We start from the raw sequence: 69020 nt of genomic DNA, 5'->3' as shown, positions 1-69020 counted from the left end.
TTTGAGATGGTGGTCAAGTAATTAAAATTCAATTGCTGTAGATTACTAACAAATTGGTTTTCTAATTCGTGCTTGTGAAGTAATTAAAATCCAATTGCTGTAGATTACTAACAAATTGGTTTTCTAATTCGTGCTTGTAATGCTTTAAGTAGTTAACATTTTATGATAATTCCCTTTTGGTTTATCACGCTTTAGACTTCAGAGGCTCATGCCTTCTGTTCTTAATTTTTCTATTAATTGGTGAGCCTGATGGAGTTACATATTAAATCGAAGAATTATCTATTTCATTTGCTTGGACACTAAAATATATTGCAAATGGTGGGCAGCACACTTTGGTGGCCAACAGGAAGGCATGACAAGTTGGTTAGCATTGATGAACAGAATCTTTTCCTCTGGAGCTTTGATACTTCAAAGAAGAATGCACAGGTATATTCCAGAATATGGCTATACTTGGCTCTGGCCTTATAAAATGACCAACTAAAATGCTTCATCTTGATTTTCTGTTAGTTTTCATCACTTCTGAAAAGTGCTGCTCGTGTTTGGTCTCCCAGTTCACATTTTTTGACCCATACATGCTTTGTTGAGCAGTCATTTCTTTTATGCTACTGCAAGATGTATATCATTGTTTTGGAGAAGAAAAGGCACAGTACACAATACTATGGTTGTGCATGAATGTTTACCTTCTTATAGTTTGAAAGTGCTGTGAACTAAACTTAGGCATAGTAATACTCTTGTTAACGCATAAAGGGTAAAAGCTGATGAATCATTTGAAATGGCATAAATGATGTCTAAAAGTTCACCGGTGCTCCTCATGGTTAGAGGTTTTAAATACTGAACTGTTTGATTACTTAAAGTAGATTGCTTGAAATAAACTTGTAATTTGCATCCCATAGAGTGCTTCTGTTTCAGCTAAAACCTAGATTTTGCTGGCTTGGAAATAATATTATCTCGATGATATTCTTTTGGTTAGCGTATCTTCACACTCTTGTTTGAAATACAAGGTAGTCTGCAGTTTACCTTAGGCTTCTATGTGTCTCATCTTCGGATACCACCCTTCTTTGCTGCCAGAGAACCTCAAGCATAGTTGTAAAAGTGTTGTTACTTCTGATTCGTGGGGCTAATTTTTATTCAGGTCTGCTGCAAAATTTAGGTACAATCACAAGAATCAGCAGGTGTGCTACATTCTTTAACTGGGGGCGCCTGGGATCCCCATGATTATAATGCTCTAGCACTAACAAGTGAATCATCAGTCCAACTTTGGGATCTACGGACAATGAAGTAAGTGAATATGGTAATTGATTCCCTATATTCTGTTTCATTGGTTTATGTTAGTCTTTGTTCACTTGTGAATAAAGACAAGATTAATCATCCCAGAAAAAAAATGTAAGAGAGTACTTGGAAGGTAAATAGCTAGTGTGGCATGGACAATTATGTCCCTTGTTCTGGTTCTATATAGTCTAACCCTGAAAAGAGAAGACTCATCGAAGTACAAAATGTACTTTGAATTTTGAAATAGGAGGCAAAAGAGAATATTTTCATGTACATACTCCCATCAATTTGATAAATCCAGTGTTATAAACTATAGATCCAAATCATAGTTTGTCATAGATTAAGAAAGAGACTGAATGGTTTCAAGTGCCTAAAGATAATGTAGTGCATGCTTATAACAAAAAGGGTAAAAGTTTGAGGCTCAATCTGGACATTGTGTCCCAGAACAGGTCTAGAAGTCCTTTCCTTCTAATTTCTGCACTCCTATACCCCTTTTACACCCCTGTACTGGATACTGATTCACTCAAGTCACATAGCTTTTTAGTTTGGGCACATACTAGCTCTGAAGTAGATTCTTGTATAATCGTTCTCAGGATAGCATCTTCTGGTCTTTTGCTTGGTTTGAAATATTCTATAAAGCTATTTTTGCTTTTGTCCATTAACTTGAATGATTAGTTTGCACAATTTACATCTTGGTTAATTCTACTGCAGGAAAACAAATTCAATCGATCATCCTCATGTCCGTAATTTGGATTACAATGTGAAGAGAGAGTATACACTTGTAAGTACATAGCTTTGTGAAGTTATTAAGTTGCATTGATGATTGATCCCTTGATTTGTCGTCCATTTGCAAATGAAATAATCTGTTTGAGTAAGTGTCTATGAATTTGTGAGGTATATCTGCTTTTTGCCTGTATGCGTGCGTGTTAACATTACAATGTTAGGAGTTTGACACTCTAATGTGGACCCATCTTAGGAACCTTTTTGATTTTTTATACTAACATTTCAATTTCAATATGAAATGTGGAGAGGTACTCTTTTGTTACAAGAAGGAAAGGATAATTCTTTTTGTTCTTTAAAGCATACTGTCTTCAACTTTCTATTTCTTGTTTCCTCCTAGCAATCACTTTATGGAGACAGATTACATGAGATGAATGTCAAGACATGAAAAGTACTTCCTCTAAAGTGTATGGCTGTGGCCTTGTGTTTTTAATGGCTCTATTTCTCTTTCAGGCTTCTGGTTTTTGCTCAATGATTTGGTGTTTATTTCTGAAGAAGTTCCCATACTTGTGTTTTTAATATCTCCATCCACCTGAATAGAAGTATGTTACCCTTAACATGCACAATCAAATATGAAGATGATTATCCTCTGTGTCCTTTTAACTTTTTTCTGTCGATTAACAATGAGCCAGTTGATGAATTTCTCTGTCGTTTTTGGAATACTACTTTTAGTTTCTTTAAAGAGAGAATAAGAAGATACCAAGTAAGACATCAAAGTGAAATATGAATAGTTAGTTGAGCTTAATGGATCTTGTTTTGTCACCTCTGCATGCTTTTGGCTCTCCATTTTTTATAAGATTCAAAATAGGTACACACAGGAGAAAGTGGTACTATTAATTTTCTCTGTGTGAGGTATTGCTATCAGAACTTTACCATCTTAATTTTCAACTGTCTGATTAAAAGGTGTTCAAATATATTTGGTCTTGGCTTCTTTTTCTTTCCCTTGGAGAAAGCAGACGTTCAGTGTCAGTGAAGATGTATTTAAATTCTGCAGGTAACGGCTGAAGATGAATCTGGGATACATATATGGGATCTTAGAATGCTGAAGTTTCCAGTCCTTGATCTCCCTGGACATACTCACTGGTACTACTTTGTGGCAATAATGAAGCTGCTTGCCATCTCTTTAATTAGTTGAGTTTTTGATATAAGATTATTGTTTGGTCCTTCAATATGTGTCTCACTATGTTGCCTACAAATTAATGACTGCCAACTTTTTTGGTTAGGGTTTAGGATCAGAAGTTTCTTTCTGGATTACCATTTCCGTATTGAGTAAATGCAGTTGATGTATGTTTGCAGGACATGGACTGTCAAGTGCAATCCCGAATATGAAGACTTAATTCTGGTTCTTTCTCTTCATTTCCTGTATCTGTTTGTCTACCCTATGTATGTGGAAAGCATACTTGTGCGCACACACGTCTGTTTGGATTGGCTTATGACTTATAAGCCAAAAGCCATAAGTTAGGATTTCTAACTTATGGCTTTTGGCTTATTTTTGTTATTTTGGCTTTAAAATAAGTCCTTATAAGCACTTTTTAACTTTACCCAAACACTTCAAAACTGCTTAAAAACTATTTTAGCTTAAAAACACCTAAAATAAGTCAATCCAAACAGGCACTCACTGAGCCACAATTTTCTATGCTGAATTTCCCCAGAAAATAAAAGCAGTCTATCTGATACTTTTACATATAGGATGTTTAGCTTCTTTTAGCTACACTTGCACTGAAAGCTCTTGATAGCATGTGCCATGTCTTATCTACTATGCATATAGTTTTAGTATTAAAAACAAGTCGCGTGTCTACCTTGGTCATTGATTTTTTGTTGCTGAAACAAAATGTTTGGCAGAGTGCTGGAACTGATTCTGCGGTCAATCTGTGGCTGGCTTCTCCTCCTAGTAGTGACGAACCAACTTCAGAGAGGTCCTTTCCGTAAACCCTCCGTCCTTTCTCTGTAAAAAAGAAAAGGAAGAGAAGCCCAACAAAGAAAAAAAGAAGAAGCACTCGAAAAGTATCTTCTCTCACTGTATCTCATAAAGTTTGTTGATTTTCAGCTTTGACTCCCCTAATAAGCCAGTGGATCCATTGCTTAATTCATATAGTGACTATGAAGACAGTGTATATGGTAAGTACACACTTGCTGTTTCCTTGTCAACTGAGTTTTTAAGCAACATTTGACTAGTCCATCTTGGTTCTAGGACTTGCTTGGAGCTGTCGAGAGCCATGGATATTTGCATCATTGTCATATGATGGAAGGGTAAGGCCTCTTATGGGTATTCGTCAGAAGAACCAAGAAAAAAATATACATGTCTCTGGATATTAACCAGCAGATTTTGCAATCTTGAACTACTCTTGCTTTGGTTTGCATAAACAATAGGAGGTGTTGCTGCAAATGCTATTTTATTTTTTGGACAATAGGCAAATAGTAAATTTTGTGTGAGAAATTTAAATGATAATCTTTTGTTAGTTTTGATAGCCATCTTTAGCTTGTTCAATCAATACATTTATTTAACATCATGGCTCTATTATTCTATATTTATAAGGAATATAAAGTGAAGTTATAATACATTCTCAAAAAAATAAAAGTGAAGTTATGATTTTCCTTCTGGTCGCATCTGTGTCTTTTCTTGTGTTGGAGTTCTGAGCCAATTTCAGGATAACATAGAATATGTTCTTTGGCAATTTGCTTATTATTTCTAATACATGATGAATAGTCTAACAGAGCTGTCTTATTTTAAGTTGAGAATTGGCACCAAGTGTTATTTTGTTTTAATTTAGCGTTTTTTTCTTATTTTTTCCTAACAGGTGGTTGTAGAATCAACCAAGCCTCATCTTCCAAGAAAATAAATCAGTACAACCCAAAGTAAGTATGAACTCTTGATCCATCTTTTGAGCTCATTATCCCTTTGCCACACTACTCATCTCTTTTTATGTTTGTATCACTCCAGTATGTCCCCCTCCAAATCTGTATTCTTGAAATTGAACCATGTGTTCATGATGGAGTTAACGCTGCTGAGGTGGAATGTAGAATTTTGCAAGAGGTCTCTTTAATTTTATCTAGTATGACGTTTGCAGTTCATTTTCATGCGGAAGCTTCTAAGCCTGCAGCTTCACTCCAGATTGAATTTGCTTAAACGTATGGCACATGGTCATTTACATTTTCCATTCACTTAGTTTGTGGTTGTTATATCTTTGCGCGTTTAAGAGGGTCAGGAAAGAGTGATGTCACATCTTTGCATCTTTTAGATTCTCTCTCCCGTGGACATCCGACCAGGTACTCATTATGGGACCCACCCAACGTTATTCACTAAATTAGACTTACTATTATGTGGCCAAGTGTTAATTATCACTTTTCCTTGAACACAGATAATCGGGTTCTTTTATTGTATTCGTTTATTTTTGCGAAATTATATTATGTTAATGTTCCTTAATAACACGATACCTTTGTGATTGCAGTTAGTTTTTCAGACTGATTAGTTGATTTGAGTATGTATTTATTGATTTGATCTAAACTTAGAGCCTGTTTACTATTTAATTTGTGTTAGTGATGCGTATGATGATGCAAAAACTGGGAAGTGCCTTTGAAAATGCAGGGGGGAAGATGTGGCTATAAAAGTTTTCAACCTTAGATTTCCAGTCTGTTACCCCTTATTAGTTATTGAATTGACCCAAAGCTTATCCAAACATACAGGGATAGCATATCTACAACTTGTCAAAAGTAATTCGGTTTCCTAGTTCAACAGCAAAAGTCAGGGTCAGAAATCATTTTTAAAGTAGTCATCTTTTCACATGTACACGTGGAGCTGTTTTTCACCATGAAATGTGCAGTAGTCATGTGTGGATGATGTGGTGAGTCAGCTTTATCCATAGTGTTCAGATTTCAGCGTCAGCAGGTACATTGTTCCATGTCATCAGACACTTTCCTCTCGACATGTGGTGAGCAGGGTAAGGTTCTACCAGTGATTCGTATGGTTGATTTATTTTCCTTTTCTTCAGCCTCATTAATTTTGTTGCACCAATTAGTAAATACTTTCCCCTCAAAATTAAATAATAGACATTCTTTTTATGACAAAAGGCTAGAATAAAAGTGATAACAGAGGGAGTAGTAAGAAGTGAGGGTTGGAGTATGTACCATTTGAGATGTGAATATTATCATAGTAGGCTATTATAAGCTCCAGTTTGGAGTAGATTTTGTAGTTGAAACTTGAAATTCGAGTTGGAGTTTTGTGGGTGGAACTGAAATTTTTCAGACTAGTTTTTGGGGAACTTGAAAATATTTTAAAGATAAATTTTCAAAATTCATCGAATTTCATGATAAAATAGATATTTGAATTAAAATTTCAATATCTATGGTTAAACACTAGCTAAATAGATCCATTATTTTAATATCACAGTGAAACCAAACTTAAATCAGTTGTTTAATTAAAGAAGAATCAGGATGGGATTACCTTATACAAATTGTTGAGAAAACGTAGATGACTTGAATATACATCATACATGCATGGTGCATCGATGTTCAAACCCACTTTGATTATTGCATTACCTCTGTGTTACTTCTCACCAGCACATGTGTATAATAACTTTGTCCACTAGTGATGGATGGAGTTTTTTAACTACAAATTCAACTGAGCTTAGTACTTTTGATACATAACCCAAAAATTAATATTAGTTTTGAACTCAATCATAATTTCAAATATCCCATGAGTTCAATGCTAATTGAAGTTTAAATCATTGATTTGCTTTTGTTGTCTGCTAAAACTTAGGTAAAAAATGGATCAACTCACCTACTCATATATTTATTTTGCCTTTACTAAAAAAATGTCTTAATCTATACATCTTATTTCATTGATCACTAAAATCACACCTTAATTACTGATAGTATGTTGCTTGATTAGTTTTGTTAAAGGAGACAGAGGAAGTGACGATTCAAATAATTGTATTATGCTATTCCTGCCTGCCGTAATTTGGTTACCATATTATGCTAATTTCCCACATGCAATAGCTTATTTAATTGCTTGAACAAGTGGAGACAATATCAAAGGGATCATTTTTCTTGTCTTTACTATTTTTAGTTCCACCAACTCATAGGCAAATTTTTACATTTCTTAATCAGGTAAATATAAAATATATTGGTTCTAGTGAATATTTTAGTGACTAATTCATAAATGGCATGACTAAAAAAGTAGAAAAAAAGAATGACACTGGTAAACCATTTATATATTACTCCACAAATTTCAATATTCAATGAACGAAACATAAGTAACCATAAATACATCTTACCATCAAAGGTTAGGTAAGATGAATGTGTCCCTATTTATGCGATGTAAATTAAAATTAGTTAGATCCCATTACGACACCATATCTTCATTAGTTTCAAAGTCATTTTCAAAAGAAAGCAAGCATTATTATATTATACTAGTAAAATTACCCGCGCCTCGCGGGGATATTTAATATCATGGAATTTATAAAATAATACTTAAAACCTAATCAGTCATTAAAACTAAAACACTATATTTTCTTACATACAATATTACGTAGTAACAAAATTAATAATGTAAAGGAAAATGAAAATTATAACATCTTATCATATATCCTTAATAATATAAGCATAAATTAATGACTGTAAAAATACATACCAGGATCTGTAACATAAGCAATGGTGTCAGTGAACCACTCAACATGAGCATAGTACATGAATATTTAATTGTGCAAAAGAAGAAGATGAGGAGGTTAAGAATTTTTGTTGTTTTAAAATGAGAGAAAATCCCTCAATTTATAGACAACAAAGGGTAATGTGAACAAATGTTTATTGTGCCTTATCGGAAATGTTACAACTATTTGGAAAAGTTGCAACCCTTCCGATTGGTCACAACCTTTCATAAAAGTCACAATTCTTCATTAAAATCGCAATTTTAATTTTCATAAAAGTCTCAACTCTTCATAAAAGTCGCAACTTTTCATAAAAGTCATAATTTTTCATGAAAGGGGAAAACTAGTTTTGAAAATAAATAAATTAAAAGAGAATTCTGCTTTGTGGTGGGGCCATGTAAGCGGATTGGGTCCACTTACTTGTGATAATTGATGAAACATATTTTGTACTTGCTGTTTATGGGGTAATAGGGATCTGGCAAGGTGTGTCCCATAGTCACTACTGAGCGACACGTGGCAAATCCATTGTGGCAAAATGGATACAAATCACAAGTAAGTGGACCCAATCGCAAATTAGTGAGTCCACATTTCTCGAAATCATCCTTTTATTTTATCCAATCTTACTTTTTGGTACCTTTACAGTCAAATTAATTTTATCTATAAGTACCTAAAAATTCTCCTAAATTTTCTCTTCTAATCTTATTTGATTTCTTATTACTATTTTTTTTATTCACCTCACTAAACTCTTTTCTGTTTCTCTGAATCTCCATCTGAATTTCACTCACTTCTAGGGCTTTATCAACACATTCTTCTACCTCCAATGGCATTTTTTTGAGCAATAATGGCGGCTTCGGCTTCTTCCAGAGGATTCACAGCGCCCATAGGGGCCACAGTTGAGGTGTTTCCTACATCACATAATGGTTTTGTAGAATTTCGAAGGAAGAAGAGGAGTAGTATCGGAGGTTTCTTCAGTATACAATGTTGTTGTTCAGATTCTGTAATGCCAATTAGAGGTGGTAGTGGTTCTGGGAATGGCGTTGATAAAGGTGACGATGGAAGGCTCGATTCTAAGAAGATCACTGCTAATTATATGAGAACTCAAGCTTCTTCCCCAATGCCCTTTGCATCTCCTCAGTAAGTCAATTTTTATATTCACTACATTTTTTGCAATCAATCTTCATAATAACAAGAAAAGTGGTTGAATTCAAAGAAGAATTAGATTTTTGTAGAAATACTTTTAGAACCGTGAACCGTGAATGATTAATGTAATGAAATGAGGCAAATTTAGCAAGATGGATATTTAGGATTCATATAGGTGACCCGAAAAGGGTGGTGGTTGTTTGGTTATTGAATATTTTGTTTTTTTGGGTTTCCCATTCAGTGTCTAATACCCACATTGTAGCCAAACTAATCCGGATTCCATTGATGAAAGTTCTCCCAACCAAAGATTTTAGCCGAGAGCTCTAGTTAAAGGAGGAGGAGCCCATCCGCTACACCACATCCTTTGGTGGTGGTTGCTGAACTTATAATAAGGTTCTTTTGAGCTAGTTAGTGTGTATTGTTATGTCCACTTGCAAAATTGTTAAACAATGTCATATCCAAAGTAAATCATTATCCATGATTAAACTGAATCACTTCAAGGTTGGAGATTGATTAATAGTAATTTTCTTATTATTCTAAGAGCTAAAGTCACATTCTTTATTAGGTTTTTAGGATGCTTTAGAAGTAATGTGATATTTATATATGAAGGAAATTAACTTCATATTATTTGGCTGAAGCTGATGAGACATCACATGGGTTTGTTTGGACAGACATTATGAATAGCTTAAATGAAAACAAAAAATAAATAAATTCTTTCTGCCATTGATATGGTGTAGAGATTTGTATGTTTTGTTCTTTCCGATTCTGATGCAAAAGAGAATTTTGTATCATATTGTTTATTAACACCTGAACCCCTTTCAAATATGTTGCTTTTAGCAATCTGGATACCAATCTGTATAGGATTATACTGAGGTTGTTTTGAGCTCTTAGTCGGTTATTGCTATGTCCACTTGCAAAGATTTTGAACAATTTCATACTCAAAGTAATAGATTCTATTGCGTCGGATTTAATACATGCTTAAACTGCACTTTCTCAAGGTTGGTTAGACTAGTTCATAATAATTTTTTATTATAAGAGCTAAAGTCGCAACCTTTACGAGTTTCTGGGATATTCTAGTTATTTAAGAAGTAATGCGAAAGTAATTAGATAAAATCTGTTTGTTTCATTTCGTACAATGAATTTCACAATTGATTTGAATGTGTCTTTATGTTATTGTCAAGGCATGAAGAAAAAAAAAGAGTTATCCTATTGTTAAAAAGATTCTGTGTTTTGTTAATATCACTTTCTCAGTTTATGCTACTTATAGTTGTTGGATGGCCAATAACAAACCCTTCATTATAGGCTTGATAATCTTGATATGAACTCCAAAGTAGTGTTTGACTTTCTAGTATCTAGAATATCTTCACGGTTTACAGACTCCATCTTTCCATGTTGTGTGTGCTTCAAATTTGATTGGAAGTAGCTGTTTCTTTTTTCTATTTTTTTTTGTGATTTTCATCAACTTTTCTTTGTGCAGGTCTAGATTTGTTTCAAAGCCAGAAAAGTTCTTTTCCCGATGCACCCCAAGAAATTCAGGCCCTAAGTCCCGTGATTCTCCACCAAAACGAGGTAGTTATGGTTCCTTATTTTTTGGCTTTTAGAAGAGTGTTTCTTTTTTCAGATGATATTGATAATTACTCTAGTCACATTACATTTGTAATTGTCTTTATGACACCTGATGATAATTTTTTTTTACCACCCTTCCTTTCTATAGACACGGGTATTGCTAATGAGAAAGATTGGGGCATCAGTATGCTAAATGATAATGTCAATGAAACTGGAGTAAACGAAGACGGCAGTACATGGTATCGGGAGAGTGGGGAAGACCTTGGTGACAATGGATACCGATGCCGATGGACAAGGATGGGTGGTCAGAGCAGTGATGGTACCTTAGAATGGAAAGAAACGGTATGCATGTTCTTAATCTTGTGATTAGTGTATGGCTGTGTTGTTGTGGATCTTGAAGATTGTATTGTAAAATTATACTTGAAAACCTATTAAATGGGATCACCTTTTCCAAGGACGGACATCTCGCTTTTTTTGCATATGTTAATATTTACCTGATGTGCAATATCTATAGTATGAAGCGGAAACCTGAACACAGAACTATAATGCCTTAACTACATTGATGAGTGATGACACAAGCACAAGAAGTAGAGGTTTAGCTAAAGGAGAACAACAAGAACTTTTTTCATGTTTAGTCATCACATAAATCAATTTTCTTTGCTGGTTTTGAATGCACATGTTTTCTCTGGCTAGGCTTGTGGACTGTTGAGCCAGTGATAAGTGTCTAGAATATGGGGAATGTTTACCTGTCAGAAAATTAACTTTATGTCCTAAACTTGAACACAATGTACTTTTTTGATTGGAGTCTGGGAATGATTGGCTAATAATATGACAGACAGACTATTAAAAGGTTAATTGGTTAACCATGAATACCTTATTCTGATGGATAAAGCGCTGCAAATAAGTTCTTGCATCCTCTTTAACAATCTACTGTTGAAGAAATATTTGAGTCCAATTTTCATTGTAGACATTATTTTATAACCTTATCAAGTACCATCCCAGGTGGATGCTTTTAATTGGATTTGTTGATCTCCTTGACAGTGGTGGGAGAAAAGTGATTGGACCGGATACAAAGAACTCGGTATGACTTTTTACTTTAAATATGTATAACCTTGCTGCATTTGGTTTAAATTTTCTATCTTACAATTGTTTTTAATGATTCCACGGTCATCCTTTATTTTGTACTTCATGAAACATCAAGTTTTCCCTTTGTTTAATTAACAGGTGTTGAGAAATCCGGGAAAAATGTTGAAGGGGACGCATGGTGGGAAACATGGCGGGAAGTTCTTCACCAAGATGAATGGAGGTTAAATATATGTTTTCTTAGATTTTGTAATAATATAAGCTGATGAGGATTGCTTTGCTGCTCTGGGAGAATTATTAAAATAATTATGCTGCATTTTCAATCTACAGTAATCTTGCTAGGATTGAAAGGAGTGCACAAAAACAAGCAAAATCAGGCACTGAGAACGCTGGGTGGTATGAAAATTGGTAAGAGATTTTGAGGGGAATAATTAGTTTACATGGTCATGAATACATGCACAATAATTTTTTAAGCATTGATATTTCATATGCAGGTGGGAAAAGTATGATGCAAAGGGTTGGACAGAGAAAGGGGCACACAAGTATGGCAGATTAAATGAACAATCGTGGTGGGAGAAATGGGGAGAGCATTATGATGGAAGAGGATCTGTTCTTAAATGGTACATACCTATTTGTTGTGTTAGTTATTTAGCATCAAACTCTCGCCCTCTTGATATAGTGGAGTTTTGGTGGAGGCACTTTGGTAACTATTGATAGTGTTTTACCACTAAACTCTTGGTACTTTGAAGTCCTACGACCTGTTTTTGCCTTTAACTGCTGTTATGCTATGTCACCTGAACAAACAAAAAAACTTTAGAATACGTTCATCCAAGACATGGTAATAAACTAGAACTGCAACAATCTGCTTTGGGTTCACACTTGCAGTAGATAAACCTGTGTTTATGCTGAACTTTTTGTTTTGCTACTGCACTAGTTACTGGAAATAAATCAAGTTCTAGAATTTGATGGTAAGATAATCTTGACATTGGTCATCATTATATGTCCTATCTGGCCCTCTAGAATTGTAATCTCATACAATTGAAACTTGACTGATATCAACAACATTGCTTGAAGTATGAGGGTTTGTTAAACATCTTATTTTACTCTCTCCTTTTCATGACATTATTATAATTGCTTGTTTCTGACTTTTTGAGAATTGGTAAACCGGCATTGTTAAAGGGGTGAAAAAGTTTGTCAAAACCTCCCTAGTGGTCTTGAGTTGCTGACAAGGTGGTTTTATGTTGCTTATCGTTCCATGCTCCTTTTCTCAGGACAGATAAGTGGGCAGAAACTGAGCTTGGAACAAAATGGGGAGACAAGTGGGAAGAGAAATTTTTCGCTGGAATTGGTTCACGGCAAGGAGAGACTTGGCATGTGTCACCCGTCGGTGATAGTATGTCTACCTTCTATTTTTTCGAATTACATCTTTACATTCCAAAAGGACTTAGGTGCTAAAACACAAAAACCAATTACAAGTTTTTCCTGGTGAAAGTTAAGTTGTGAAAAGAAATTCCCTAACTATCATAATATGTATTACTGTGTCTCTTATTTTGAGTTTCAAGCTAACCAATCATCCAATTCTCTTCTTTTTTTTCTTTTCCTAATTATCCAGGATGGTCCAGGACATGGGGAGAGGAGCACTTCGGAAATGGGTATGTCAGAGTTATGAATTTGAACTAAAATTCAGCTTATTAGATGTCCATTTCCATGGCGCTTTTACACTTTAGAAACTTATAAACAATGTTGTTTCCATGAATCAGCAAAGTGCACAAGTACGGCAAGAGCACAACAGGTGAAAGTTGGGACATCGTTGTGGATGAAGGAACTTACTACGAGTAAGTCATAGTTCTAGTGTTAGTAGGCTGTAGGATTTAACTTATAACATGGACATTATCAGTACAGTTACAGCACGTTGTCTATCTTATTTTTCAAATAACTTTTTCCACTTACTACAGATAGTTAGTTACATGTATCTATTCTTGTATGCTGTTAGCGTATAGAAGTTAAACTCATTCATGAATAGTTTTTACGATATTGAACTAACATGTTTTTACTTGTATTATTTATAGGGCTGAACCTCACTATGGATGGGCAGATGTTGTAGGCGATTCTTCCCAGTTATTGTCAATCCAACCTCGAGACAGACCGCCCGGTGTGTTCCCATCAATGGATTTTGGTCCATCTCTGCCTCCAGAAGATGAGTTTCCTCCCACCTTGTCACAATGACAAGCTGGTTTGTTTTCAAACAAGGTTGATGTTGAATGTTGGTAGTTGGCAAATTTTTAGATTTTGATTGTTATTGCCAATTCTCAATGTAACAAAACATACTTTGCCTATTCATTTAGTTCATTCTTTTAGAGATTTAAATCATTTTTGCATCGGGTTTAATGCACTCTCTACCATATATGACTATATTCTCAAGTCTTATACTTGAATTCGTTGGTTAAGGATGGAAAAGTATTTACCCTAATATGAAAATAATGTTGTCATGATGGAACATACTATATGATATTGTATTAAGATAGTAATAGTTATAAACTTGGGCCTAGTTCTGAAAGGACCAACTCTAGAGTCTAGATAAAATAAATTAAGCTAGAAGTAATTAAGATTTCAAGTTAAGCATCTATTAATAAATAAAGTTGATGGCTATATTTTCATTTGAAATAAACTACATTGCTTTTGTAGAACCTCGCTATTAATGGTACCAAATGTTTATAAAAAGTCGACGAGCTTTCATCTTGTAAGTATGGGTTTGTATTCACACATAGACGCATATACCATGTTTACTACGAGTTCAATTGAACCCAATAAATTCAAAGGGTTGTGATGAGATGATCGAGATAGGATCGATGGGTTAATCTGAATCCCTTTAATGAAAAGTTACATAATTTATATATATATAGAATCCCTTTTAGTTTTTTTTTTAAAAAAATTGACTTAACCTTTGCTCGAAATTCCTTCATTCTTTGAGGTATCGAGTTTGAACCTATGAAAATTAACTAAAATATTATTGGGAATACCTCCCCAAGATAGGCCTTCCAATATTTGAATTCGAAACAAGTCATATCTTAATGCAGATACCAAACTTGGAAAAAAACAATTTCTTTCATAAAAATGGGGTGTGGCAGCAGAGCCGATGTAAAATTTTTGAGGTATTTACTCCCTCTATTCCATATTAATTTAATTTTTGAGGTATTTTTTATTTTTCAAATTAACTTAATTATTCAGTTTACAAGTCTACTTTTAGAGTGTTCTTTCAATTTTACCCTTCATTAGTTAGTATTGAAATTAGTGATTAATTAATATTTAGTTATTTTAATCATAAATTTAACAATTATTAATAAGGGTAAAAATGAAAAACTATGTTCAGTCTTAATCTATTTTTCTTAAAAGGCGATTCGATCCGAGCTCTCTTATTGAGAATGCTCATACCTCAAAAATTAAATTAATATGGAATGGAGGAAGTATATTATATAGTGTTTTGTCAAATAAATATAATTTGACATAAGCCATGACTTGTGTCGTCTTCATTGAGATAAACAAATACAAATATTTTAATTAACAAACAAGAGATTAGGAATATATGTCAATTGCTAGATCTACTTTACATATTTTCACTTTTTAAACCTTTATTCCCTCTTTTTATTCCTCCTCGATTTCCATAATTAATTACTCATCCATCTGCATTTCATTAATTATTTTTTTCCCTCTCAAGTGAATGCAATAGCACTATTTTTTTCCCTAATGTAATTTACGTATTAATTACTAATTATTATAGTAAACTAAAGGTTATATACATGTAAAATAAAATATTCATATTCTTTTCTTGCTTTGGTATTTTCTTTTTTCACATTCGAGATTCATCTTTATCACACTGTGATAATTATCTTACCTTACCTTCAAAAATAAAAAAAAACGTTTTTCAGCCAACTTTGTACTAAATTAGCCGTAGAAAAAGTCCAAATTTCTTCATTTGGCCGTGCATGGCGGACAAGCTACAGTTTTTGTAGAATAGGAGCAGTAGCATTGGGAAGCAGCACAAGTTGTAGAAGAGGAAGAAGAAGATTCAACTTTTATTGTTTTCTATTTATGGAAGAAGAACCGAAACCAGAGATCTGGAACAAAGAGAATAAAAAATGATGAAAAAATGTTCAAAATGGGTTTCTTCAGATCTTCATTGGAAGCTTTTACTCTTGATTCTTCCTCTACTTTCTCTCCTTTTTTACTTTTCTCTTTCCTCCATTTCCGCCATAGCCAGTAACACTTTTTCCACTTTTGCCCCTCTCAACTCTTTTTTCAACAATAACGCCCCTGTTCCTCCGCATCCGCCGGTTTTTACGAATCAAACAGGCTTAGATCGGTCTGAGCCTCTGTTTCCGCCGGTTTTTTTGAATCGATCGGTAACGAAGGAGGAGTTGAACCGGTCTAGAATTGCTGTGTGTATAGTGGGTGGGGCTCGTAGGTTTGAACTAACTGGGCCTTCTGTAATACAGAAAATTCTGAAAGAGTATCCGAATTCTGATCTGTACCTTCATAGTCCGTTGGATTCTAATGCCTACAAGCTTTCCTTGTTAAAAAATGCTCCTCGAATCTCCGCCATTAAAATTTTCAAGCCTAAAACCATTAAAGAGACTGAGTTTCAGGTCCGAGTTCTCAGTGCTCGTGGCTCACCTAATGGTATTCAGGTATAGTTTTTGTTTTTGTTCATATATGCATTTATTTTGTTTGCTTAGCTTAACTACTCGTTTTGAAATCTCGAGGTAGGAGTAAGGTTTGTTAACACTGTGTAATACTGAGTATGTTGTTGTTAGCTTAACTAGTGTTTGAGGTTTAAGTAAACAAAATTCTAAAAGGAGAATGTTTATGTGGCGTAAATGTTTTGTTCTTTAGGATCATTACAAATACTTTAGATATTAATGGTGTATTAATTGTAACCAACTTCCAATTTTGGAAGGTTGTTAATGGTGTTTGTAGCTAGTGGCTCATGTTAGTTAGCAGTCGATGTCGACTTGTTCTGGTGTTTCGGTTGGTTTGATTTGGTGAAATGTAATTTCGACTGTGTTCAAATAACAAGAAGATTTACGTATAAAAAAAAATTACAGTAGGTTTACGACCAATACCAAAGTTCTGAACTTTTGATGAATAGAGTTATAAGTACATTGATTCATATAGCTGACCTGTACAAATTTGGTATTGAGATGTAGCTGAGAGTGATATATATGATCTGATGAAATCCAGCACCTATTAGTCAAGGTTAGTATAGACTGGCCCAAACACTGCGGTTATTAAAATACATAAAACAAGCATTGGTGAGAAGAAGTCTGCAGTTCTGGCGTGACCGCACCTCAATTCTTATCTTCTGAAGAGAAGGGACGGAAGAGAATACGTATACTATGGAAGGTAGGTAGTTTAGGTAAAGTTTGGTTTACCTTCTCAGTGACTTGATCAATTCTGTGGGGTCTAACCTAAAAGCATCACAGGTTTGTGAGGAAGAAATAAGAAAATGTTGAAGAAGTTGATGACATAATCCCGGTTAAGTTACTTTAGAAGGGGATTGTTAAATTGGAAAAAAATGAAATTATTCTCAAGGAATACTATTGAATGGTCTACCAATTCATTAGTTTTTCCATTGAATAGTATGCTGGTCAAGATTAATGGTAGTTGAAACATTATAATTAAGTATGTTTGAAGAGTAGGCTTAACATTTAATATGCTGTTTACAAGTCTAACATCTATACCTTCACCTAATTCGAGTAACTAATTCCAGCTCTAGCCCTATATCCAAAGCAGGACCACATTGGTTGGACTTAAATTGCTATGTTGTCATTGTGTCTTTATTTCCATCTATAATATAGACTTAATGGTGCATTGTTTAGTTGTAAATTGTGAGATAGTACGTTAGATCCTTGAATTCTTAGTGCATTAGCATTTAGCTAAATATTGCAGACATGATTTCAAAGGTTAAAGTCGATGTGGTTTTTTCTCTAGCTCTTACAAATGGGGTGTAAGCCGATCATGTCCACTACTACTGCTATATCTACACATCTGTATGGTTCACCAAAAGAAAGAAAAATACATTTAGAACCAGATAAAATAATAAAGGACAGCCCCATTACTACAAGTTAGACTTGTCTCTGCATGGCGTCCACTGTCCAAGGTGGAAAAATGTTTGGAATCTTATAAAATGAAGATCGACGGGTGAAAAGATGTTGAAGAGTTTCCTATAGTAGTTAAAATCTCATAATAAATGAAAGCAGAGAGGAATATGTAGAAATCACTCCCGCCTTTCCGCTGGTTGGTAGTTTATTTTGTCTATCGGAAATAACCTCTCTATTTACGAGGTAGAGGTAAGGTCTGCTCATACTCTACCCTCCCCATACCTTACGTGTGAGATTACATTGGGTATGTTGTAGTTGTTGTTGTTCTTGTATTGAAGAAAGACTATCATATTTTAAAGAGAAAAAAAGGAAGTGCATTTAAGATTTAACAATCTGGAATGCTAATAACCTACACTAGCTTTTTTCTAATTCCCAAAAATTGTAACCGAAATTTTACTATTCTGTATGGCAGGGCCTCCTGCAATATTTCAACCTGGTTGAGGGTTGCTTGACGATGATTCAAGCCTACCAGCACAAGAACAACTTCACTTATGATTGGATAATCCGTACCCGAGTTGATGGATACTGGAACTCTCCACTATCACCCGAGGACTTCATTCCCGGCGCCTATTTAGTCCCTTCTGGTTCATCCTACGGTGGCTTAAATGATCGCTTTGGCCTTGGTGACTACAACACTTCTGTAGTAGCTCTTTCACGGCTCTCCTTGATTCCTGAGTTGGATGCAGCCAGATACCATCTCCTCAACTCCGAGGGTGCATTCAAGGCCCAACTGACTATCCACAGAGTTCCCTGCATCTCTAAGCGCCTCCCATTTTGTGTTGTATCAGATCGTAGCTATGATTTTCCACCACCCCGTTTTGGTGTTCCAGTAGCAGCACTTTCTAGTCCAGGCCCATTAAGTGGTGCCAAGTGCCGGCCTTGCACACCTCCGTGCACTCACCACTGCGTTGGTCTTATGATGAACAAACTGTACAGAGGATGGAGCTGGACCGACTGGGCCAATAACACCCTTCAGCTCTGTGATGCCCATGCCGAGTGGGAGAGTGGTTGGCAGAAAATATTCGACCAAGTGGCAGGTAATAAACTAGCTGCAGCGAGACAACGAGTTGAAAATCTAAAAATGGAGCAGTGTGTGAAAGATTTCGCGGAATTAATGAAAAAAACTGCTTATTGGGAGGCTCCTCCAGTGTCTCAAATTTGTCGATTGGGTTTATCAGTGCCCGTCTAACCTCGAAACAAATAGCCAAACCATTATAGTATAGGTAAACTATGTATAGTTTTCTAGCCTCCCACGCAGTTTTTTTTCTACGTACGTTACAGGGTTTCTTTTTTATTCATATTTTCTACTTCAGGAAACAAAAAGTATTGTAGAAATTACCTTAGATTTTCTGTAGACGACACAGTTTTTTTTTGGTTAAATATCTCATGGATACTAAGTTCTAACTAGTATTGTACCTTTACGGAGAAAGTAATTTAGAGAAATGGAGAAAAGTTTCCTGTTTTTCGTACCTTATTTTGTTGTGCTATCACTATCCCACAAAGTTAGTGGTAAAGTTTAATATTGTTGTATAAGTAATAGAGAGCGAATTTTAAAAGAACAACTTTCACATATAACAAACATAAAAATCATATTTGTATGTTATAACTATAGTTTGCATAATTGTGCTTCATAGCAAACTTTATATTTGCTATGGTTATTTCGCTATACATACAAAAGAAGCAATTGTATAATCTGTTTCGGTATACATATACAAAAGAATCAATTGTATAATCTGTGTTTGTATAAAGCGAGAAAGAGAGAAAGACAAAAGAAAACTGGGCAGGGGAAGATCGTATTTGCATAATCATAAGTGTATAGGACGAAAATATATGCATTTGTATTTGTATATATAATTTTCTCTCACTTTATACAAACACAAACGCAATGTATACATTTGTGTTTATATACAGTGAGAGGCGAGCGAGATCTGGAAGAGGGGAGAGAAGGGAACGAAAATATATGTATATATACAATTTTTCGCTCGCTTTTAATACAAAACACAAACACATTTTATACATTTGTGTTTATATAGAGTGAGAGGCGAGCGAGAGCTGGAAGAGGGGAGAGAAGGGAACGAAAATATATGTATATATACAATTTTCTCTCGCTTTATACAAACAACAACACATTTTATACATCTGTGTTTGTATAAAGTGAGAGAAAATTATATATACAAATACAAATGCATATATTTTCGTCCTATACACTTATGATTATGCAAATACGATCTTCCCCTGCCCTAGTTTTCTTTTGTCTTTCTCTCTTTCTCGCTTTTATACAAACACAAACGCAATGTATACATTTGTGTTTTGTATAAAAGCGAGAGAGACGAGCGAGACTGCCCCAGCGAGAACGAGAGTGGCGGGCGAGATTCACCAGGGAGAGAGGACGAAATAGCAACAGTTTGCTAGTGGGGTAACAATTAAATCAAACTATGGTTATAGCATTTAATTTGAATTAATAATTTGCTATATACAATTTTTCCATTTTAAAAACTCTCACAACCTTTGAGTTGGAAGTAGGGGTGTGCTTATCACCCGAGCAACTTTCTTTGGTCTGTTATTTCTTAAAATTACATGTTAACATCAATGTTTTTTGCCCTATCGATCGGTTCAATGCATAAAGCTACTAAATTCATAGTAATTTGTTTTGGGTCTTGAATCCAAAAGGTTATTATTATTATTTGATTTGGACCAATCATTCGAAGGCCCGCTAAGGACTAGTAGCCTATAATTTGGAGTTTATAAGGATTCAACTCCCTTGAAAAATTGGGTAAGTGCATGGATAGTGAAGACAACTATGGACCACCATTTAATGCATAATCGAAAATTACAAAATATTTAAATGTTTAGTCGTTTCATAATTAACTATAGACTTACGAGATTGAAGTTAAAAATTCAAGTTTTACTTATACTCATCGATCGTTGTTATTATAATTTAGTAATATCGATTAGAGTTCTCATACTCAATAGGTGTTAATGAATTCATTTTCCTCTATTCCTTTTCTCAATCCTATACTATGTAATGAATTTGTTTTTTTTTAAGAGAAAGTGTATTGGTCTGGTAATGTAGATTGAATTATTCTTTACTATCATTATTTGAGCTCACTTAAATCTTGTATTATTCTTTACTAGTATATTAATTAACTTTGTAAAAGAAAAAAAATTATTTTGCCTACCACGTTTCAGGTAGGCTGCCAGATAATACTCTTATCTTCAAAAACAGAATAAATTCCAACTACCTGTCTTCGAGTTAATTGGTTCACAATAATGTCAAAAAGTGTATAAAAATAATAGAACCCAAAGAAATAACAATATAGCTAGTGTAATTTTACTAGTAAGGTTTTGGAAGTATAGAATATAAGTAGGCTTTATTATTATCTCGTGGAGATAGAAAAGTTGTTTTGAAATATTATTGGCTTAAGTATAGCAAATCAATGTATAAATTTATGAAAATGAAAATACGACAATGAAGAAAATATGTCAATTAATAACGCATTCAAAGAAAAGAAATAGTAGCAACGTAACAATGAAATAATGCGATAATTGAAAAGAAAATACATGTATAAAACCAATACTACAAGAAACACACGGCTCCCACCAAGCCTAGCTAAACCCATAAAAAAGTAAATCAAACTCAACTATCTAGCTATTAACATTCTACTCTGCTACTCAGATACCTTTATCTAAAGTTCAATCTTAATTCATAAAGACAATTAATTCAAGTAAATAAAGACTGGCTCAAAAGTATCTCCATAATTATTTTGAAAAAGGGAAATAATTAAACTAATCCAGAGTGTAAAGAATTTCGAAAAGAATATAAAGTAATGTAACCCAAGTAATTCGCACGTTCATTATTCATAAAGTAAGTAAAAATGAGAGAAATGAAAACGTGATTAATCAAATAATTCATAGTTAAAGAAAACTATGAATTAACGACAAACCACTAAAAAAACTAATTTTCATACATATGGTCCATCAAAAACAGTCTCCTAATCACATAAATATAGGAATAATATCTGCGTACATCTTATCAATCTTCAGACTCCACTTGTAAAACTATATCGATTATTATTATTATTATTATTATTATAGTCGTAAAAAAATAAACTAAAAAACTATTTTTTTTAGAATTTTATTGGATTTGAGGCATGCATAATGCAAAGCAAACAACTACCCAAGCATGTCCAAGACTTTGATTATTCGTTGACGATATGGCTCTTCAGTTATTTCAAGGTCAACATTTAACAACTGATTATATATGGAGATATTTTATTTTATTACCAAAAATAGGTTGTATATATTCCTTTTATTTCTAGTTAGTTGTCATGTTTGCTAACAATATATAAATGTTCTTTTGTCATTTTTAGAAAATCAAAAAATAATTATCTAAATTTTTCAACTTTAATTTATGCTTAGCATAATTAGTTTTTCTAGATCGAGAGAAAGAAATTTTTTGTTACAAAATTCTAAACACCATGTAAACAAAATACTGAAATAGAATGGTAACAAAAGAGACATTCAGTGATAATATATTTTTCTTTCAACGATAATTATATTATTATTGTTTATATAGGTATATGCAGGGTGATCCACCATGTGTGCATTTAATAGATGTGGGCTTACTAGCCAACATTGACAGCCGAGCTCTGTAACATATGTTTGGTTATCGTCGCGTTCATAAAATATTGATCAAAATTCATATAGTTTGACTTTAAAAAAAAGGCGATAATATTTTGGGACGCCACTCCTCATTAATTCCGTGGATCTTCTATGAGTATATGATCGATCCATTAGAAAAAGGTTTTAAAGTGTATGATTTTACAGGTTGTCCTTATTCTGATTCTTTGCACTTAAACCTACATAAGTTAATTAATTAAGCTAATTAAACAAGATAGAATTAGTGGCATTAATTGCCTCAACTTGAACATTAACATAATACCATAATATCATAAAAAGATCTTCCTGCAACCGTCATTATATTATTGGACTGATCAATCGAGGGAAGTGCAATTCATGCATGACTTCACGTACCAAACACACTATTAATTATTTTTTGTGATAATGGTGTTCGGAATAATTTGTGTTATCGAGTATCTGTTATTTTTTACCAATATATATATATCGTATAATTTAAATATAACCATACATGTTTGATAAGTTTCTTCAAGATTAAATGGAACAAATTTCATAATATGTAAATTTATAAAATTATTCTTATAAATGTACATAGACATTAAATTTATTTTTTGTGATTTATTCATATGTTACTTTTTCGCTAATTTTTACTTGTCACATCTGCTTATTGAAAACTATACGATTTTAATTTACATTTTAAAATGTATATTTTTATTATATTAATACGAGATGGATAACTAAATTTAAAGTATTTTTTGTACAAGTTTCTAATATCTTTAAATTTAAATTTAAATATTAAATCTATCTAATTTAATTTAACTTAGATAGTATTAATTAATTTTACTCTCATAAAGTGAAACGTGATAAATGAAAGAAAGCAATGCTTATAAAAGAAGAAAAAGATCAGGTTACGTACAAACGAAGGGAAAACAGAAGAACTTCTAGAAGTATATATGAGATTTCTTTGATTGTTGTTATTTATAAAATCATTTTGGATCCAAAAGAACTTTACTTTGTGCATGGTTTCAATATAATCATAAGCCGAAAGAAATTTACAATAATAATTTTGAACGATTCCATAAAGTAGAAGTCTGAAAAAATAAAATGTATGTACATCTCATATCTACATAAGAGACTTATCTCTGATAAGTCCTCAGCTCAAATGATCGATGCATGTCAAATAGTATAATTACAATAGCAAATTAATTCGAAATGGAAAACATTACACAACAAACAGAAAAAAGAACAATAACGAAAATAGAGGTGTTTATTACGTACCTAACTCAGTTATTAAAGTGCATGGTGCATGCAACGTCCTCTGTTATTGCATGGAACCAATAATGTGAATTATGAATAAATAGACATAAATTGATATATTGACATACTTTTCCTATAAATTCTTAGCTGTAAATTATACGCGTAAGAACCAAATTTCCATCTAGGAAAGAAGGTTTTTTTATTACTAATATAGTACTAGAAATGATAGTCTATTCTCTGTTACTTTTAACGTAATTATTAAAACTCTTAATTTTGTCATATATTCAATAAATTTCCTAAGATAGTTATCAAGTTTGAAATCGAAGCTATTAAATTTAATTGAAAATTTATAAAGTCTAGCTCCATGTCCTAATCCACTAGAAAACAAATGTAGCAACAACAACTACTCCAAAGTTACCAACAAATGGAATTAGCTATATGATTTTTTATTAGTAATTGATTTATAAAATTTATATTTATTTGTTACGTGATTGTTTTGTTGTTGGGTTCTCTAAACAAATATATCTTTTACATTTAATACCTTTTTAATATAAATATAAAATCTGAATAAAGATTATAGAATTTTAGAAAATTCGTACCCGACACCCCTAGATCACCAATGGTAAAGTTAAGTTGTGTGTTAATCTAGATAAAAATTTAGTATCTCATTCATTTTAATTTGTTTAACTTACTTTTATTTTTAGTCTGTTTAAAAAGAAATCTTTTTTTATTCTTTTTTTAATTTTAATTTCCACATAGCATATTTAAAATCACAAGATTATAGATTATTTTGATAGATTTGACATATCTTTAATTTAGTGCTGCAAAATTAAGATACTTTCTTTATTTTGAAAATTATGTCAAGTTAAAATAGATTAAATAAATTAAAACGAGAGTATAATGATTGATGTTAACTTAATTTCCTTTGATTGCGGGTACGCGTCCCAAACGGACACGTGAGGTTAGTTAAGTCTATACTTTAAATTTTGCAATCAATTTCACCGCATTATTATAATTAATTCAACACGTTAAATGGAAGTCTTTTTCGATCTTCAAAAAAACAACTCATACATTAATTTTGAACCTATAGTAAGGTTTTCTTTTGAGCAACTTGTTTGCAACGAAGACTTTTTTTACTTATAAACAATTGTGTGATTAATGGCAAGTTTTTTCTTGTAGATTTTTCCTTATTATGATGAAAATAATATATATTTTTTAAATAGCATCTTGATGATTATATTTTCAACACCAATTAGTGGAACAAATTTTACACCAAAGTACAAGAGGCCATAGATTGAATAACTTAAGACACAAATGATCTACAAGGATAACAATAACATATTCAATGAACGTATTTGGAATTAATGCAGATAATCTCTCTATCCAAATTCAGCTACAACTCATCATTAGCGATTAGAAAATCATTTCGAAAATAAAAAATAAAAACTGACAACCTTATTGTTCGAATCATAATGCCAAATATATCAGGACAAAGAAAAATAATAGCTGTATTTATGGGCACTATACATATTGCTTACTAGTAACAAATAAAATAACAATAATGTCTGAAAAGAAAACAGGAAAAAAACTCAGAAAATACTGAAAAAGGAGTATTATACCAACGCAAAAAAAACAATAATTATGAGACAAGTGGTAGAATAATACAAGAAATCAAGAATGTCATACTGGAAATTAATTTGACTTGTTTGCTCTATCACCAACAAAAATCATGGGCTCTTCACCTAATAATTCTATTTTTTTTATTTTAAAAAAAACTCTTGGGCTTTTAGCTAAATTAACTTAGAAGAATTGAAGTAGTATTATTTGTGTATATTTTTTGTAAAATAAAATAAAATAGCAAGAATTGCTTTACTTTTTAAAACAAGTATTTGCACACATATAATATGTTGTTCTATATTTGATGGTAATTTTATGCGTATGTGTAAATGTAAGTAATGAAGATCGTTACTTTTAAATATACAGATTCATGTATAATGTTACGATATATAATAAATCGCATAATCCCACTATATTATGTAACTTTTTTTTAAAAAAAAACAAAAAAAACTAAATATATATATAGATCGAGATTGTTTGTTCAGATAATTTTTGAAAAACGAAAAGAGGACAGACAGGGTGTGAGGGGCACGTGGTGTGTAGGCTCCAACACAACAGGAAAACCAGTATAACCTGTGAATTACAGAAATACAGATCATCACTCCCATAGCCATAGCCACCTTTACTAACGGGATTTTGCCTTTTTTTTGCTTCCCCAAAAACAGCTGGATTTATTCCCTCAATCTATTCTCTTTTATGCTCTTTAATTAATTCAGTTATACGTATTCAAAAAAATTAAAAATTAATTACGTGATCATAAAATTTTATCATTTTACATCTACCTAATATTAACTCACCAGATAGTAATAATGTCATGCATAAACGACCTGGATCACCATGGAAGGGAGTATAAATACTTAATAATCGGGGCCAAAAATATATATTTTTATCGTTACAAAATTATTTCAAATATACCCTTATTCTCTAACTATAAGCCATGCCAAATAATCAACGTGAATTTTTTTTTTATTTGGGTGGCGGTGAGATTTGATCTCAGGACCTCTATCTACTCTGGTATCATGTTGAAGTGTGTGATCAACTCATCTAAAAGCTTAAGTTGCTAGAGAGAGCACACTTTTATTATTTAATAATATTCTCAACAGTTATAAGATTGATCCTAGTTTTTTAACACATATCTCTTATTTATTTGTAGAATGATCAATTTTTCTCCACAATTATGAAAAATAGTTACAAATTTGCCCATAAACAAAATAGACAAGAATAACAAATACGTAGTGACTCGGAGAAATCAGAATTTTAACCTTATGGCTCATTCAAGAGTTAATAACTGAGTTTTAAAGGAAATTTTTATACATATTTAATAAACTTCTTAATACAAAATACATTATTTAAGCAAAAGTTATTGGATTCAATTGAACTTATATTGAGGTTTACAAAAAGTAGAAAAATTGTTTCCAAACGCGTCAATAAAATCGAGTTAATATATACTACTAGTAGGAGTATTATTTTACACCTACTCAATTAAATATTTAGATCTACTTGTTGTCTCCTTTATAAACACTTCTCAACTGTCCAACTCTTCACAAAAATTATTTTTTTCCCCTTTTCTGTCCAAAAAATGGGAAAAGAAAAAACACTATCAAAATCAAGAACAATGGCTCCTCGAATGGTGGCTAATTTCCGCAGATCTCTTTCTTTCCCAAATCACCCAAACCATTCAAATAAACCCAAAAAATCCTTCCATGTCCGATCTGCTAGTCTACCATGTCGATCTCATCCATTAATTTCTCAGCTCAAAGATGATTTAAACGAGCTCAAATCATGGGCTATTAAGCCTGAAAATCGAACTTCAAATTGGATTTGTGATGGACTCAATCAACTGAAAATTGTTCATGAATCTCTTGATGATCTGCTTCTTCTTCCACAAACACGCGAATCCTTACATGGACATTCTGATTTGGTCGAGAAGCTTCTAGATGATTTCCTTCACTTCGTCGACGTTTATGGAATCTTCCAGACCTTGATACTCACTTTCAAGGAAGAACATTTAGCTGCTCAGGTAACGTAAACTTAAACAACGCGATATATCATACTTTTAATTACTTAATTATATTATATCGCAACATTGTTACTAGCCCTTCATGGCCGAAAACTGAAAATTAAATATTTTTTTTTGCTTTTTTGGATGTAAAAATAGACTCACTAACCACTTTTCCATCATATTTTTGAAAAATAAACACTTTAATGAAAGATTCAAAAACGGCTAAGTTTTAAATAGTACTGTCCGCGCCTTTGCACAAAATCGCCCTTTTTACTCCACTTTTTAAATTTTGTCCCCAATTAGCTAAGTGGGCTCAAGTTAGTAATTACTAGATTCAAGATCTAGAATTCCACCTTATTGTTGATTGACAATCTTTTATAAGCTCATTTTGCATACAAATTCTCAAGTTTTCGAGTCTTGATAATATATTTATGAGTGTGTGTGATCATAATATATTTACGAACTTAGTTATTGATATTTAATTATATTATGTTTCTACAGGTAGCTGTGAGGCGTAAAGATGAATCTAAGATTGCTTCATACGCGAAAGCATTGAGAAAAATGGCTAAGGAAATGGATAAACTCGCGTTCAACGTACAATGTATAGGGAAATATATTGTACCTCAACAAACTATACCAATACCTGATGGAGATGCAGAGTTAGCAGAAGTGATGAAAGACATAATAGAAGTAACACAATTAGTTTCAATTGCACTTTTTAATGGACTTGGAGTATCAATGGCATATGCTAAACCATCTTGTTCATGGATTGGATTAGGAAAGAAGACAAAAAAATTGAAAGAAAATGAAGGAATTGTGGAATTTGTAGAAATGGAATTGGAGAATTTGTTGAGAAAAAATAAAGGAGATGAAGAGGTGAAAATTGTGACTAAAAAAATGCATGAATTGGAAGATTGTATTTGTGGGATTGAAAAATGTGGAGAGAAAGTGTTTAGGAGTTTAATTAATGCTAGAGTTTCATTGCTTAATGTATTCACACAATAGAAAAATAAGGTAAAAGGGAAATTAAAGATGATGCATACATGTATATTTTGCTTAAATGTTTTTTTTAACTATGTATTTGATTTGTTATTGTTATAAAGTTGATTTGATTGACGAGAAAAAAAGTTTACTATTAAATACAATAATAATATATCTAATGTAATTTCATCAACATTTTAAAGGCTCTTTCTTCCTCCATTCAGTCAAGTAATTTGCTTTTGAAAATTTCTCGATTTAATTTCTGGCTGTCATTTTTTTCCATCTTAACTTTGATTGATGAGTAATACATTGGAATTCAAAATTACTTCAATTATGTCACATTACTAGTAATATGACTTGTAAACCATGTCACATATATAAGTATATAATCTCGTAAATTTACAACCAATGAGTTATTTCCAAATAATCAATCGCGAGTCTCGTATATTTAGAGCCTTTTTTATTTGAATAAATATAGGAGTAAATTAAATTAGCATCTAAAAACCTAAATTTGTGTAGACTTTTAAATCCCAAATTCCATACAATTTTATTTTATCCAGGTTTTGATTTTTCTACATATCTGATCGTCAATTTTTGAACCAAATTAAAACTTTACTTTAAGACTTTTTTTTTTTTTGGAAATGAATAAAGAATAATGTTACCTGTTTAAAGATAAAAAATCATTGCTGGATATATTGTACTCCAGCAAATTGCTCATTCAAACAACTCTTTATCTTTTTCTCTCTTTTTTTTTCCAGATAAGAATCATGTGAATTTAATTAAAGTGATATATATAGTGACAATTTTCAGTCGGTATTTTGTCCATTATTATTATTCATAAGGTATTAAAGAAAGGCTGTTGGCATATTAAAGCAGGCGGTATAACATGTGAACTTGATTAATATCTATCTAACAAAAAAAAGTAAAAAAACAATGCGATGCATAAAGCATTATCAATTTAAACGGGGTTTAGAAACGATCGCAACATTTCAAGAATGTGCATGGTCTATACGACATGTCATAAAACAAGCGTTAATATTTACTTCCACAGTTCAAACTTGTAAATCATAAATCACACAAAGATATATAACTTCATCGTTGCTTCGAGACTCCCCACCATTATTCATCTTAAAAAAATTAATCCCCAAACAATTGATGCACAAATAATGAAGAAAGCAACTTGCACATGATTTTGTTCTAAATAATTGAGATCATTAGTTTCATAAATTACTATAAATAATGAACCAATCATTTGTTCATGATAATGTTAGCTTCTCATAATGTAGTCACCTGAGGAATCAAAGTGAATTGGTTCTCGTTTCTTGTTTTTTTATCATCATTTTTAATTTTTCACACTATCTGCTTTTTGCATAGATCTTATAACAATAACAAATTCAAAATAATTTCGAAAGAAAATAAAATATCTACAAATCTTATTTATATTTTTATGGAAGAAAAAAGTTGCTTTAGATTTACCTTATTTCATGATATATTTGAAAAAATATGTAAGAATGAAAAAGTTATTATGAAAATATTGATGAAAGAAAAATATTGATAGTAAACTTAGAAAAGGTAATCGGAATAAAAGAAATAACAATAGTAATAAAATTGAAAAACTAAGCTACCGATCGATAATAATAATAATTGTAAGGGAGTATGCTTTACCACTCCGAAAAAGAGAAACGGTTCTACTACAAATTACTAACCGTCTTCTTTAATCCTTGATGCATGATTTTCTATATATCTACGATCATATATCCTCGTGAGTTAGCAGGAATATTGTGTCATGTTTAATCATCTCTATCCAGTTCTTTTCTAGTCTATCTCTACCTCTCCTCGAAAATTTTATATATCCGAGTTAAATATAAATAAATTAAACTCTGCAGATATGCCCATCTTTTTGTTTTTCTGAATAAATGCCAGAAGATGCAAAGAATAATTGCTCTCTCCATAAACACATTAACACTAATCATCTTTCGTTAGGTAACATAAAACAAAACAAAAAGAAACATCATTTCATGTGTTTGTGTCTCAATGTCTTTGATTAGATTATGATTTTATTTATTCAAATAGCACTTTCATGTGAATTATTTAACAAATTGTAGATTTGTCCTTAGTTGATTTATTTTCAGATCCAAAATATTTGTCATTTTAACAAATTAAATTTCTTTCAAATTGTTTAACGTTTTAAACAAATATGAAGTCATGTAATACCTTTTTCTTTCTTTTCAAAATCTACCCTATTGTTATAATTGATGAGTGTTAATTAAGTGAGAAGTTTATTGAGAGATAAATAGTTGTTTAGACAAATACACCAAAAATATAAATATTTCTTAAAAGGGTTGCAATTATCCTTAAGTGAAAAACAAAAAAGATTTTGGACTCGAGGAAATATTTTTTTAAAATTATGATTCTTCCTTTTGGATACATTAATAATTAGTTCTTATTTCAAACTCGAAATAGATATTTTCTAAAAGGTATGTAAAGAAATTCAAATGAGAATATGAAACGTGTCTTTTTAGAAGCAGGAATGCATTTGAAAGAGAATCAAAATGCACAAGGAAATATGTAACATGCGTTATTTAACGTGCTTTATCCCTAAAAGTATAAATTTAATATCTTTCGACAAATTTTCTCTGACACTTGTCATTTAGATTACTTCACCCATAAACCTTAACGCCAAATGCCAATCATATATTTTTCAAATATAACCAAATTAGGAGTTTTGTATACTTAGTTTGTTGTAAGTTCTAGTCATATTACCGACACAAACACACCCTTCTCTTTTTCTTTCACCTTTCAGCAATTGTTGACTTTGGAACTTGGAAAATAATTAGCAAAGTAGTTTTTATTACAATCAATTGCTATAATTACAAAATTATAACAATTATAAAATTATAACAATCATTTAGAAAAGACAAATTTTCGACCGTACAATGAGGAGAAAAACTAGATTGTTGAAACTCAACCTTTATGTCAACCAAAACAAAATATGAAACCAAAAAAAGTGGGGAAAAATATATTCCCTTCACATTAAAATAAACTTCAAAGAGTTTACTTTTTATTGAACATTAATTTGTTTTCTGATGGTCAATTCAACCTTCTAAATTGGAACTCGCAGAAAAGTTGAGTATATTGAAATAACGATTCAAATAGTCTTTATAACAATCAAGTGGGGTTAAAAAAAAGTGAGATATATTGTATACGTAGAACTTATCCTTACTTTTGAAGATGGAAAAGTTGTTTTCAATAAAACCTCATTTAATTTTTTTTTATATATAATCTTTAATATTTTGAATTCGAAAATGTCCTAAACCAAATTAGGGGTACTTGATTGGGTTGAGATAAATTTGACTGGACTGGGCTTAAGAAACCAAAAGCCCAATAGTTAAATTATGGGCCTATATAGGGGGCCGTGGAAAATTGGAAACTGCGAATGATGTAATTGCACGCAGATCCCTACGAAGTCAAGACAACGTGGCTGACAAATTTTGCATTTTGCAAGTTCGCACGTGAAGGTCCAAGAATATTACTAAATTGTTTTAAACATGATACGTGTGCATCTCGTTTCTCTTAACGAGATGCACACGTATACGCAGTGGAGCTACCTAAATAGAGTTGGTGTTATGAGACGTCACTTCATCGAATTGTATTTTACTTACAGTAATAATATATTTAATGTAATTTTATGAGTCAAGACTGAATAAAATGATGCATTATACGTACATAGTCTTATTCCTACTTTATAAAAATGGTATGGAAGCTATATGTTTTGTATGACCATTAGATCTTTTTGAAGTTATACATTATATTTGTAAGTTTGTAATCACAAAAACTTATTTATAAAATGAATATGATATTTATTACAGTGACACGTTAAGATATTTTGAAATCTTGTTTATGAACTATATATGATTTGATATTTGATAAGATTATCAAAGAATGATGTGAAAGTGTTCATAACTTTGTGGAATTTTGATGTTAATGAGAAAAAAATAAATACATTTAAGATATTCAAATACATATATAAATAAAAATCTAATTTCAAATCAATCTCATTTAAAATCATCTCCAAACGGGACTTAAATTAATTTGAACATCACAAAATGTGAATATATCACTGAATATACGTATCATCATTAGTTATATGAAATGATAAGTGTTTTCTTTTAAATATAAAAATATTTAAAATAAAAATCTTGGCAAGTGAAAATTAAATTTCTTTCAAAAAATGACTGAAAGTATTTTAAAGATAAATTTTCAAAATTAAATCAAATTTCATTGTCAAATGAATATTTGAAATATTTTGTAATTGTGTTGTTAATAACTTTTTCTAAAATATCATGTTATAATTTTAAAATAATCTATCATCTAGTTCATCATAAAACAACAATATTATATCAAATTATGATAAATTTACTATAGTTTTTAAAACTTATCATTTACACGTCACGTTCTATATTTATTTATAGAAAAATTGAAAATATATCATCAAAAACTACATTAAATTTTTAAAACATCAATCCAAATTTCACCTAAATCTAATTTTCCATTTTTTAAAAACAAAAACTTTAAATATATTTCCAAAAACTAAAGCAAATCTTAAAATTTCACCTAAATCTAATTTCCAAAAAATATGGCCTAAAATGGTAGCTAAATCTATCATTAAGATTTTTTACCGCGAGATTTTTACAATAAAACAACACCAAACTGGACGAAAATACCCTCATAACTTCTTTTTATTTTTTGAGGACAAAGCAAAGTTACAAAGAAAAAACAGAGAAAGCTGTGTCAGAGCAGAAAAAGGTGTAAGAGAAAGACAAATGAGTCAATGAAAGCACAGTTTTTCGAGTTTTCACTTTCACTTTGCAATTCTCACCATTTCATCTCTCTAGCTGTATAATAATCCCAAAAAAAAAATGAAAAAAAATGATTAAAAAAGCTATTTTTATGATTAATTTAATCATATAATAAAGTTGTATTCCTTTTTTTGTTGTTTTTTTGGTTGGGTGAGGTTTAAGATTGGTTATGGTGTTTAATTGAAGGGATTCTTGATTTGGGTTATCATGGGTTGTTGTCAATCTTCAATCTTGAAGGAGTTGAGCTCAGAGAAAGATCAGCGTCATGGGGTGGTTAACGCACGACCTTCTAACGGCACCGGCGCCGGAGCTGCTGTCGGAGATGGTGGGGTTCCGGTGTTTTCTGAGTTTTCGCTTTCTGAGCTGAAAGCAGCTACTAATAACTTCAGTTCGGAGTTTATTGTTTCTGAAAGTGGAGAAAAGGCCCCGAATATGGTTTACAAGGGGCGGTTGCAGAATCGGCGGTGGATCGCTGTTAAGAAGTTTACTAAATCGGCATGGCCTGATCCTAAACAGTTTGCGGTATTGTCCTCTTACTTTGATTTATTTACTGTATTGCCCTTGGTTTTTTTGTGAAGCTAGGGTTTAATGTGGATTTGAGATTGACCTAAATTGACCTGAATGGATATAGTGGATAGAGCCATGTGAAAGTTCTGATAGCCAACTAATTGAGCTACTAAGATTCCGCGTTTAGGATTGAGGTGTTGTTATTTATTCTGATTTTTTGTTATTGTTGTTGTTGTAATTAGGATGAAGCATCAGGTGTTGGGAATTTGAGGCATAAAAGGCTGGCAAATTTGATTGGGTACTGCTCTGATGGGGATGAGAGGTTGCTTGTAGCTGAGTACATGCCAAATGATACACTTGCAAAGCATCTGTTTCACTGTATGTTTGTTGTTTACTGCTTTTGTTTTTTAGCTTCATTGCAGCTTATCTATGGGAATGAAGCGAAGAATCGAGATAATTTGACGGTTGATAGTTAGAGATAGATGTAATATAACATTAACTGCTTTGCTCCAATAAGTGTTGGGAGATATTGACGTTGTTTTTTGGTTTATCAGTAATTTGTATTGTAGTTAGTTGTTATAATCTTCTTTGTCGTATTAGCGAGGCAGAGTGATTGGTTGGGGCATTAAAAACTTTTAACTTTTGTTATAAAAGACAATGTGTGTTTGTCGTCATCTTCTTCATACATAAATTTAGCGATACACCTGTTGTCAACATATCTTGTTTATTGCTTTGTTGCTTTATGAATTTTTCTTTCCTAGTTAATCTGATATAATGTATTTGCCTTTATATTGTATATTGCTTCATCTCATGGTTTCTGTGGAAATGCATTTGCTTTGTTCTTTCTCTGCAGGGGAGAATCAAACCCTTGAGTGGGCTATGCGTTTAAGAGTGGCTCTATATATTGCTGAAGCATTAGACTACTGTAGCAGTGAAGGTCGACCACTATACCATGACTTGAATGCATATAGAGTTCTCTTTGACGAGGTACTTTGATGGACATCTTTTTTAGAGCTTGGAATGTCTTCATACATTCTAGAGTAATGTCTAATGTAGACTTCTGAATTTACTTTTACCACTGTGTTAATTCTGTAAATGATTTTTGGCAGAGTGGTGATCCCCGTCTTTCTTGTTTTGGGCTGATGAAAAATAGCAGGGATGGTAAAAGTTATAGCACGAACCTTGCGTATACACCTCCTGAGTATTTAAGAAATGGTAAAATTTTGAACTTTTTGTCTCTGTTGAGTTCTAAAGTTTTCCTCTTAGCACTATTACCATGGATAGTGATGCTATGTGGGACTGGAACTTTTTGGCTGGGTAAGTCTCCTTGCACGAGACAGCCATTTTGTGATGTGAGGTTGTGACTGCTGACTGGTGCTGATTTAAAAAGAGACACTGATTCCATGTGTGTTAAAGTAAGAGGATGTATGGAGTAACTTTGCTAATTGCTATTTACTTATAAAATGTGTAAATCAAGACATATGTCTTGAGCTCCCTGGATGAACAGATTGAAATGTCTACTTCAATGGTGTATAAAGTAATATCTCATCTCAAATATATACGTAGAAAAATCTTAAATTTGTTGATTCTTTGAAATATATATGATTCCAATACTTCTTAATTAGTGCCTGCCTTTTGAGTTATCTATCCTTCGGTGTTTACAGTAAACTTTTTCCAGGGAGCAAAATTAGTATTCACATCCTGATATTTAAATGCAACAGTGTTACATGACCTCTTGATGCACGAATAAATAGTAGACCGGAATGCTGTTAGACAAAATTCTGTGATGTGAGATAATGAAGGAAATTCCAACAGAAGTTGTGAATATGTTAGCAACTGAATTTGGTGCCTTCTGCATCTCCAATAACCTGATATACATTATGTCATCATTTTCTCTTATGAATTTATAATTTCTGACCAAGATATTCAGAATTTTGCTTGATATAGTAATTGGCTATTGTAAACTGATAGCTTGGTGGTGGGGTGGGGGTGAGACTATATCTCTTTAGGAAAGTTCACAATTTAGAGCGATTTTGGAATTCAAATCCTACATAGCCATGTACTCTCCTGATGCCGGTGGTGTTATACATTTGTGTTCTGGTAGTAAGTTATGTTCCTGCTTTTGGTTCTTTTCTTTTTCGGAGAAAGGGTGATGGAACTTAAATATGACAACTGAAAAAAGGAAGATTCCATTATGATCTGCCTAAGTGATTCTATTGATATCTATCATTTTCTGTTTGTTATCACTCTCATTGTCAACTGATATTAAGGGATGAACAATTTCTTGTCTATTTGCAGGAAGAGTCACTCAAGAAAGTGTTGTTTTCAGCTATGGAACTGTCCTTTTGGACTTGCTAAGTGGAAAACATATTCCTCCTGGTCATGTAAGTTTCTTAGAGTCTGTTTGTTAGCTGTACATCCATCTCTTCTTGCACCAAGTCTTGGGGATCGTCACCTTATCAATGATGGGAACACTATTTTAGGCTCTCTTGTGTTGTATACTTGTATATATGTACTGGTACTCTGGAAATTATTCCGTAAGTCTGAGACTATGTACAAAATTTGTTACCAGACCAGCAATAGGAGGGTAGTCGGACATTAGGCTTGGAACATTAGGAGTTTGAAACAGTTTTGACTAAACATCCGCATACATTTTGTGTCTTTGATCATCTTTCTAAAGGAAGAGGAGAAATTCAGTTGATGTTAATACTAATGTAGAGTATATTTCTTCACTTTGTCTTGAAGAACATTCCATATTGGTGTCATTGTGTTTACCTTATTTCTCTTTTGCAATTCCTCCCCTTTCCTATGGTAAACTGTTTTAAATTTCAAATTTGAATCTTATGTGCTTAGTTCATTCCTTTACGTTTCAGGCACTCGATATGATACGGGGAAAAAACATTCTTCTATTAATGGATTCACATTTGGAGGGAAATTTCTCTACAGAAGAGGCAACTGTTGTATTTGATCTGGCTTCACGATGCTTACAGTATGAACCCAGGGAGCGACCAAATACCAAAGACCTCGTTTCAACACTTGGTCCATTGCAAAGTAAACCTGATGTTAGTCCTACCACCATAATCTACTCTATTTTTCTTGATGTCTTGTTTTCTATCCTTTCCCCATCCAAAGAATATGGGAAAATAAAAAGCTCATATTGTAATGAATTTGTTTGGTAAGCAGAACTACCAAATATTGCCTCCTCATTTCTCCTTCATCTCAAGATGCTCCCTTATCTTCGTCTCTCGTTATATACTGTGTCCACATCTTGTTTTGTTCCCGAGCAACTGCTTCTGCTGGGAAGTTTGACTCTATTTTCATCTAATTGATTGTTTTGTTTTATTCAATTAGACGTTAGAAGGAGTTTCTGATATTCTGGTTGCAGGTTTCATCTCATGTAATGTTGGGTATTCCTAAGAGTGAGGAAGCTCCACCAACTCCACAGCACCCTCTTTCTGCAATGGGTGATGCTTGTTCGAGAATGGATCTCACAGCTATTCATCAGATTTTGGTAATGACACATTATAAAGACGATGAAGGGACAAATGAGGTAATTATCTTGACCAAAACTGCCACTGCAGAAGCATCTGTTTCTTTCACATCTTTATGTTGTTGCTGGATGCCCAATGATGCAGTTGTCTTTCCAAGAGTGGACTCAACAAATGAGGGATATGTTGGAGGCAAGAAAGCGTGGAGACTTGGCATTTCGGGACAAGGACTTTAAAACTGCCATAGATTGCTATTCTCAGGTATTTGCCTTCATCTAATGAGAATGTGTCAATCTGCATTACTGGTTACAACTTGCAACTTCCTTTATTTCAAACCTAGTAAGGTCAGTATTGGCAATAAAAGACTGACCCAGACGAGACTTGAGGTAGACCGAAATATGCTTAACTTTAACTCCAGAATACCATTTATGCAGTTGGATGCCATAAATAGTTACTTCCTTGATTAATTGAGACATGCATCTTCATTGGGGGTAGGAGTGGCAGGTCTTCTGCCATTTCTTGTGTGGGTCGATTGACATTCTCAAGTCTCTATCATGTATCCGATTTAGAATTTAAAAATCAGTGGCTTTTCCAAAAAAATAAATAATCAGTTTCCTTAGAGCCATCTATACTCGACCATTTAATAGAAAGACCAAAATCTGAATGTGGCCTGTGTTTATGGTGTCTTTTCCACATCTAATTCTATACTGTATGTGATCTAGTTGACATTTTTGGTTATTTGTGTGACCGCTGAATCATCCTTGGCCAATAATCCAAGGAACAAATTAAGTCAATGCATTCTTGAAATCTAATTCCATGCTGTAAGCTGATCTTGTTTGCCGGGCTGTAACACAATTATTTGCGTGCCTGGTAAATTTGCCGTGTTAAATAGAACAACCAATCTATAGGCTCCATCCAATCAGAGATGGAGGCAGGATTTGAAGATTATTGGTTCCAAGGAAAAATATAGGATTTGGACCAAAGCTACTGGGTTCAGCCGAACCTACAAATCATATTTCTAGCTCTATCCCTGCAATCCAATGCTAATATTGTAGCATGACCTTTTTGAGAATGAGATTAGTCAAGATGTGGCAAGAAATTTGCAGCTCCATTGGATGCTTTACTGCATTACCTTTTCTAGCTGTTGGAGTAGTTGTATAGATGTCCTGTATTAGGTAGCAAATGATGATCTAGCTTGCATTTGGGTTAACAGAGTTCTTTCATTAGCTTACTTATGTGCATAAGATGGATGAGCTAAATACAACTTTGCTTTAGGCAATCTGCTTATTTCTGTGTGTCTCATTGCAGTTTGTAGATGTGGGAACGATGGTGTCTCCAACTGTTTATGCACGAAGAAGCCTTTGTTATCTCATGTGTGATCAACCAGATGCTGCCCTTAGAGATGCAATGCAAGCACAATGTGTTTACCCAGACTGGTCAACTGCATTTTACATGCAGGCAGTTGCCCTATCCAAGCTAGACATGCACAAAGATGCAGCTGACATGTTGAATGAGGCTGCAATTCTAGAAGAGAAAAGACGCGGTGGACGTGCATCTTGATAATACCCTCTCTTGTATCATTCTTTTGGTCCTATCAGTTATTCTTGTCATCACAAAATTAGCCCAAATTTCTGTATCATTTGTTTTTGAGTGTGATTGTCTTAGAACTATGTATAACAAAGGAAGATAATCATTTGCTCTGTTGGTATATGCGCATGTCAGTTTTGCACTCTGATTTGTCAAAATATGAAAAATAAATTTCTCAATGTGTACATTTGTATGTATATTTGTTAATACAATAGAGTGGTGAAGATACATTGGTGAAATCAGGAAATGAATAGCTCAGCCTTGCCATCGATGAAAAGGCTCATGAACTCTTCACCATCAACAGTTTCTTTCTCTATCAACAGCTGAGCAAGCTTGTGTAGGATGTCAATGTGAGTTGTGATGATTTGCGTAGCTCTTTCGTATGCCTTTTCAACCAATTCCCTTACTTCAGCATCAACCACATCGGCTGTTGCCATGGAGTAGTCTTTCTGGGTTGACATCTGAAATTAAAGGACGAAATTGTAAGGCATGGTTAAAGACTCTTACAGCAAGGTTACGAAAATACAACTTGCACGAATCATGTACCTGTTGGCCAAGGAAAGGGTTTCCACCACCTCCTCCAATGGCAACTTGACCTATCTTTTTGCTGAAACCTAATCTCTCAACCATCTGCCTTGCCACTCGTGAGACTTGCATGAAATCGTTAGATGCCCCAGTTGTTACGTTGTCTTGTCCAAAAATAACCTCCTCAGCAACTCTGGAAGAGCAGGGGATTCAAGAAACAGAATTGGGCTTTTTAGAAAGTTAAGAGGTAAGCAAGGTCATGGATGAATTATGAATAGAAAATGATTAGCAATCCAACAACCCATATGAGATGAGCTTAAATGGAGCAGCAACATGATCAATGAAGATTCATATATCCGACCTCAGCGTTTTGAGATTAAAACGTAGTTATTGTAGCAGTATCAATACTATGTAGCAAATGATGAAAATAGCATGACGCTCATGTTCATCCTTTAAAAATGCAACACCCCTCCCCCTTATTATGAGTTCAAGACAAACTGGAGTAATAAGCATCTATCCAGGTATAATAGGTAAAACTGACCTTCCACCAAGTGCAACTGCCATTTGATTCTCTAGGTAGCTCCTGCTGTACAGGCCTGACTCAAGTCTTTCTTCGCTGGGGGCAAAGAAGGTGAGGCCACCGGCTTGGCCACGAGGAATTATAGATATCTTGGCAACAGGATCATATTCGGGCATAAGTGCACCAACCAAGGCATGGCCAGCCTCTGTAATACAAATGTAAGCACACAATCAAAAACAGGCTCCGAGTAACTAGATCATCTGGAGGAAGTAACTACTAAGTGTGTCATTTAGTTTTTGCCGTACCATGGTAAGCTACCAACTTCTTCTTCTCATCTGAGACAACAGCATTTTTCTTCTCTGGGCCAGCAATTATCCTCTCTAGAGCATCGGATATCTCATCTTTACTTATTTCCTTTAGGTCACGCCTAGCTGCAAGGATGGCTGCTTCATTCATCAAGTTCTGCAAATCTGCACCGGTGAAACCTGGTGTTCTCCTGGCAATCTTATCAAAGTCCACATCCTTGGCAAGGGCCTTTCCTCTAGAATGCACCTGTCATACAGAGTAGTAAGACGAGCAGTTCAGCAAATGGAAAACATTTTTCAAAGTGGAACACCTCAAGTTAATATTTTCTCAATAGATCATGCAAATAGTAAACACTCACATTATCTCAAGGTAAACACTAACCACATTATTTTCTGCCACATGATGTATGCCCGTAAAGAATGGAGACTAGTTTGCTAATTTTGATATCTATTTATCACAACTTTAAATTTTCTCCCAAAGTATGATGAATGAGGAACCCAACACCAGACCACAACAAGCATAAAGTTGAAAAACCAAGATAACTTCAGGAATTACTTCTGTATAATTCAGAAATTATATGTAAGAACCATAGCATTTCGCGATTCGTTGGTAAATCAATTTTGATTCTCTATTAACCAATAATGTGGAACAATTAACATGGTTAAAACAAACTGTTTGAAGTCTAGAGGCAGCATGATAATCTTTCTACCACTATGTTAATACAAAGGTGGTTTCAAAATAAATATTCAATCGATATAGGATACTCGTATTGATAAAATGAAGAAAACAATGTTCAGAGTAAACTAACCTGAAGAATCCTGACTCTACCAGCAACATCAGGCCTGTCCACAGTCACTTGTCGATCGAACCTTCCAGGTCTCAACAAAGCAGAATCAAGAACATCAGGCCTGTTAGTTGCAGCCAAAACAATGACACCAGAATTTCCAGAGAACCCATCCATTTCAGTCAAAAGCTGATTAATAGTCTGCTCTCTCTCATCATTTCCACCACCAAGTCCTGCACCTCTCTGTCTTCCCACAGCATCAATCTCATCAATAAACACAATACAAGGCGCTTTAGATTTCGCCTTCTCAAACAAATCCCTAACTCTAGAAGCTCCCACACCCACAAACAACTCAACAAACTCTGATGCTGCACAAGAGAAAAATGGCACACCAGCCTCACCAGCTACTGCTCTAGCTAAAAGGGTCTTCCCAGTACCTGGTGGACCAACCAAAAGACACCCTTTTGGTATCTTAGCACCTAAAGCAGTATACTTATCAGGATTTTTCAAAAAATCAACCACTTCCTGTAACTCTAATTTAGCTTGATCAGCACCAGCAACATCAGCAAAAGTCACTCCAGTTTCAGGCACCTCCTGAAACTTGGACTTAGACCGGCCGAAATCCATCGGCCCGCCAAGTCCTCCAGGCCCACCCGGGCCTCCCTGAGACCGCCTGAAAAGGAAAAACAACCCAGCAAAAGCAATAATAGGGAACAGCAAATTCCCAATAACACTAAACAACCCATTACCCCCTTCACCTTCAGAAACTGATATATCAACGCCATTCATCGCCAAAATGTCGATTAAATCCGGGTCATTAGGCACAATTACATTAGCTCTACGCCCATCTACAGCTGTAAGCTGAAGGGTACTTCCGTCTTTACTAAATCTAACCCTTTCAACTTTCCCCTTCTTCACAGCATTCAAGAACTCACTGTACCTCCATTGAGTACCTTCAGGAAGGTCAGAAGCAGGCTGCGCTTGAGTCTTTGGAGCATTCAAAATGATATTTTGAGCAAAGGGTAATGAATTTGAAGCACTGGGTTTGAGTGCTTCAGCTTCAATCACTTGTGGTGGTGCTGCTGGGGTTGTATTATCAAGAGCAAAAGCATGTGGGGTGATTGAAGAAAAGAGTAAAGCAGCTAAAGCAGCTTTAGATGGAACATTCTTGAAATTATCTGAATTGGGTTTTTTGTTGAGTATTGATTGAGGAACTATACACTTTCTTTTGGAGTGAAAATGGAAATACTTTGAGGTTTTAGGTGTGGGAGGAGAAACAAAGATTTGGGAACCCAAGAAATTGGAAGATAGTACAGAATTGGCCATTGTTGGAACAAGATTGATCAATTCTTGTTCTTAAATTTGGGGAATTTATTGTAGAACTCAATTATATATGCAAAAAAATATAAAAAAAATTGGTCTTTGCTAGTTCTTGAGAAATTGAATAGAAGCCATAGATTTGGATGTTGGTTTGGGTTGCTTCTACGTGTCAGCAATGTTATCCAGTCGCCTTTATGTGGGAAAAAATGGAAAGCCCGCAAATATTCACTGAAAAGTTACGTGGAAATGCAAGAGACGTCAAAAGTATCTTCACTGGTCAATAGTGAGAAATTGGCCCAAAAAATACCGTAACAGTGGGGGTGATTTATATAAATGGCCTCGTAGGTGGATGATTTTGAACTTTTGACCTCTTTTTTTATTCTACGGATAAAATTTCAAGCTCAACAAAATCTGGTTTTTGACCTTGAAAGCAAGTGAGGCCATTCATTTTCAAGGTTATTAGGTGTTTCTTCGGTAAAGTTGGGTGCATGGTGGTACTGTTTAATTTTTAATTAGAGGTCTAGGGTTCGAGCCATGTGTATGAAAAAAATCATGTCAGAAGCACCACCCCCGAATTGGCCATGCAGTATGTGATCCGAATTTACTCGAGGCTTCAATGTGGGCTCCGGACATCGAATGGAAAACCAAAAAAAAAAAAAAAGGTATAAGGAAGCAGTTTGGCCATGTAATGCAAATGTTGGTGATTTACAAGGCCCATTGGATCATTTATCTTGTCATAAGAATGTGGCCCAACCCCAAGGGAAGGTTTCTGTGTTATGTTGGTGAAATTTCCATCTATTCTCCTTTTTGAGATAGTCGTTTAGTAAATGATTGTTTTTTTGTGTGGATGAATTATGGACCTTTTTAGACACGGGGTAAAATCCTTTTGAACAAATTAAAAATTTTGTGAGAAAATATCATACCATAATCTAAAATTTTGTAAGTTATGCAAATGTTAAAAACAACAGTTTCCCAAGGGTTATATTTGTTGGTAACGTTTGCATGACTTACAAAATGTTTTTCCTACTTACCGAACACCCCCGCCCCCCCTTAGAGCAATATTCTCCAAGAAACAGTCTCACAAGCAATATTCTTCATAGTCATTTATCTGTACTAAGAAAATTAAGATGACGAAGGGAAAACCAAAAAAAAAAAAAAGGTATAAGGAAGCAGTTTGGCCATGTAATGCAAATGTTGGTGATTTACAAGGCCCATTGGATCATTTATCTTGTCATAAGAATGTGGCCCAACCCCAAGGGAAGGTTTCTGTGTTATGTTGGTGAAATTTCCATCTATTCTCCTTTTTGAGATAGTCGTTTAGTAAATGATTGTTTTTTTGTGTGGATGAATTATGGACCTTTTTAGACACGGGGTAAAATCCTTTTGAACAAATTAAAAATTTTGTGAGAAAATATCATACCATAATCTAAAATTTTGTAAGTTATGCAAATGTTAAAAACAACAGTTTCCCAAGGGTTATATTTGTTGGTAACGTTTGCATGACTTACAAAATGTTTTTCCTACTTACCGAACACCCCCGCCCCCCCTTAGAGCAATATTCTCCAAGAAACAGTCTCACAAGCAATATTCTTCATAGTCATTTATCTGTACTAAGAAAATTAAGATGACAGCTTGAAATGACGAATCAAATGACTATAAATCATGTTCGTTCCACGAGCTTGCCTACAGCAGCTCATCCTTTCATTGTTTGTGCAGAGGAGCAGTTACAAAGGTTGAAGTCATCTGAAGGAACTTCCTCATCTTCTAACTCGAAGATACGCCAAAACTTGGATGGACTAAGAAAATTATATGATTGTGTTGATGATGTCCTCAAGTTGTCAATTAGCCAACAAGTTCATGAAAAACATGCCAAATTACTTGAGCAAGTCTCCGATGTGTCCCTTAATGTTTTGGATACTTTTAGTATCATTAAAGAAGCTTTCTCACAGATGAAAGAAAGTATGTAGCTACTCGAGTCATCTCTTCGAAGAGGTAGAGGTGGAGAATCTAGCATATCTTCTCAAGTTGATGCATACATGGCATCTAGTAAGAAATTGAACAAAGTAATATATGCAAATGTCTCAGAGATTTGAAGCAGAGAGAAAATAATCAGACAATAGTAGTAGAATATTCCGACTTTGCATCATTGATTAGGCTAATAAAAGGAGTTGAAGATTTCCCATCCAAAGATGAGATCAAAGGCAAGTAGTTGGTCTTTGGCCTCCAAAATGTTGAAGCCTAAGAGAGTCTCGTGTGAAGGAATCGATATCTCGGAAGTAGGGAAGTTACACATGGAGTTACTTATCCTACGAAACGAGAAGATAGATCAATCACAGATGCTAAGAGCACTTAAAAGACTCGAGACATTTGAATCGAGCATGCAAGAACTAGAGGAGGGACTGGGAGTTAGCTTTAGGCTTCTTTTGAAAAACTGAGTTTCCCTTCTCAATATTCTCAGCCATTAACTCTTGTTTCAATCTTGTGAGTTGTGTATATGATTTTGACATACAGAGTACACGGCATGTAACAATGTTTCCGGTTTGTATATAAAAATTTGTCATATATAGAATACAGCAAATGTACAAATTTTGTGAGCTATTCTATACTTCAATATACTGATGTTTTCCATCTCAATCATGTGGTGTTTTTGTGTTAATATTATCTGTTTTGTCAGATTAATATTGTTAAATCTTGTAATATAATAAGTTCCATCTAATTGTACCTCTAAAATACTCTGTTAACCATCATACATGTCGCCCATCGCATGAGCAAAGTATCAGTATCTAGTATATTATGTGGATTTGAGCTGAAATGACTGCTCAAATTAGATGAGAGCCAGGGGGCAAGAGGAATCTTGACATTTCACGTCATCTAACCATATTTCTGTCATCTTTTCTTCTTCTGAGTGTTTTATTTACTATCAGCGCTGAGCATAGTAATTAGTGTTGGCTGGTTTCATAAGGTTGCAGATAAGCAAAGACAGGAAAAATGTAAACCTGTGGAGATAAATGTTCTACAAGTACTCTACTTTTTTTTATGTATTATAGTGGATTATGTGTTAATGAGCTGAAGTTTCTGGATCTAAGGGAGTTTACTAGTGGTTCAATATGTCTAAAATTGTTGGATCTGAGGGAGTATACTCCTAAAATGAAGATCAAGTAGCAATCTTTATGTGTATATTGACGAGCATTATGCTGCATGATCTGTGGACTGTGGTTGAGTATATCTATCTATGGTACAGACAAGTTGAATAAAATATCACGAAAACTTTGTATTAAATGTTTGATCATCCAAGATTTGTCATAAAGACGATCGAGTTGAAAGGCCAAACTGGTCATGACTTGGATTGATTAAACTTATGTCATTGTTCTACTTGAGGTAAGTGAAATGATCTTAACAGTTTTACAAGTGATAAAAACATTAGTAATAGTATTCTCAAGTTACTTAGATATCCACAAAACATATCATAGAATACAATTATGACTACAACAACAACATACCTAGTACAATCCCACGAGATGAAACAATGCAACTAGGCATACACAATATAGTACTTAGAAGATTTTACAAAAACAAAACCAGAAGAGCTCCTAGAAAACAAAACAACAAAAGAAAGTTGCACCAGAAATAAGACCTTCATTACCTTATTCAGCAATCCCTGAAAGAACTTCAATCTTTCATCTTTGATGGTTTATGCTTATTTGGTAATCTTATGGCTACAAACACATAAATATTGTTGCCCATTTTATTAAGATACCTCATATAGGAATGTCTCCAAGATGTTTTCACTAATAGAGTAGCCCAAAATAACCAGAAACTTGTGATGAAACCAATTACCATGCTGATATAGAATGATGATTCATCAAGCCAATTGTCTTCCTCATGCTGATGAATGGCCTGCACGTCTTTTTTCTTGGGAGAGTTACAGTGAGTAATGTCCTCAAGAAAATGTCCCGAGCAGCTTTTGGAAAGTGGCATGCCACACAAATCTGGATTCCCAATATAAGAACTATTTTCAAAGGTTAAAAATTGACCACCTATTGGAATTTTTCCTGTCAAACTATTGAACGAAAAATTCGCGATCTCGAGCCTGGAAAGCTCCACTATGCTGGAAGGCAAGAAGGATGACAGACGATTCCAGGAAACATCAAGAGCTTCCAAAGATTGCATTTTACTAATCTTACAAGGAATTGCTCCAGTTAAATTATTCCTTGATAAATTCAATACCTGCAATTGAACAAGTGTGGTGATTTCCTCAGGAATTTCCCCTGATAAATGGTTATCTGATAGATCAATCACCGCCATAAAGGCAAAACTATAATCATAGCCTCTCTCTTTTAGCATCAACGCCACATCCTTCCTGTATTCTTCATAGGGACCATAAACCAAGGAAGGGAGCTCCTCTACCCCAGCCATCATTAGGAAATTTTTAACACACTTTGGAATGGTGCCTGATAGAGAATTGGAACTAAGGTCCAAAATAATCAAGTTTTTGAGCTGGCAAATCTGTAGGGGAATGTTTCCATCGAACTTGTTCTTTCTTAACAAAAGAACCAATAGATTTTGTGAAGTCTCCCCTAAGAAAGATGGTATCTTTCCAGATAAACAATTTCCGGAAAGATCAAGAATTTTTAGTCCTTGTAGGTTCTTCAGTGATGAAGGCAGATTTTTGGACAGCCTGTTGTTTTTCAGTTGCAGATACCTGAGAGTTTCAAGATATCCAAAAGAATGAGGTATTTCACCAGACAGATTATTATAGCCTAACTTTAATACTGCCAGATTGTTCCCATATCTCCAACAGTCTGAAAGTGTTCCTGATAGATTATTGAACGATAGGTCTAAAAACATAAGAGAATTATTCATGACAAGTGATTCACATACAGGGGAAATGGCGCCATTAAAAGAATTCCGGGACAAAATCAACATCTTCATCTTGGACGAAAAATGAGGTAAAGGACCAGAAAAGTTGTTTTGGCTCAGGTCTAGTTTTTCAAGACTATCAAGTCTTGATGTAACTTGAGGTACTTCCCCTCTGAAATAGTTGAGAGAAAGGTTCATGTGCTGTACCTTTGCAGAGAGACTCCAGAACCAATCAGGCACTTCATTTGAGATGCTACCATGAGAGATATCGATAAATGAGTAATCCTTTTGTGTATGAAGCCACTGAGGAAACTGTGTACCAAGTTGGCAAGACATCAGGCCAATAATGTCAAGTTGAAAAGGAGGCATCCAAGTTGCAGTTATATTGAGGATAATTGAGTTGGATGACAAGTCTAACATTCTCAAATCACTGAAATTCAAGAAATGTTCAGTAATTGAGTCATTGAAAGAGTTCCAAGCAACATTGAGGACAACTAATTGCCTAAGTTGTGCGATGCTTCTTGCTAAAGGACCCTCCAGATTATTGGATGAAAGATCCAAATGTTTCAACTTTGAAGGCAGGGTTGGCGGTTATTTGCCTACAAGAGAATTCCTTGAGATATCAAGAGAAGTAACTGAAGTCATGTTCTCAAAAGACGGAAGCTTTCCTCGGATAGAGTTGTCAGAAAGATCAAGAACTCTAAGTGAGTACATGTTTCCAAAGGCGGTATTTGGAAGTAAACCATGCAGCAGACTTCTTTTGAGATTAAGATAAACAAGACTCTGAGAGCTTGTATTGACTAACCAGCTAGGAAATGGAACATCCAGATAGTTTAACGAGAGGTCAAGAACCTGAAGGGATGTGAAATTTACAAAAACAGGAAGCAATTTAGGAAGCTGACAAGAAGACAAACGTAATTCCACGAGAGACCTTAGGAAATTGATGTCATGTAGCCAGTTTTTGGCATTGCTCAGGTCAACTCCACTCAGGTCAAGAATCCTCATATTGGAAAGATGCTGAATCCATTCAAGACTATCAACCCGGAGTGATAAACCATCACCAAGATCAAGTAACTGCAACCGCGACAGATTTCCAAGACACTCAGGGATTGATCCCCTAAACTTGGTTTTGTGCAAATTGAGATACTCTAGGTACTTAAATTTGCAAATGAAATCAGGAAACAAGGCCTCAAGGAAATCATTTTGGCTTAAGTCTAAGTGTCTTAAATGAGACAAGCCAAGCAAGTAAGTCCCAAACTCACCTTGCAAGAATTGCTGGTGCAGGTCAAGAGTGATCACGTATCCGGTTGTGTTGTCACATTCAACACCTTTCCAGTTGCAGCAATTTTCCTCGACCATCCAAGACGACATGATCATTGACTGTGATGGATCCCTGAAACCCTGTCTGAACTTGATAAGAGCATTTTTTTCATTTTCATCACAAAGTATGTCTGAATTCATAGCTCTGCATAATAACAATCCATCTAATATAGTACTACTAGCTACAAGAAGAAGGACTAGTAGTAAATTTACACCTTCCATTGGTGACAAAATTTTGCTCAATAATCAAAGAGAAATTTATTAGACAATCCAATATAGTATGAAAATATAAAGTAGAAAGACTTATGTTTTGGACTTAGAAAGACTTTGAGTCTCTCAGTTGACCTCGTAGTGAGTTTTTGACCAAACTCATCCTTATTGTTTCGTTCAAACTTCAACTTCATCCTTATAGTGTTTCACTTCACTGAAAACATCCTTGAAGTTTTAAAAGTTTGACAAAAAACATTCCTCTTCAAAGCTTTTTTAATCATGTACAAAAGATATAACTACGCCTAAGCTCCAAACAAGTTGGGATCGACTATAACTGTACGAACTAAGTGCATATATAATATAAAATAATGCACGAAATATATATCATGTCTCACATGTGTAGATTTTGGAGGGAAAATATCCATGTCACTAAAGGACAACTAAAAAAAATAGTCAATGCTGGAAGAATTTTCTTGGAAACTCTGCCAACGCAATGCACGCATGGTTAGAATATAATCTTAATAGAAGATTTCATGTCTTAATTAATTAACAAGAAACATAAACAGTTGTTAATACTCTAAAATCATGTTGAAGTATTCCAAATTATGTTGATTAATGTTTCATAATGCTCCCTAATTAGTCTTCATAAATATATTGTCAATACATTTTGTCTGCATGTCGACAATTTAATAAGTACCAGACTGGCATCGTCTCTCTCCCTCGTGCATCATCCCTCTTCCTCGTTTCAATTTTATATGATGGTATTTGATTAAGCAGTACGTAACTTGTGATCATGACATGATGTCTCGGGTTCGACCTCTGAGTATGGAAAAATCCTTGATAGAGAGCATTTTCCCACACGTTGCAAATCAAGATTAGTTGGACTCCAATGCGGGAACCAGACACCAGATGGAATAATTGGAGTATAAATTAATTATTCTATTTCTTGTATTTTTCCTTTTAGGAGGAAATTTCCTTTAGGACAATATTATTAATCTCCTTAGCTGTTGCCAATACGTACAAAAAAGGATCCTTCCTGTCCTTTTTCCATTAGAGATCACAAATCTCACATTTCTAATCTTTTTTTAGGTAACCTATAAAAAGGTTACAAATGCAAAGCATTTATCTAAACAGTCTCAATCTAATATAATTCAAAAGTCAAAAGCTCAAACATATTCTCTAGCTCAAGAAGATACAATGGCATTACCAAATTTTGATGCTCTAAGAGACTTGCACGACTCAGCCAACGATTTGCTTCACTCATCGATGATCAAACGAGAAATCGCGCACCAAGGACAAGAAAAATGGGTCCATGATGTTTCTGAAACATCGTTAAGGATGCTCGAAGTATGTACCACTACAAAAGATGTTCTTTTGTTAGTTAAAGACCATCTCCATGACCTCAAGTCAACGTTCAGAAGAATAAGCGTTGGAGATAATAACAAATTCACAGTATCTTTTCATTGTCAACGAAAGAAGTTGAAGAAAGAAATATTAAAGCGTTTGCATTCCTTAAAGGGAATGAAATTATCATTGGTGTCGGACCAAAGCTCAGAAAGTAAAAATAATTTGATGGTAGTTGTGAACGTGCTTAGGGAAGTGAAAGTTGCTACTATGTCAATTGTGGAGTCATTGATGTCACTTATGTTAATGCCAAGTCCAAATAACAAGAAATTAAATAAAGGGTATTTTTTTGGATCAAAGTTGATGAGAGTGAATAGCTTTAGTTCTTGGGAAAAATGTGATGCAATGACATTACAATGTGCGAATAAAAGATTGGAAGCAGTGGAGATTGTTATTGAAGATGTTCTTGAAGGAGAATTAGAGTGTATTATTCGGCGTCTAATTAGGACAAGAGTTTCTCTTCTGAATATACTCACATGTTAAATTCGGTGTATATAAGTTAAACTCTTGAAATGACAAGCGAAAAGTAGGAGCCAGTTAAGATTTCTGCTGAGCTAATTGAAGCAATGACTGCAGATTCTCGAATCTGAATCTTCTGATATTCAGAGTTCAGATCAAACTAATTGTAACTGATTACTCTTAGTTCATTGTATCACTTTATTCTTTTATTTGTTTCAGATCAATAAAATAGAGGCAATTCAGCTTATATATGTCAATTGTTGTCTTTCTTTGTCTGATTACTTCTTATAGTAGCTTTGCAAATTTTCAATCATATACTATTATTGATTGTGATGATCGTTAAGTTCATATTACTGGTTGAGTCTTTAATGGTCTTCATGAAATAGTTTTTTTTTGTTAATTTAACATTTTAAATCCAGGTTACATAGATCTTAGCGACCTTTATATGAATTTTAAGTTGCATGCTAAGGTGCATTATCAACGTACAATAACATAATATCTAGTGTAATCTGTCTGACAAAGTGGATCCGGAGAGGGTAGGATGCATTCAGACCATACCCTTATTTTGGATGTAGAGAGGTTGTTTTCGATAGACCTCAGCTCGAGGAAAGACAGTTCAGGGTGCATTATCAACACAGTTAAATTAAACTTTTAACCTGCTACTGCAAGACACAGTTCATAAAAATTAAATCTCGTCGTATTCACAAATGTTGCTATCTACATAATTTCATTCAAACTCACTCATGAAAAGAGTTGGTAATACAAACAGAGAAATGTTGCACACACCACTGCAAAAAATGCGCCAAACAGTTCAATGAAAACAAAAATCATAGCTCAAAGTTAACTAAAACAAAGCATCTTATGAATCAAGTCATATTCATAAACAATTCTCCACTTCATAGGATTTTTATTGAACACAAAATACAACTGTTTTGAAAGATATTCAACTGAGTTTTCCAAGAAATACATTAGCATTGACCGTATTGGTTTACAATCCAGCCGCAGCTTCCACGACATATCTGCAAAATCAATTAGCACAAGTCATCAGGCTGGGCTAGTCAAACAAAAATAGAGGATGATCGCTCAAGACTTAAAAAGTTAGGAACAGCCCACTTGAAGCCAAATGACACAAAGATTCAAACAATAAATTTAAAATTGACGGCACATTACAATTTCATAGGTTTTGAGTATCTCAAAATCTCAACTCAGTACTAGCAGCGAATATCCGAGCATAAGCAGATAATGTAGAGACTGCAAAATGTGGGAATAATATTCTGGTGCAGGTGATATGATCAACCAACAATCATACTCTTCATATGAACCACTTATTCTGCTGAAGAAAAATATTTTGACATGAATCTCATATGCTTATTTATTTTGGCTAAAAGGAGAAATCTCTCTACATAAAAAGTTACCATTTCCAATTTTTTCAGTACAGGAAAAATTTCTCTGCTTATATAGTTTGCCATTTTGCAACTAGTAGCCGTTTTGCAAATTTATTCCAACTGTTGCTTAGATGAAGATATAGGTTATGTTATGAATCTTGACCAATACATGTCACTTCAGAATATACATAAGGTTTTGGATTAGAAGCATCATTTACAAATAGCAAAGATAAACAACAGAGACTTCTCCAGCCACCATAATGTAAAAATGACTGACCACATTCACTAGTAACATTATAAGCTACTATAGTTGCAAGAACCTTACCTAATGGTCATGACCATGGCCATGGCCTTCCCAAGGATGCCTCCAGCCCTAAGCAGTAAAAATCACATCAACAATCACCAAAATGGTATACAATAAACGAAAATGTAAGAAATGATGAAACAATATTGAGACTCACCAACACTACAGGACCATCTTTCTTGGCCCGGTAAAGAATCCAGAACCTGAAAAAACAAACACACTCTGGTGTTATGGTATATAAAAAGTGTAACAGCACAGATCTCTCATTAATTTGATCCATAAAATGCAGATTATAGTTCATACCATTCTCCATATATTAATAAGTCCCTATTAATTATGAATCATCCTGCTAATATTTGAAAACTATGTTGGCGCATTATTATTATTTTTTGACAACCATGGTGTTCAGATCGCCTGGGTGCATCTCGACCAATTCCATGGGGTACTTGCTACCTCCCACCAACATAGGTATTGGATAACTCTATCCGCCAAGGCTGACACATGAGAAGAAAATAGAAATCACCTAATGATATTGCCTCGCTAGGATTTGAACCTCAAGCCTCATGGTTCTCAACCCACTTCATGACTATTAGACCACATCCTTGGAAGTTGTTGGTACATTATTATATACTTAAGGTCAATAACATTTAAGATATCCATGTTACCTTTATCAAAAAAAAAAAAAAAATAACATTTAAGATATCCATCCTGCTGTATACCCTCCGACTATTGCTTACTAGTTAAATGCCAATAAAATGCAAAAGTTTAAGGTAAGGCATCAGTGATTAAAATCATCAGCTATTCCTCTCTTCTTTTTTATTTAAATGAAGTTGAGTTATTTCTCTTATTACAGCTGAACCAACTAAACCTCCAACAGGAGCCTGAGATAGTAGTGCAACTGAATTTAATCAGCCACCAAGCACAATTTCACAAATAAAAATTGGAGAATGGGCCTTTCCACCCATAAAGCCCAACGAACACAAGCTGGGACAATGGACAAATCCTCACAATGTGGATTTTCAAATTGGAGTGAAATAGACAGTGATTATTCATATAATCGACCAAAACTAACTTTGGATCAACATGTAGTAGTAGTAGTTTTATTTCTTTTATAATTGGCATCTTTTCTTCAAAATCACTTTTTTTAGGGGGGAAGGCTGATTTGTTCAACATTACCTGTAGAATGCTACTTAAGGCATGTCTAACATGCCCAATGAACCTCTACCTGGTACATTTACGGGTACCACATCTGCCTTTGCAGGCAATATCTATTATTAACAAAATTCCATCAAATGCACTCACTATATGAACCTTGTAATTTATCAGCTAAGCAAAAAAAATAATGAGTCAAACTTTGTTCAGAGAAAATCTCATCCTCAACAATGGATCAACCAATACATCACACACTTGAGCGCCATAAGGTTCCCTAATATATATTCCAATCAAATCTAATTCTTAAATCTCTGATCCGAAAACATTACATTATCAAATCCATACAGCTCGTAAAATCAATCGAAAAACAGGGGAAATGAAATAACAATAGAAAGGGGCTAGGGTTTGAAGAAATTACCACATGACGGCACACAATCCTTTTCCGGTGACGGAGTGCCAACGCTTAGGTTGATGTACAGTGATGCCTTTGAAGGTCATGCCATGTCCATCTCCACCTCCCATCTCTCTTCCTCTTCGTTAATCGCTGTTCCCAAAAATGCTTCAGTGGTTGAATAAACTGGAGATTACAAGAGCTATTCGGGTTATGGGCCTAATTTATAGGTCCCTGAAAGTTTTCAGAAAAGTCAATTTTAATCCGTTTCTTTTCATTCCATTACTTTTGATACCCCTTATAACTCTTTTTCTTTTCTTTATTTTCAATTTTTTTGGTTGTGTGTGTTGTGTGTGTGTGTGGGGGGGGGGGGGGGGGGGGAGGTTTTTTGGTTCTAGGGTTTTTTACCAAGTGTATGCTTGTTGTTATGCATCCAAACTTTGAACACTTGCCTTGTAATTCCAGTCTCATTGCACAATTGCTGCACCAATTCTTCATCTTCCCTTTGTATCCTCCACCCTAATTTATCAGCCAACTCTTGCATTTTCTCCTTCTGTACTTGGCTAAATTTTGTCCGAAAACGCTTCTTTGAACCTATAAAAAGATATAATTAAGTAAATAAAAATACTTTTATCACCATTACCACTTATTAGGACCGTTGCCTTTTGCATCGCTAACGTATATGTCCTCTTTTATGATTCGCACCCTATAGAGGTTGAATATGAGAAATCATCAATTAAAATAAATACAATTCGCCTAATTTAAAAGGGGTGAGAGATTGTTTGCATATTGGAATCGTACATTCAATTACTTTGATTTTGAATTATTCAGAGAATGCAATGCCTAATATATATAAAAAAGATGGATAATCTTAATTTGATTCTCTAATCACCCTCGAGCACAACGGGGAGGGGGATAAGGAGTATAGATTAGTATGTTAACCATTGAAGATTGTGGTGATATGAATAGATTACTTTGCTCTTAATTAATTCGAGATATTGAGTCGAGTCTTGAGAATGAAAAATTTCTTAGTAATTTTTTTTTTTATCCTTTAATTATGTGTCTTAACCAAATGAGAAACAAAAAAAACTAATACTATTACTTTAATGATTAGTATGCTATTCAAATGTTGGAGAACATTAAAGGATCAACATGGGTTGCGATATGATGATTGAGATTTCTCCATTCATAATTAAAAGTTTCGGGTTCGAGCTTTCATGAATATTTTTTTTTGTTGAGAGCGTAGCTCCCATAAGTAGGTTCTGCAATGCGTGAATCTAAATTTAATCAAATTAAGCCATGCAAATATCGAACACTTGACGGAAGAAAAAAAAAAAGGGGTGGGGGGTGGGGGAGAACATCAAAAGGAGTGGAAGAATTGCCAAATTGCAACTAGAAAAGTATGTTAGAAGTATCAAAACTTCAAACTTGTCATCAATATTGTTATAGTACATTTTATATATTACATAAACAATCTTCATCTTCTACTCTATTTTCTAGCCTAAGGAAGTCATTATGGCACACGTTCAACTAAACTATCACATTGCAAAGAGGATAAATTAGAAAAAACATGTGTTCCTTTACATGTATCAATAGAGGAAATTGCTTCTCCAATTTCAACATTACCAAGTTTTGTTCTCAACAAACATAGAATATACTCCATCAATTCATTCTCACATGGAACTTGCAAAGGGCCATTCACATTTGAACCATACTCCTCTTCAGCCATTTCGAGTAAAACTTTGAAAATTGGATGATTTAGATAGTACAATGGCACAACAAATCTCTTGCCTTCCTTTGTATACACAACAAATTGACCTTTCCTTCCTTTTCTCCACTTGGCTATAATGTTACTTAACTTCTTAGAAGGACTCTTCATTTGACTATCTATCCTTAACAAACTTTGAAATTTTTTTCGAACAATTTAGATTATCAAATTTCGCAATTGAAGCAAGAAAAGAAAGAAATTATGACTTCAACAATCACTTCTCCCAAAAGCAACTTGATTCTTGTATTTAAGCTAACTAAAGTGAGAGAAACAATATGAACTAAATTAGAAGTTGATAATCGGGATCGTGAAATTATATATATGCTCGAGGAATAATATATAAGTAGCTAAGAGGCAAGAATTATATATATACAAGAACTAACAAAGTGGATGAGTAGTTTTGTGTGTGGATGGAGGGTGAAAGTGATATATGATCTATCTACATTGGATTGCGCTATATATCCAATATGGTGAAAGACAAATTCAAGGTATAAATGCAAGTGCAAAAGGCAATGGTCTAGATTTGTCTTGAAGTGGATCTTGTTTTTTGTTACAACTAGATTCACGTAGAAACGTCCAAATTACATGTCGAAATTCAGTAATTTTTGTTCAAATTCTGTATATGTATCAATAAACTTATCAAATATTTATAAATATTTGAAAACAAATCAAGTTATTATTATGTATTAATTTGAGATTATCGTAAAAACGAATCATAAACTTTAAATTCTAAATCTGCATCTATCAAATTATGATTATCGGTGCTATAGAAATTGCCTTTATGAAATTTCACGTGACTAGATTAATGTTCATGCGTAGCATGTGGATATAGAAATTTCTTACTGATTCTGTAATTTTTATAATCTTAGTCATATGAACGTACAATTTCATGTGATCAACATGAGCTAAATAGTGTTGAATACTATTTTAATAAGTTTTAAAATGCTAACGGGAGCTTAATAGATCGGGCTTTTTTATTCGATCTTTCTTCTAATTATCTCGCACATAATTAGAAGCTTAATATATCGAATTGCCTTTTACCATGACGACATGAATAGGATAAATTAATTAAGGTGTCTCATTAACTTAATTGTATGAAGACTTTAGCATATAGCTTTAATTATTTGGACAACCATGGAGTGGATAAACACTGTCAACATATTCAAATCACCCAAAGTTTCAGAATTTTAATTAAATCATCCTTGTCATGCCACCAAATGATTCATCATCATGATCAATATATATAGATAACTTCTATTACTTTTTCATTTTTATGTTTATTTTGTGTAATGCTAGCATAAAATTATTTATTTATTAATCAGAGAAGTGTGATATTAGTGAAACTTTATATAGTTGATTCTAATTATTTTTTTGGTATTACAACATAATTTTTGTACGTTTTGCTATTGTATCCTAGCGTTCCTAGTGGATTCATCATGAATATAGAGAACTTCTATTAGCTTTTATTTGGTGTAAAATGCTAGTTTAAGATGGTTAAAAATTAATTGGAGAAAAATGACCGGCTGTAAGAATATACATATAAACGATTTTAATTTATTTATATTGATGATGTATAAAACTTAAACTCAAGTAGATTGTTTTTCTTATATATATTTGTGGGGTGTATAAAATCGAGTTTTTGGCTAAAAACATCCTTAAATTATACCTCCAACTTAAAATACATCCTTAAATTATCTTTTTTAACAAAAAACATCCTCCAAGTATTTAAAACTTAACAACTTTCATCCTTCTATTAAAATTTGTCAAAAAATTAGCGAATTCCACACAAAAACATATGCAATTCATATTATTCTCATAAAAAAATCTATAATATTATTACTGGTTGGAAAAAGCATCGAAAAAAAATTTGAGACTCGTATTTGCTGTTAAAAGAACAATGTTAGGACGGTGTGAGTCTACGAGGAGACATGATCTCCTCTTCTCCTTTACCAACTGAATGGAGTTGGAGCTTAATTTCACACAATCTTCACCTTGCAAAGTCAAAAAATTGTTAGAACAATAATTTTTTGGGGCAAATTAATAATTGAGGTGATCAAGATTCAGCTAATTTTGATCTCTAGTACTCAAGTTTCATTTTTCATTATTAGAAGTAAAAGTCACCGAACGCCACCACTTTTTGCAGATTCAATGAAACAAAACATTTCCATTGATACTTCTTTGACATCAAATCAAATGAAAAGTAAATAAAAATAAAATTGCTAATTCAAAGGAAGACAATGCAAAACGTTGTTACTAAAAAAATTATAATATTATTTTAGTTGTATGTAGAATGAACAGAATTGATTTATTGGGTGATTTAGAGAGTTTAATTTGTTGAGACTAGTGTGAACCGTACATGTTGTTGTGAAGAACTTGTTAATTTTTGACAAATTTTAACAAAAGGATAAAAGTTGTCAAATTTTAAATAATTTAGGGATGTTTTCTGTTAAGAAAAACAATTTAAGGATGTAGTTTAAGTTGAGGGTATAGTTTAAGAATGTTTTTGGCAAAAAACTCGTATAAAACCCCACTATAAGATCATTTTGTGGCATTACTTTTAGGTACTTTTAATTATTATAACTATGACAGATTAAAGTAATTAATTAAGTGAAATGTGTATAAAAGTAAACCTTAAATAGTGGGCTGGTGGCTAAGTAAGATGTCTTTTTGTCAAAAGTAGTGATATTTATTCTGTCCTTTTTTCATACTGTATATTTTTTATATTAATATTTGGTGTGAATTCAATAATTTAACTAGCTTTGAAAAGAAAATGTGGTTTGGTTTTGAGTATTTTACCCAATAAATTTCTTTGTGATTCATGATGATGAAGTGCATCATTTCATTTTTAATACTAACTATTTTGTCAATTAGTCAAAATCATATATATATATAGGCAATCTTAATAAGAATAATTTAATTTTAGATAGTAGTATAATTAAAGCAAGCATCAACGTCCAACAAACATAATTTAATAGGATTAAAAGTTGTCTCCAAAAGTAAAATCTTAGAGGTCTGCTTAATTTCAAGGTAACTACAACATGTCAAAAAAAAAATTAAAAAATAAAGTTATATGCATTATTTGTATAATTGCATATGTATAATAGGTTACTTATCATTCATTTTACATTATCAATTACTAGTAATATTTTGTCTTGCATAATTATCGTTAAATATTTTTTATATCGTCAATAATATATGTCTAAATAAAGAAAAAAAAACAAGTTAACAAGGCTAAGTTACAATACAAAGAACCCCAGGGAGCAGCCTTAGCCATAGCAAAAAATAAAGTTTGAGACATCAACAGCCAAAAGTGCTTAGTCATCATACATGCATTGCCACTAACTAACAACTTTATATATGTATTTCCCTTTAACATAAATAATACTAATAATTTTATAATAATAATAATAATAATAGAGTAGTATTATTTAATAAATCTTATATATTTGCATGCGCAATACAAAAGTATGGCCCCAGTTGTCAAACCTTATTTGAGCATGCCTCTAAATATTTTTGCCATAGTTAATAATAAAAAATTATCATCAACTAAATATCCTTCTTGTTGTAGTTATATTTTGGACCAAATAATACATTTGTAGCTCAGTGAACAACGTGATCTTGATCTATTATTTGGTCGATTTGATATTGATTTAGTACAATAACAAATAGCGGAATAACATCTATTTAAAAATCAAATAAAATACATAATATTCAAAACTCAATAAGCAAAAAACTTATTATCTAGAACTCATAAAATTTCTCCGTCTTTGATTATATGAAAACAAAAAAGACATGTTCATATATTGGTTTTCTTGCGTCATCCTAGTTACATCACATATAGTCGTCAATTAGGTGCTAACTAGTCAAAAGAACTTCTTGGATCTTTCAAGTGAAAAGAGATATTATCACAAATAACACTAAGGTTGTGGCTCTAGTGGCAGTGGGCTCTATAATATACAAAGTTGCAACCCTCTTTATATCCTTGGGAACATAAAAAATAAAAAAGAAGTTGTTGAAAAATCATTTTAGCCAAATATCCTAATCGAAAGGCTTTTTGCCAACTTTGAATATTCTATTTATCAGTTAACTAAAAGAGTCAAGTTGCAAGTATTACCAATTACGACAATTGGAGTCACTAATCATATTATAACTCTTGATTCACATCATTATATTCGATGAAAGAAATAAAAGAAGCTCTTTGATGCAATAATAAAAAATTCTTGATTAATTGTATCGATTTTGAACTTTTATGTTCTTACTGAATTTATTAATTGAAGACTAAAGAATTTTTGTTGTTCCATCATGTAAATAAATAGTATTCTTTTCTAGCTTATCATAAATAAAAATGTGTGTACCCTTTTAGATCAAGTAGTTGAACATGCATGATATCGATAGAGCTAGCATACAAGAGTTTTTACATTTATACAAGGAAAAAATATTTTTATGTGTTTGATCATGAAAAAGAATAGGGTCACACATGAAGGATGACGTATACACATAAATAAGAATTAATGTTCTCTTTGACAATTTTTATTTATCCAGTATGGAAAATGGAAAATACCTTAGAAGAGTAAGGGTCGTAGGGATGGGACTAGTAAAGTCAAGCCTTACCTTAGTCTTGCAGGTCTTTTCGTAAAGAGATAATTCAATACTTAATTTTTAATTTACTTTTATTATTAATGGTAGTCGTAATTTCCCCAATGCATTTGTCGAAATACTAGATTTATTATATTCAAAGGGGTGGATAGTAAAATCATCATTTTATTTATTATTTTTTAAGAAGTATGTCAAATTAATACTGGACGAGTAAAGACGGACAAAAGAAGTAAATAGTATTCTATCTAATAGCTTAAACTTTTGATTGAGATGATCATATAATTCAAAATTCGAAGAGAAGAAAGCACCCAATAATGGTATGTTTTCCCTTTGTTTTGAGTTTATTTTCAAATATTTCCACCATTAAATTATTCAAAACAAGATCATTTGATTTAGATTTGGTTTAAGTAGTTTCCTCGAAAGAGAAAATTGTGGCAACACACATATTGTATTAATTCAAATATATATATATATACACCTTATTACTTTTCCAAGAGTCAAGTTTAGCTTTTCTAAATAATGAAATGAAATTTCCTTGCACCTCAAGCTGAAAAATATGATAAAAAAGAAAAGAAAAATAAATTTTATTTGGTTCACACTTCTTAGTTTTTTTTTGTTTTTTTTTTATTTTCGCCTGGTGTTCGTATCTATATTGAAGGTTTGAATAATTAGAATTCACATCGCATTTTTTATGGAAAGTTTTAAGTTTTTTTAATTTTCAGGACTTTAACTTAAATTGTCTGATTAAAGATTAGCTATTTATCACTCCACACAATATTAATAGTTATTGTTGATTTACATCCTAGAATATTGTCTTAATTACATTGAATAAACGGGGAAAAAAAGTTATATATGAACTGTTCATATTATGGATTCTCAAATTTAATAAATAAAAAACAGAATCAACAAGTTTAGCTAATTAGTATTTTCAACCGAGAACATAGATATACATGTAGAAAATTACGTGGAAATTTAATCATTAACATTTTGACAAATATTACATTTCCGAATCCATAATTAATTCAAAATAAAAATAAGTTCAATGGTGGGAATTCAAAAATTAAAACTATTAAATTTAAATTCTGAATTTGTAGCTAGCTAGCGTAAAATATATTCATCATCAAACACATGTGTTTATGTATGTTCTTTGATAATTAATTATTCAAATGAATAGTAAGATACCACTCCATGAGCCGCCTATACTTTCAAAAAATTAGACAAAAATATGATAATCTTGTATTGAAAAATAAATATACTAAATTTCATAATTTTGAGAACTATGGAATATATACCCTTCGCACTAAAATTAGAGCAAATTTTCTTAAAGTACAAATTAAATGAAGATGCAAAGAAACCTCTGAGTTATAAATATATAAATATATATATATATATATATATATTCCTAAAAGTGGAACTCAGAGGTTTCTTTGCATCTTCATTTAATTTGTACTTTAAGAAAATTTGCTCTAATTTTAGTGCGAAGGGTATATATTCCATAGTTCTCAAAATTATGAAATTTAGTATATTTATTTTTCAATACAAGATTATCATATTTTTGTCTAATTTTTTGAAAGTATAGGCGGCTCATGGAGTGGTATCTTACTATTCATTTGAATAATTAATTATCAAAGAACATACATAAACACATGTGTTTGATGATGAATATATTTTACGCTAGCTAGCTACAAATTCAGAATTTAAATTTAATAGTTTTAATTTTTGAATTCCCACCATTGAACTTATTTTTATTTTGAATTAATTATGGATTCGGAAATGTAATATTTGTCAAAATGTTAATGATTAAATTTCCACGTAATTTTCTACATGTATATCTATGTTCTCGGTTGAAAATACTAATTAGCTAAACTTGTTGATTCTGTTTTTTATTTATTAAATTTGAGAATCCATAATATGAACAGTTCATATATAACTTTTTTTCCCCGTTTATTCAATGTAATTAAGACAATATTCTAGGATGTAAATCAACAATAACTATTAATATTGTGTGGAGTGATAAATAGCTAATCTTTAATCAGACAATTTAAGTTAAAGTCCTGAAAATTAAAAAAACTTAAAACTTTCCATAAAAAATGCGATGTGAATTCTAATTATTCAAACCTTCAATATAGATACGAACACCAGGCGAAAATAAAAAAAAAACAAAAAAAAACTAAGAAGTGTGAACCAAATGAATCTTGAATGTAGCAATCAAGGACTGCTTACTCCTAGTAATTACTAGGTATGTAATAAGAGACAAAATGTGGGGTCTAGTCAAATTTCAAAGTTGCTACTTTATTCACTATATAAAAAGAAGCATAGTGTAGAAGAAAATCATCCAATTACTACAAGAAAATATATCATGGAAAGTGAGTTAGTGGTAGAAGAAATGAAAAATATTAGTACTACAATTTCTTCAACATCATCTCCTCATGATTCCAATAATATTATTCCTAAAACACCAAAAAGTCCATTTTCTTCAAAAATATTAATGAGTCCTTTAGCAAGTGCAAGTCCAATAATGAAGAAAGCTTTAACATATATGGAAGAAATTGGTCATCTTACAAAGCTTCATGATCCTGCTCAAGATGCTTGGCTTCCAATCACTGAATCAAGAAGTGGAAATGCATATTATGCTGCATTTCATACACTTTGTTCTGGGATTGGTGTCCAAGCTCTACTTCTTCCTCTTGCTTTTATTACACTTGGATGGTATGTACAATAATCATCAAAACTTGTTTATTTACTTTTGTTTGAAAAAAATGATTTTTCTTAAGCCGAAGGTTTAACTGAAACAACTCCTCTGCCCCCATAAGGTAGTAGGAAGGTTATTTGTACACTTCAGTACCCTCTCCAGACCTTACAGGGGTATATGTTGTTGTGTTTTCATAACCGTATGTTTCTTTAATTTCTTGCTAAAGGGAAAATAAATAAAGGGTGTATTGTTTGGTATGACATAAGTCATTTTTCAAATCTTTTAGATTTTATTTTGGTGTTTGGTGAAGAGAAAGGAAAATATTTTTCAAAATATTTATTAAGAATTGATAATGATATTAGTAAACAAGAAATGTTTTTTATGAAAATTTTCCCTACTAAAAAATGATTATTTTTTTTTAAAAAAAATTATACTAAAATTAGTGATATAATAGTAGTATCTACGTAAGTGTTTGTTAAAGCAGTAATATAAAGTTGAGAGTTGATATGATTATTGGGAAGGAGAATGACATCTGTCCAAAATTAAGTAGTTATTTCTTTCTTCCTTTTTTTTCTTTTTCTTTTGGGTGTAAACAGTGGAACTTGTATCAATTACTGGAAAATGACTAATTATTTTTTGGAAAATGTTTTTTGTTTTCCATCATAGCTTTTTATTTTGTATAAATGATTATCTTGAGTCAAGAGTCAATCAGAAACCATCAATGATCTACCCCATAAAAGGTAGAGTAAGATCTGTATACAATTATTCATCTTCTTCAGACCTTACATGTGAAATTACACTAGTTATAATACCAAATGTTGGATTGTTGTGCTGTATACTGATTAGCTTTGGATTTTGATAAATTGTAGGATATGGGGGATCATAAGCCTATCATTAGTATTTATGTGGCAATTATACACACTTTGGTTACTCATCCAACTTCATGAATTTGCCCCTGGCATGCGCAATAGTCGCTATCTTGGCCTCTCAATGGCTGCTTTCGGTAAGCATAACAATTACTTCACGGATTTATCCCTCGGGCTACATCATGTGATCGAGTTTAAAAATACACGTAGTATGTGAACTTGTACTATGCCTTATCAAGTTTATTAAATGTTGTGTAGGTGAAAAACTTGGGAAGATATTGGCTCTATTTCCAACAATGTACCTATCAGGTGGTACTTGTGTTACACTAATTATGATTGGAGGAAGCACTATGAAGATTTTCTTCCAAACTGTTTGTGCTTCTGATAGCCATATAACCACTCTAAGTACCATAGAGTGGTACATTGTGTTCACAGTTTCAGCCATAGTTCTTGCTCAGCTTCCTAATTTAAATTCCATTGCTGGAATTTCTCTCGTCGGTTCGATCTCCGCGGTGACCTATTGCACCTTGACATGGGTAATTTCTGTTGTAAAAGAAAGGCCAGAAGGAGTTTCATTTGAACATGTTGAAAATACATCTGATGTTGCAACAATTTGTGCCATCTTTAATGCTCTTGGAATGATAGTTTTTGCATTCAGGGGCCATAATCTTGTTCTTGAGATTCAGGTTTGTTTATTAACTAACCAATTTTACAATTTCAACTTTTTATATGTTATTATAAAAGTGTTGTTTTTTAAACATTGGTTGGTTGTGTCACAGGGTACAATGCCTTCTAGCTTAAAGAATCCATCTCATGTGCCAATGTGGAAAGGAGTCAAGTTTTCATATTCTATCATTGCTTTGTGTTTGTTTCCATTGGCAATTGGAGGCTACTGGGCTTATGGAAACCTGGTAAGATCCTTCACAATTTGGATTGTTTACACTAGATAGCCACTTTGTGGCATTTTATTTAAAATTTGACCACTTTTTCAAACTTGAACCCAAGGTCTGAATATTAGTTTTGATATGCAACTTCTAAACTTAAACCACTTTTGGACATAATACCATTGGTTTAATTTTGAAAGGTTGACCAACTTCTAAACACAAGGCTACAAAGTGGTTATTTGTGTAAACCACTCTTAAAAGTTTAGTTTCTGTTTTGAGACATTTGATCAACCTTAGAAAGAAGGAAGAGAAGTTGAATATTACCTTCTTTTACTGTCATGACAGATGCCAAATGGAGGGATATTGAGTGCATTGGACAAGTACCATGGAGAAGACACTTCAAAAGTCATTCTAGGGACAACAAGTTTACTGGTGGCAATCCATTGCCTTACCTCATTCCAAATCTATGCAATGCCAGTGTTTGACAATTGGGAGTGTAAGTACACCACCAAGAAGAAGAAACCATGTCCATGGTGGCTTAGAACAGGATTGAGGGTATTCTTTGGATGCCTAACATTTTTCATATCAGTGGCACTCCCTTTTTTGCCAAGTTTGGCTGGGCTTATTGGTGGCATTGCTCTGACTGTTACCTTGGCATATCCTTGTCTAATGTGGATAATGATCAAGAAACCTAACAGATATAGTCCAAGTTGGTTTATTAATTGGTCACTTGGACTTTTGGGATTGGTTCTAAGTGTTCTTTTGGTATTTGGGGCAATATGGACAATAGCAACTCAAGGTATGGATGTCCATTTCTTCAAGACCCAGTGAATACCAAAAAAGTTCGGGTAAGTGATAAAATCTAACTAGGAACATAATTGGTTAAAACTGGGGAGAAAATAACCTTAACAGCAGCCAGCCAATAAGATGTCCAAGTTGAAGTCTCTTCATGGCCTCTGTAAATATAAAAGCACACAAGCACTTATATCTTGTTGTCAATTTCAATGATGTATTATATAAATATCCTATTGCTTGTTAAGGAAAACAAAGTGCAGACATCAAAGATCAATATTCTTCATGATTTGGGAACAACCTTGACAGAATAAATGCCTTCGTGACGATAAAATGTAAGACTAAATAGAGATTTAAGTATGAAGGTACACGAGAATTACATTTCAGGACTGAGGCTAAACTTACATGAAGCTTTATCAACAAGCCCAAACACCTATGAAGTATATAACAAAAATAACAGCTCTGATGTCAAATGATCTCAAAATCTGCACCAATTAATCAGCTTGCCTCTACTACAATTACTTGTGTCAAAAGGAATTCAGAAAAGGAAAAAAAAAAGGACAAAATTATAAGTTGACATTTCACATTAAAATATAGGTTGGGCATAGCAAAAAGATTTTTCATGGCACATTTCTACATTGATAATGGAAGAAGCATTCTTCGCTTCTTCTTCCTGGCTTCTGTAACTTGCTTTGTAATTGTCACGCATACAAGCAATAGCAAGCTAGAACTTACTAAGATAAATGCAAGTTTTAGATGTGTGAAGTACAATGAAACTACTGAGAAAACCAGGAGTGCCAAGATAACCAGTTCACAAATTACAAACATCACGACATCCGCCCTGCATCAAGGTAAAAGAAAAAGGAAATAAGAGAAAAGAAGGCTCAGAACAACAAATAGTCAGAAGCTGCAATGACATTATGCACTAAACTGTTAAGGAAATGATAAAATCAGCTAGCATGCTGCTAGTTCTTCCACAAAAGTAAGTTCTAGGACCAAGCGCAAAGATGCAATTCACTCATTCTTCATCCAGTCCACTCTCAATGAAATACAACATTGTAAAAAAGATCGGAGCTGATCATTTCTCCATTCTACCATTTGCTTTCTTCCCTTTAATCCTAAGGTGTTACATTGATTCCAATATTCAACTGTAATTGTTTCGAAGTTGGGCATTTCACCTTCCTCGTTTTATTGGCCATGCAATAATTTACTCGCTTCAAAACTCTACTAGGTGCAGAGAAGTGAGGTAAAAAGGCAGAGTAAGAATTAACAATTCCCACGTCTCATTTCGAGCTAACATATAAAGTTCATATGTAACATTCAATCAAGTAATCCTAAACTTTGACAAACAAAAATTTCCTAATAATACCAACAACAAAAAAATAGACTTTCAGAAGCACATATTGATTAGATAACAGGTACAACTTGTATTGATTGAACAAAATTTGATAATCCTGGTGTCCAGGTCAGCTATAGTGCACACAACGATTATTCCACGGGATAACTATCACCTCCCATCACAAACATGAACCAGCTACCTTGTGTTTTAGTCTCTGCTGGGATTTAAACCTGAAACCTCACAATTATCAATCCGAAATGATAAATTTTCATAAACAAAATCAACATTTAGCCATAGAAGTGCATAGATTCACAGATTAATATCCTGGATCTCGTTCAGGAATTACTAAATGTAGGTTTTCAATAAAATCATTGCAGAAGCGAGAAATGAATTGATAGAATACCTTGAAGCGGTAGATGTGAGATTAGAGGTGGAGGAAAAGAAGGAGACGGAAGCCCAATCGTGCTTTGATCGAATCTGATACTCTCTCAGCTGCTCCGCCAAATTCGATCGCGTTATCATGATTCCAATTTCCTGCTTTCTCTCCTCCTCTTTGCACTTTTTTGCAATCTATCAAATGCAATTCTCTCTGAAATTTGTGTATCTACAGATTCCGTGGAGATGTTTTCACCAGCGTTCCTTCCGGCGACGGGATGACGTCGGCGGATGACGGCCGCCGACGGAAGGAATTTTGACTTACTATAAAGAGGAAATTCACCCGTTAATTTCTTTTTGGAATATTGTAAACCAGTGAACTTATCCGTGCAATAGCTCGTTAAATTCACTAAATAATTTTTTAGAATAATTAACTACTTAAAATATTTTATATATTTGTAGTATCATCCTAATGACTAAATATTTCAGATTAAGTTTATAATTAGTATTTAAATTTTATATCTTTTATAATTTTAAATTGCTTAAGAGTCTTTTATCTTCTGAAAATATTTTTTATGTCACTAAATTTATGCTCCTTATTTTTGCAACGAAAAGATTTTTTTTTAGTTTTGCTTGTCTAATCTTTTATCTATACATAATTTTTCCTTTCATTTATTTTAAATTTTATAAAATAATTACTTTTGCTCATTTAAGCAAAGTGTAAATTTTAGCTAAACCACAATATATATAAATAATTACTTCTAGAGTCACTATAAAAAATACTATGTAAGAAATATCATTTATGATTCTTTCTATCTTTTTATAATTCTTTTAACATTCTATACAAAAAACTATCTTGAAGTATTGATAAAAAAACATTTCAATATAAAGGCAAAACAATCTATTTAAATTAGCTATTTAAACTTGAAAAACAAAAACTAAAAATAAAAGAAAGATAAGAAATAAATAATATTGAAAATTAAAGTTGTACTTAGAATACATGGTGGCTAATAATCATTTTAAGATACGTTTTCTTTGTTTTATGTGCCTCAAGTTCAAAAATATCATATATATTTTTATGATTTCATCAAATATCATTGAATTGTGAAAATTCATTTTATCATTAGACCTTCATTTGACCATTCTATTATTTTAAGTTTTCATGATTAAATTTAAAAAATAAACAGAAAAACTACAAACAATAAGAAACTATTTTTTTGTTAGAAAAATAATTAATGTATATCATACGGTAGGAAATAATTAAAAAAATTAAACTATCAATATTTTTCCATTTCTTGCAAATTAATATCTCTCTCATGCCTATCCAATCATAAGTTATTAAATGAGGTATTTGATTATTAATTTTTTTATTTTATTTATGAATTTCAACTTCGAAAAAGATATTGACTACGAAGTTTTAAAATTCAACTCAAAATGTATTTTCACTTCAAATTGTTGACAAAATGTAAAAAATAATTAGAACTTGCATTAAAAAACTCCAATTTTCATAAATTATTTACATTTTGAAAATAACAATTGTTTTTAAAAAAAATTGTACAATGAGAGTGGCTTAATGCCTACTAAGTTTTCTCATTATGATCATATGCATTGTGCCTTATGAAATTATATAATAAAAAAAATATTGAAGCAAACTTTTTGGTGTCTTGTTCTTTCTTCACATTGTCTTCCCCTCAAATATGACTTTCTTTTCCTCGGGCAATTACAAAAGATAAAAGATAAATGCACAATTAAAAGAATAACACTTCATAATTAACGAATAACATCTTTTGTTGTGTGAACTTTTGAGCAACATTTTCTTGTTTATGGGCTTCTAAAACGTTTCCTTCGAACTTGAATTTACATCTGTTCCTAAAAAATATAAAATTACAATTAACAATTCATATTTTATAGATACTCATGTCTTTTAATATGTTACTTATGAAAAATGTATATAGAAAAGAAAATAGATATTCTCACTTTCTTTTGGTATGTGTAATTTTTTAGCAACCTTTTTTGTTATTGACTTTCAAAAAGTGTCTATTAAGTTTAGATTCCAAATAACACTTCCTCCAGCAAAGTTTAAATTATAGTTTATAGTTCACATTTTATAAATATTCGTGTCTTTTAGTATGCTACTTCTGAAAAATGTATATAGAAAAGAAAATAGATATTCTAACTTCTTTTGTATGTGTGA

The 69020-nt window shown here is 32.9% G+C and overlaps 12 protein-coding genes and 1 pseudogene across 12 annotated transcripts in view; 8 read left to right on the top strand and 5 right to left on the bottom strand.

Annotated features, from left to right (window-relative positions):
- Positions 1 to 5515, top strand: part of LOC102592858 (WD repeat-containing protein DWA2-like) — a 7372-nt gene extending 1857 nt beyond the window's left edge. The window contains exons 5-14 of the mRNA XM_006342054.2: positions 327 to 426; positions 1151 to 1278; positions 1981 to 2050; positions 3044 to 3132; positions 3346 to 3391; positions 3892 to 3965; positions 4097 to 4167; positions 4241 to 4299; positions 4848 to 4905; positions 4991 to 5515. Of these exons, the coding sequence (XP_006342116.1) occupies positions 327 to 426; positions 1151 to 1278; positions 1981 to 2050; positions 3044 to 3132; positions 3346 to 3391; positions 3892 to 3965; positions 4097 to 4167; positions 4241 to 4299; positions 4848 to 4889 (679 nt within the window). The 3' untranslated portion in view covers positions 4890 to 4905; positions 4991 to 5515. The remainder of the gene's footprint in view (positions 1 to 326; positions 427 to 1150; positions 1279 to 1980; positions 2051 to 3043; positions 3133 to 3345; positions 3392 to 3891; positions 3966 to 4096; positions 4168 to 4240; positions 4300 to 4847; positions 4906 to 4990) is intronic.
- Positions 5516 to 8382: 2867 nt separating this feature from the next.
- Positions 8383 to 13850, top strand: LOC102592522 (uncharacterized). Its single transcript, XM_006342053.2, has 11 exons — positions 8383 to 8825; positions 10309 to 10400; positions 10546 to 10739; positions 11439 to 11478; positions 11622 to 11703; positions 11811 to 11888; positions 11975 to 12100; positions 12752 to 12873; positions 13093 to 13132; positions 13241 to 13315; positions 13550 to 13850. Exons 1-11 carry the CDS (start codon positions 8533 to 8535, stop codon positions 13704 to 13706), a joined length of 1299 nt encoding a protein of 432 aa, XP_006342115.1. The 5' UTR covers positions 8383 to 8532; the 3' UTR covers positions 13707 to 13850.
- Positions 13851 to 15313: 1463 nt separating this feature from the next.
- On the top strand, positions 15314 to 19107 carry LOC102592187 (uncharacterized). The gene is made up of 2 exons (XM_006342052.2): positions 15314 to 16165; positions 18051 to 19107. The coding sequence occupies exons 1-2, from the start codon at positions 15617 to 15619 to the stop codon at positions 18825 to 18827; spliced, it is 1326 nt and encodes a 441-aa protein (XP_006342114.1). The 5' UTR covers positions 15314 to 15616; the 3' UTR covers positions 18828 to 19107.
- A 7530-nt stretch (positions 19108 to 26637) lies between these two features.
- Positions 26638 to 28213, top strand: LOC102591854 (uncharacterized). The gene is made up of 2 exons (XM_006342051.2): positions 26638 to 27170; positions 27654 to 28213. The coding sequence occupies exons 1-2, from the start codon at positions 26730 to 26732 to the stop codon at positions 28155 to 28157; spliced, it is 945 nt and encodes a 314-aa protein (XP_006342113.1). The 5' UTR covers positions 26638 to 26729; the 3' UTR covers positions 28158 to 28213.
- A 4697-nt stretch (positions 28214 to 32910) lies between these two features.
- Positions 32911 to 38753, top strand: LOC102591184 (probable serine/threonine-protein kinase At4g35230). The gene is made up of 9 exons (XM_006342049.2): positions 32911 to 33514; positions 33742 to 33877; positions 34353 to 34486; positions 34609 to 34714; positions 35798 to 35883; positions 36373 to 36561; positions 36885 to 37049; positions 37135 to 37248; positions 38296 to 38753. The coding sequence occupies exons 1-9, from the start codon at positions 33200 to 33202 to the stop codon at positions 38545 to 38547; spliced, it is 1497 nt and encodes a 498-aa protein (XP_006342111.1). The 5' UTR covers positions 32911 to 33199; the 3' UTR covers positions 38548 to 38753.
- Positions 38706 to 42217, bottom strand: LOC102591510 (ATP-dependent zinc metalloprotease FTSH, chloroplastic). Its single transcript, XM_006342050.2, has 5 exons — positions 40734 to 42217; positions 39925 to 40171; positions 39641 to 39824; positions 39121 to 39292; positions 38706 to 39035 (listed from the first exon to the last, which is right to left on the bottom strand). Exons 1-5 carry the CDS (start codon positions 42033 to 42035, stop codon positions 38814 to 38816), a joined length of 2127 nt encoding a protein of 708 aa, XP_006342112.1. The 5' UTR covers positions 42036 to 42217; the 3' UTR covers positions 38706 to 38813.
- A 1228-nt stretch (positions 42218 to 43445) lies between these two features.
- On the top strand, positions 43446 to 44494 carry LOC107059683 (uncharacterized; annotated as a pseudogene).
- Positions 44495 to 45461: 967 nt separating this feature from the next.
- Positions 45462 to 47480, bottom strand: LOC102578493 (serine/threonine-protein kinase BRI1-like 2; the record flags this gene model as incomplete). The annotated part of the gene is made up of 1 exon (XM_015306461.1): positions 45462 to 47480. A coding segment is annotated over one exon (1782 nt), but the record flags the coding sequence as incomplete, so codon positions are not given.
- LOC107059682 (receptor-like protein 12) lies at positions 47481 to 48431 on the bottom strand. Its single transcript, XM_015306460.1, has one exon. It carries the CDS (start codon positions 48429 to 48431, stop codon positions 47481 to 47483), a length of 951 nt encoding a protein of 316 aa, XP_015161946.1.
- Positions 48432 to 49564: 1133 nt separating this feature from the next.
- LOC107059672 (uncharacterized) lies at positions 49565 to 50510 on the top strand. The gene has a single exon (XM_015306432.1). It carries the CDS (start codon positions 49617 to 49619, stop codon positions 50304 to 50306), a length of 690 nt encoding a protein of 229 aa, XP_015161918.1. The 5' UTR covers positions 49565 to 49616; the 3' UTR covers positions 50307 to 50510.
- Positions 50511 to 50990: 480 nt separating this feature from the next.
- Positions 50991 to 53723, bottom strand: LOC102590824 (NADH dehydrogenase [ubiquinone] 1 beta subcomplex subunit 2). Its single transcript, XM_006342048.2, has 4 exons — positions 53542 to 53723; positions 52129 to 52174; positions 51993 to 52040; positions 50991 to 51301 (listed from the first exon to the last, which is right to left on the bottom strand). Exons 1-3 carry the CDS (start codon positions 53643 to 53645, stop codon positions 51993 to 51995), a joined length of 198 nt encoding a protein of 65 aa, XP_006342110.1. The 5' UTR covers positions 53646 to 53723; the 3' UTR covers positions 50991 to 51301.
- An 8508-nt stretch (positions 53724 to 62231) lies between these two features.
- On the top strand, positions 62232 to 65389 carry LOC102590159 (lysine histidine transporter-like 8). The gene is made up of 5 exons (XM_006342046.2): positions 62232 to 62587; positions 63440 to 63573; positions 63695 to 64122; positions 64216 to 64347; positions 64666 to 65389. Exons 1-5 carry the CDS (start codon positions 62238 to 62240, stop codon positions 65149 to 65151), a joined length of 1530 nt encoding a protein of 509 aa, XP_006342108.1. The 5' UTR covers positions 62232 to 62237; the 3' UTR covers positions 65152 to 65389.
- Positions 65390 to 65606: 217 nt separating this feature from the next.
- LOC102590479 (uncharacterized) lies at positions 65607 to 67214 on the bottom strand. The gene is made up of 2 exons (XM_006342047.2): positions 66855 to 67214; positions 65607 to 65953 (listed from the first exon to the last, which is right to left on the bottom strand). The coding sequence occupies exons 1-2, from the start codon at positions 66971 to 66973 to the stop codon at positions 65746 to 65748; spliced, it is 327 nt and encodes a 108-aa protein (XP_006342109.1). The 5' UTR covers positions 66974 to 67214; the 3' UTR covers positions 65607 to 65745.
- Between the last annotated feature and the right edge of the window lie 1806 nt (positions 67215 to 69020).

Source organism: Solanum tuberosum, unplaced genomic scaffold, assembly GCF_000226075.1.
Source record: "Solanum tuberosum cultivar DM 1-3 516 R44 unplaced genomic scaffold, SolTub_3.0 scf00032, whole genome shotgun sequence".
Lineage (NCBI taxonomy): Eukaryota > Viridiplantae > Streptophyta > Magnoliopsida > Solanales > Solanaceae > Solanum > Solanum tuberosum.
Note: the sequence above shows the minus strand (reverse complement) of the source record. Positions and strands in the feature narration are given on the sequence as shown.

Excerpts from the sequence above, each read along its gene's own strand:
- LOC102592522 (XM_006342053.2), top strand. The coding sequence starts at position 8,533 with ATGGCGGCTTCGGCTTCTTCCAGAGGATTCACAGCGCCCATAGGGGCC. Across the intron at positions 11,479-11,621 it reads GACCGGATACAAAGAACTCG|GTGTTGAGAAATCCGGGAAA; the intron begins GTATGACTTTTT and ends TTTAATTAACAG. Across the intron at positions 12,101-12,751 it reads AGAGGATCTGTTCTTAAATG|GACAGATAAGTGGGCAGAAA; the intron begins GTACATACCTAT and ends TCCTTTTCTCAG.
- LOC102592187 (XM_006342052.2), top strand. The coding sequence starts at position 15,617 with ATGATGAAAAAATGTTCAAAATGGGTTTCTTCAGATCTTCATTGGAAG. Across the intron at positions 16,166-18,050 it reads GCTCACCTAATGGTATTCAG|GGCCTCCTGCAATATTTCAA; the intron begins GTATAGTTTTTG and ends TCTGTATGGCAG.
- LOC102591854 (XM_006342051.2), top strand. The coding sequence starts at position 26,730 with ATGGGAAAAGAAAAAACACTATCAAAATCAAGAACAATGGCTCCTCGA. Across the intron at positions 27,171-27,653 it reads AAGAACATTTAGCTGCTCAG|GTAGCTGTGAGGCGTAAAGA; the intron begins GTAACGTAAACT and ends ATGTTTCTACAG.
- LOC102591184 (XM_006342049.2), top strand. The coding sequence starts at position 33,200 with ATGGGTTGTTGTCAATCTTCAATCTTGAAGGAGTTGAGCTCAGAGAAA. Across the intron at positions 37,050-37,134 it reads ACGATGAAGGGACAAATGAG|TTGTCTTTCCAAGAGTGGAC; the intron begins GTAATTATCTTG and ends CCAATGATGCAG. Across the intron at positions 37,249-38,295 it reads CCATAGATTGCTATTCTCAG|TTTGTAGATGTGGGAACGAT; the intron begins GTATTTGCCTTC and ends GTCTCATTGCAG.
- LOC102591510 (XM_006342050.2), bottom strand. The coding sequence starts at position 42,035 with ATGGCCAATTCTGTACTATCTTCCAATTTCTTGGGTTCCCAAATCTTT. Across the intron at positions 40,172-40,733 it reads GTAGAGTCAGGATTCTTCAG|GTGCATTCTAGAGGAAAGGC; the intron begins GTTAGTTTACTC and ends TCTGTATGACAG. Across the intron at positions 39,825-39,924 it reads GAAGTTGGTAGCTTACCATG|AGGCTGGCCATGCCTTGGTT; the intron begins GTACGGCAAAAA and ends TTTGTATTACAG.
- LOC107059682 (XM_015306460.1), bottom strand. The coding sequence starts at position 48,431 with ATGGAAGGTGTAAATTTACTACTAGTCCTTCTTCTTGTAGCTAGTAGT.
- LOC107059672 (XM_015306432.1), top strand. The coding sequence starts at position 49,617 with ATGGCATTACCAAATTTTGATGCTCTAAGAGACTTGCACGACTCAGCC.
- LOC102590824 (XM_006342048.2), bottom strand. The coding sequence starts at position 53,645 with ATGGGAGGTGGAGATGGACATGGCATGACCTTCAAAGGCATCACTGTA. Across the intron at positions 52,175-53,541 it reads GGATTGTGTGCCGTCATGTG|GTTCTGGATTCTTTACCGGG; the intron begins GTAATTTCTTCA and ends TTGTTTTTTCAG. Across the intron at positions 52,041-52,128 it reads AAGATGGTCCTGTAGTGTTG|GGCTGGAGGCATCCTTGGGA; the intron begins GTGAGTCTCAAT and ends TTTACTGCTTAG.
- LOC102590159 (XM_006342046.2), top strand. The coding sequence starts at position 62,238 with ATGGAAAGTGAGTTAGTGGTAGAAGAAATGAAAAATATTAGTACTACA. Across the intron at positions 62,588-63,439 it reads GCTTTTATTACACTTGGATG|GATATGGGGGATCATAAGCC; the intron begins GTATGTACAATA and ends GATAAATTGTAG. Across the intron at positions 63,574-63,694 it reads CCTCTCAATGGCTGCTTTCG|GTGAAAAACTTGGGAAGATA; the intron begins GTAAGCATAACA and ends AATGTTGTGTAG.
- LOC102590479 (XM_006342047.2), bottom strand. The coding sequence starts at position 66,973 with ATGATAACGCGATCGAATTTGGCGGAGCAGCTGAGAGAGTATCAGATT. Across the intron at positions 65,954-66,854 it reads CTCACATCTACCGCTTCAAG|GGCGGATGTCGTGATGTTTG; the intron begins GTATTCTATCAA and ends ACCTTGATGCAG.